Source organism: Ochotona curzoniae, unplaced genomic scaffold (assembly GCF_017591425.1).
Source record: "Ochotona curzoniae isolate NIBS_2020 unplaced genomic scaffold, NIBS_Ocur_1.0 contig_1071, whole genome shotgun sequence".
NCBI classification, from domain to species: domain Eukaryota; kingdom Metazoa; phylum Chordata; class Mammalia; order Lagomorpha; family Ochotonidae; genus Ochotona; species Ochotona curzoniae.
The window spans coordinates 7,549,406-7,620,285 of record NW_024464939.1 but is presented as its reverse complement, the minus strand read 5'-3'; the positions used below and the strand labels follow the sequence as shown (position 1 = coordinate 7,620,285).

General features: G+C 41.4%; 2 protein-coding genes and 1 pseudogene across 3 annotated transcripts in view; all 3 read left to right on the top strand.

Moving 5' to 3' along the window:
- The first annotated feature begins 24,278 nt into the window (after positions 1-24,278).
- Positions 24,279-26,128, top strand: LOC121164707 (annotated as a pseudogene).
- A 6,766-nt stretch (positions 26,129-32,894) lies between these two features.
- Positions 32,895-43,659, top strand: CA3 (carbonic anhydrase 3). Its single transcript, XM_040995360.1, has 7 exons — positions 32,895-32,976; positions 33,762-33,959; positions 36,701-36,819; positions 38,137-38,229; positions 39,291-39,353; positions 40,144-40,299; positions 42,657-43,659. Exons 1-7 carry the CDS (start codon positions 32,943-32,945, stop codon positions 42,774-42,776), a joined length of 783 nt encoding a protein of 260 aa, XP_040851294.1. The 5' UTR covers positions 32,895-32,942; the 3' UTR covers positions 42,777-43,659.
- Positions 43,660-58,450: 14,791 nt separating this feature from the next.
- CA2 (carbonic anhydrase 2) overlaps positions 58,451-70,880 on the top strand; it is a 15,694-nt gene continuing 3,264 nt past the window's right edge. Inside the window, exons 1-6 of one of the 2 annotated variants that reach the window (XM_040993663.1) lie at positions 58,451-58,583; positions 59,697-59,894; positions 67,334-67,452; positions 67,902-67,994; positions 68,967-69,029; positions 70,486-70,641. In XM_040993663.1, the coding sequence (XP_040849597.1) occupies positions 58,550-58,583; positions 59,697-59,894; positions 67,334-67,452; positions 67,902-67,994; positions 68,967-69,029; positions 70,486-70,641 (663 nt within the window). In that variant the 5' untranslated portion in view covers positions 58,451-58,549. Of the gene's footprint in view, positions 58,584-59,696; positions 59,895-67,333; positions 67,453-67,901; positions 67,995-68,966; positions 69,030-70,485; positions 70,642-70,880 lie in introns of those variants that run through there. The other variant, XM_040993673.1, reaches the window with a different exon arrangement.

Below are 70,880 nucleotides of genomic sequence, written 5' to 3'. Positions count from 1 at the left end.
GGAACATACAATGAATGCCGAAGCGTCTCCCTGCCTGGACAGCTGCAAGCTTCTGTGAGCTTGTTAGTCTCACGGAGCAGTAGCGTTACCTTCCCGGTGTTAGACTCTGGAAGGCCTCTGTATAATCACTGGGTCACCTGTGAAGCTACCAAATCTACCTTAATCTTCTCGGGGTTTTGTACAGACCAAGGTATTTGAACCTGAATAGGTCCCCAGCTGCCAGGACTTTGTTGAAGAGGTAGTAAATTCGCAGGAGCTCTGGGGTTACTAAGGATTTTGGATAGGAAGACTAATTAATAGGAGCAGTGGGTGGATCCAGAGAGGTCCCTGTGGTGCTGAAAGAGACAAAACTGCCGCAAAATTAGTCTGGCCAACGAGATTGATAGAATCCTGGATTGTCCCCTTAGGATAAAGAAAGCCTGTACACGAGGGACCTCAACCCACTTCCCTACTTTACAACAGAAGAGCTCCAGTTGCAAAATGCTATTACACTTAGTACTTCCCATTGGAGACCAGCTTTCTGTACCTTCTTGTTTGTAAGCACGCATTGGTGCAGAAAACCACCAGGGGTCTTTTCTTTAAGTTCTGGGGATCAAGGGAATTCCAAAATCTGAGGATGTACCCCAAAGGAATGCCTGCTATAGATGATTCGGTTCATTACTCATCTGGAATGAGAGAACAAAACAAAAGCATCCTTCCGGTTTTCTCTCTCCTCTGATCTTCAGGTTCTGTCTCCCAAACTGTTTACCCGTGGCTTGCAGAGAAGCACTGAAGCCCACAGAGAAGGGAGTGAGTGCAGGTGTGACTAGCATGTGTTACTCCCACACCCTTAGCTCTCTGCACATGTAACCCAGTTAGTGCGGAAAGCCACTTATTGGCCAGACTTGTGCCCAACACAGTGCCATGATCTGTGAGGCAAAGCAAAGAGAGAACCAAAGAACGGGAGCTAAAGTAGATGCTTCATCACACACTGCAGAGTAGAGAGGAAATTGGGGGCCTTTTAACTCACCATCTATGTTCCTGTTTAGGAATGGAAAGAACATGTCGCATAGTGATGCAACGTGCGTCTGGAAAATTATAGAGGACCCAGGCTTTACAAATGGAGGTGAGAAATGAGGCCAGGAGGAGAGGCTTGGAAGAATTAAAAGCAGAGCAGTGGAGGGATCAGCTTCTCACTTTAGGAAAATACCTCTGGCAGCCATAGAGAGGATGCATTGGAGGGATCCAACCTTTTCCTTGTAAACAAATATCTGATACGGAACTCTGCATAGTTATCTATTTATTTATATCCCACTTCATTCCAAAAAAGACATGATGCTGCAACTCTTCCATAGTTACTATCAAAAATATATGAATTTATGCCCTGTCTACTTTTAAAAAGAATCTGAAGCAGCCCTCTTTGAATTCTGCCCAAGGACCATCTTGGAAGTGTGTTGCTTTCTGACTTAACTGAGCTACCAGTAAATGAAACACCCGAGCTTCTAGCCAAAGAATATTCCTGGAGGCGAAATAAACAGAGGTGAATTTGGCTGTTTGGAAACACATGTAAGCTCTTTATTTAGAACTCTGATTCCATGGTGGCTGAAGAGAAAGTAAGGTATGGCAGGCAGGGTGAGTTCAAAATGAATATCTACCATTCCAATCAACTTAGAAAACAGGGCAACAAATTCTGCTTAGCAGACACAAAAATAGGCTGGTAAAACTGAGAGCCTGCCTGGGGCACAGAGCTGAGACAACTAAGAAGGCTTTGTAAAAGATTAAATAGGTAACTAACAAAGTTGCTTTTCAGCCTGTTATCAATGTTGGAATTTAAAAAAGTCTATTTTGCTTTCATTCTTAGATTTGCATATGAAAACAAAGTGAGAGTTAGCAGAAATTTCAGCTGCTCATAGGGAATTCTTTCTTGGATCTTAATTATTTTTAACCCAAAGCAAAATTCATTTGCTCAAGTTCAGTCAATGTAGCAAATTCTGTAGTGTCAGATTAAGAATCTTTCTCCTATTATTATACTAACCTTCAATGCCCATACCTAGATGTGAGCAAAATGATGTGAAACCGTAGACAAAAGCTTCCATTTCGTTGTAATTCTATCCTTTGTCTTGAGTTCACATTTCTTAAAATATTTATTTATCTTTATTGATAGGCAGATTTACAGAGAGGAGAGACAGAAAGATCTTCCGTCCACTGATTCATTCCCCAAGTGGCTACAATGGCTGGAGCTGAGTTGATCCTAATCCAGGAGCTTCTTCCAGGTCTCCCACGTAGGTGCAAGCTCCCAAGGCTTTGGGTCATCCTCTAATGCTTTCCCAGGGTACACAAGCAGGGAGCTGGACGGGAAGTGGGGCTGTCAGGACTAAACCAACACCCATATAGGGTCTCGGCATGTGCAAGGTGAGGACTTTAGCCGCTAGGCTTCCGTGCCAGGCCCAGAATTCATGTTCTTAAAACAAAAGTTAAAATAGGGTGCAAGTTGGACCTGGTGCGATGGCCTAGTGGCTAAAGTCCTCGCTTTGAATGTGCCAGGATCCCATGAGGGTGCCGGTTCTAATCCTGGCAGTTCCGCTTCTCATCTAGCTCCCTGCTTGTGGCTTCGGAGGGCAGTCAGGGACGCCTGGTCTCCTGCACCAGTGTGGGAGACCTGGCGGAAGTTCCTAGCTCCTGGCTTCGGATCAGCGCAGCTCCAGCCATTGCAGTCACTTGTGGAGTGAATCATCAGATGGAAGATCTTCCTCTCTGTCTCTCCTCCTCTCCGTATATCTGACTTTGCAATAAAAATGGGCCCAGCAGCATGGCCTAGCAGCTAAAGTCCTTGCCTTGAATGTTCCAGGATCCCATATGGGTGCCAGTTCTAATCCCGGCAGCTCCACTTCCCATCCAGCTCCCTGCTTGTGGCCTGGGAAAGCAATGGAGGACAGCCCAAAGCCTTGGGACTCTGCACCCACATGTGAGAGCTGGTGGAAGTTTCTGGCTGCTGACTTCGGATTGGCGCTGCACCGGCCTTTGCGCTCACTTGGGGAGTGAATCAGTGGACAGAAGATCTTCCTCTCTGTCTATCTGAGTTTGCAATGAAAATGACTCAATCTTAAAAAAAAAAAAAAGAAAAGAAAAAAATAGGGTTCAAGTGTTCTCACTTGCTGGATACTAATAGTGTGTTGAGTTAATTTAATCATAGATTTCTTATTCCCAGAGAGCAGGCAAATTCTAGCTGGTACTGATAGAAGTCTTTCATTCAAAAAATGCCAGAAAGCTTGTACCATGGCAAATTACATAGATAATTCAAATGCTTGTCTGTCATGTTTGCAAAGAGTATCAGTAACTAGAGCAACATCGATTCTCCACTTGTTAGTGAATTCCCCCCCAGGCGAATACCAATTATCCTAGATCATTTGTTTATAAGAGTTTTCTCTATAATTCTGATATGAATGATAAATGATGTGATAATTAAGCTAACACTACTGGTGAACTATCAGTAAAACTTAACCCACAGGTTAAGCTTTGTGGGTACCTAATTATCAACACTCACTAATAGAATCTCACTTTTTCTGATTAGAGATGTGAACTTTCACAGTGCCTGATGTAGGTTGAAGAGCGATGTCTGTGATGGTACAATTGCTTTTCTTAGTGCAAGGCCAAAGAATCTGTGCAGAGCTCATTAGCATCAGGAATCACCAATGCCGGCACCCAACCAAAGGAAATCTGGCTCTAGGGACCGCTTCAGAGTTGCAATGTTGGCAAAAGGGGAGAGAGATACTTCCCTTGGTACACTTTGCCCCAGAATTAGAGTTCACTTTTACCTATTAATGGTGATAATGAATTTGTCCTGCTTAATTAAGTACGCTGTCAATATTTGTCATGCTTCCCAAATAATACTGAAAATACATGTTTTAAGTGTAATTAGTATAAAACAATAAAACAAGGATATTTTGTGCTTACTTTTATGGACAGCAAGGTATTTTGGCCCTTGTTATTTTTTCATGTCTCATGTCACAGATTAGTGATCCCTCGGCTACTTTACAAATTGCATGTAAATCAATCATTCTTTGGTTAGTACAATTTTGCGGTTTGGATTTCCATAATAATTGCTATTTTGAATGGAACTAGCTTGATTACTGTTATGACCAAAATACTAAAAAGACAGATGATGATCTGTAGAGCTAAACAAGCTGGACAGAGCTTCAGCTTTGTCTCTCTATATTTGCATTGTAAACTTCTGCACCGTGATTTGTAAAATGTATCAGGTTATAACTCCTTATGTTTAAGGGAGTTCCCTTATACAAGGCGATCAATAGATTTCTTTCTTTTTGCATCATACTTGAGACAAAACAACTCACAACCTTTAGAGTGCTCATGTGTACAAAACCTCCTATAAAAGTTCTTTAAAATGAATATAACACTGTTAGATCACGTGAACATCCTAGAAGAATGTCATCAGTGGTTCTCCTGCATTCAAATTTTGGACACTCTTGCCAACTCAAGCAAAGGTGTTTGTCTTAAGGATTTCTAAAAAACTGGTATGTGAAAATCATTTGTATTTAACATTTGTTGATTAACATACTATTTAAAATTAGTTTGAATTACTTCTTAAAAATTGAAACATGCAAAATGGCAGAATGAGCCATATAAAACCAATATAAGCTGGCACCTTGTTCCGGAATATATTTCAGCACATGAGGTAACTTAGAAGGTTGAATTTGGAGAGCACGTCCTAAAGGGAAAATTCTTCAGAGGACATATATCTATTATAAGATTCAGTGGTATAAGTCAACTACTTTTTTAAATGTCACATAGGGGAACAAGTATCTCTTATGCTGGGAGAAAACATCCTCCATAGTAAGCCCAGTGGAAAGATATTTGATGAGGCCTGGAAAAGGGACAAGAATGCATGAATGTGTTAGAGGTGGAACAGCCACACACGAGACTGTGATGACATGGGGCAGAGAAGCAGGTGCTGCTTGCCAAAGGGGAGACTTTGAAGAGGGAAACATAGAATGACATCCATTCAAAAGGAGCACTGTGGCCTAAAAATACCTCTGAGTTACTTGTACACTTGTCGCCCAGGGAAGCAAATGGCCATTCTATGTGAAATGATTCTCCCATATTTTTTCATTCCCTATCAGATTATCTTTTTCCTTCAAAGCACTGGTTCCATACTAATCTTCCCATTTACTTCCCAGTTCCATTTGTTGCCTGTCTCTCTCCACTGGAATGTAAGCTTCAAGAAGGCAGTTCTGTCCATTTCCTTTTGTTCACTTTTGTATCCCTGACTCATAACTGTAGGTAAATGAGGGGGGTGAGTCTCTGTTTGTGGTGTGTGTGGGGGGGGGGAGGGTGCTGGGGGATATGTCTGGGCCAGATCAGGACATCTGCCCGTGTGAGAGTCCTGGGCTGGGCTAGCAGCACTGATCACAGCCCACTGGTACACAGAAAAACTAGGGTTGGGGGCCTTTCTGGCAGGACTAGGCTACAGTACCTGCCAGTGAATGTTGGGGCAAGGGGTTAGCCATGTTAGACAAGGCTATGACATCACCCGACATGTGAGAGAACCAAGTATAGGGGCAGATTTTATAGGGGAATTTGTGGGCTCATCCTTGTGGCACTGTAACACTCATTGGCTTTCATGAGACCCAGGGGTGGTGATGGGCTTAGCTATGTAAGACCACAGAACTCACCTACACTCATAGGAATGGAGTTTGAGCAGGCTCAGTTGGTCCAGGCTGCAGCATCTGCAGGCTCATCCAAGAATTGGATGTTGGGGCAGGGTAAGACACAACAGCCACCAACACTCACAAAGGCTGAGACTTGGGGGTGGGCTATGCTGGGCAGGGTGCTAAAACCCACTAACGTGTGAGATCTGGATTTGGGAGCAGGCCTGTTAGGGGAACTTGCAGAACTCCCCTATTAGGCTGTAGATCCTGTTGGTGTGCAACAGAATTGGGGCTGGGTGTGAGCTCCACTTGTTGGCAGGTATGTGGGCTGCGTCAGGGGGTGGACCAAAGTTGAGCCAAGTATTAGCACAAAATGGCATGGATGAGAGCAAGGGCCAGTGCAGGCTATGCTCAGCTAGGCTGCAGTATCTTTCTGTTGCATGAGAACCAAGGATGGGGTTAGGCTGAGCAGGACTAGGCTGCAATACCCATCAATAAGAGTTGGGACTAGAGGTGGGCTGGGTCAGACCAGGCTGCAGCATTCAAGGGCAAGGGCCAAGATCGGGGGTGGGGGGGGTGGGCAGGGGGCTGGGCCATGCCAGAATGGGTCTGGACCTGTTTGGGGAGCTAAGGAAACACTCCCTTGCCATGGTGTGGTTCCCATTGATGAGCACAAGAGGTGGAAATGGGGCAGTAGACACAGTTGGACATGGTTGTAACATCCTTTGGCATGTGTGTGGGCTGAGTCTGGGGGGGGGTGTGCCAGACTGGGCTAGGATCCAGCACCTGCTGGCATTTGTGAGAGATGGAGTGAATGGGGGACAGGCTGGTCTAGGTCACAGCACTGACTAATCTACATGAGAGCTAGGTCTGGGAGTCGACTAGGCAGGGCTGAGGTGTAGCACCCACCAGTAAGAGCTGGTATTAGTGTGGGTTGGTCTAGCAAGGCTACTATACCTACTGGTGAATGCCAGGACAGGAGGTGGGCCAAATTAAACTGGACCAAACATCCACCAGTGTACATGAGATCTGTTACTGGGGGGCAGTGTGATAGAAGAATTTGGGGAACTCCTCTATCGGGACTCAGTCCCCACTGGTGAGCATAAGAGCTGAGGCTGCGGGCAGCCTAAAGCAGCCCAGGTTAGAGCATCCATTGGCATATGAATGGGTCAGGTCTGGGGCAGGCTGGGATAAGCCAGTTCACAGCACCCACTGGCAGATGTGAGAGCCAGGATGGGGTGCAGAACAGTCTTGATTTGGCCACAACACCTGCCAGTTCACATTAGGCCTGGGACTGGGAGCTGGCTAGGCTGTGCTAGACTACACCATTCACAGTGAATACTGAGACAAGGCTGGCTTTGCAAACTTAGCACCCATTGCCATATGCAAGTCCCTGGGCTGGGAGTGAGCGTGGTAGGGGGGTTGCCAGGGCTTCCTTGCTGGGCCACTGCTCATACTGGTGAGCATGAGAATTGGGCTGTGGGAGCAAACCAGGCAGGGCAGGGCTACAACTCATCAGCCTGCATGTGAACTGGTCCTGTGGGAGAGCTGAATTGGACTAGGCACATCTGTTGGCATATGCATGAGCCCAAATAAGTGCAGATTGGTTGATCGTTGCCACAGCATCTGCTGGTAAGTGCTGGGACTGGGTGCAAATCATGTCAGAGTGAGTTGTAGTACCACATGGAAAGTGCAAGATTTGGGACTGGGAATGAGCCTTGTAGGGAAACTGTGGGCACTCCTCTCATGGGTGGCAGCTTTCACAAGTGAGGATGAGAACAAAGGCTCGGGTATGGCCTGACTGGACAAGGCACTAGAACCCACCAGCATAAGTTTGGGCTGCATTGTGGAGTCGGTTGGACTGAGCTAGGATACAGCACCCATGGGTGTGTATGAGAGCCATATGGGACACAGGATGGACTGGTCCAGTATGCTGAACATACTGGAGCTGAGGTCAGGCCTGGTGAGAGTTGTTGGAGGTCACTCCAACTAGGGGTATAAGAGGTCAAGTGCGTATGGACAGGGTTAGGCTAGACCACCTCATCTATTGGCTTACATAGTATCAGACAACTGCAACCACCAGTGTGTATGTGGAGGCTCTTGCAGTGACAGACTAAGCTGGACTCTGCCCTGGTTGCATACACAAGAGTCAAGTCTTAGGTCACCTCAGTCAAAATTTCTTGCAGGTCACCCCCAGTAGAACCACTGAACTCATAACACCTGCTCACAAGAAAAATTGCAGGATTTGTGTTATGACCTTAAAATGTATGTATTGGGACTAGACTTCCTTGGTTCCTGATGCCTGTGCAGTGAATGGCACACCCAAATGCACAAGGAGGACACAATAACCAGCTGATCGAGGCCTGAATACCACATCAGAGGATGGAGGACAAAACAGATTGAACAACTCCCCTGGCCAAGCATAGAGAGCAGGGCTCTGGTTTAGTGGATACTCTCAGGAGGGCTAAATCGTCCAATGGACCTTGAAAAGATCTTTCTCAACTTTGGAGCAGTGAAATCAACACTATCTCAGAACTATAGAAATCATTTAAGCTTGAAATCACTTGAAATTAGTTCCCCATCCCAGGGTAACTGATGTGGTTTGGCTGCTGCAAGTAGCCTCCTCCCTTTCCACCTGCCACCCACCTCCCTGTTCTGCCTGCAGCTACAGAGGGAAAACAATTGAAAACAATTGTCTCATCTGCTTTCCCTTATTCTTCAATCCTTTCCGGTGGTCCCACCCTAATCAGTGGTCCACATGGGCATACATCTTTCTCAACCATGTAAACAACATCAAAAATAAGATACTTCTTTAAAAAGGTTAAATTTTATAACAGACAAATCACATTCTAAGAGATATGATTATTATCAAGTACCAATAAGATACTTACAAATATTTAACTAACATCATTTAGTATTGTTTTTCCGTATGTGAACTAACACAGACAAAATATGTTGGTTTAAATAAGAACTTTAATCCATCTAGTCATTACTAATTTAATTATTTGGTAATCCATTATCTGTAGCAAATTTCCTAAAAATGTACTAAAGCTATTAAAGACACAGAGATCAATATACCATAATTGTTTATGAAGCTATCCTACTAATAAAATTATCTTATAAATTAGGAAAGACACTTAAGAAGTTAAATAACTGGCTTGACATAATTCATACATACATACTACACTAGCAAGTGATAAATCAAGAATGAGCCCATTTATAGATGACTAGATGAAGGTCTACTACTTCATATTTCTAACAGCAGCGTGCTTGTCAGTAAGTAAGAATAGGAACTGAGTGGCAGTGTACTTAGCGAGATTCAGAGTTGAGATGTATGCTGAGAATGTTTCTCCTGGACTGGCTGGTCTTGAAGACATTTTAGAATTATCTCAGGGCTCTGCCTAGGGCCACAGAGCATAAACGAAGATCTAGAAGGTGCATTTGTTTTTGACACAAGACTGGAAGTGAGCATATGCTAAAAGAAAAGAATCAGGATTCAAAAATACCAGACTGAAACTATGAGCTGAAATTAATACAGGATTTAGGGGTAACTGGATTATCAGGAATCCATATAAAGAAGACTTGGATATTTTAATTGACAGCAAGCTCAATATGATTCAAAGGTGTGAGCCAAAACAGATAAGTCACTCTTATCCTGCAATAAAAGAAATATAGCGTCCAGGAAAATGAAAGAGCTTACACTTTGGTCATCATGGGACCAATTCTAAATTATTTTATTCATTTTCACGTAGCTACTATCAAGAAAAGTTTTAGCAAATTATGTTCAGAGAAGAGAAAACAGAAAAGTAAATCTATGTTATGTGAGGAACTGGAATGTACAGTTTAGGAAAAGAAGGCTTGGACAATGCAAAAGGAGGTAGAAAAGGGAAGCAATACAGTTGTTTTCAAAGCTTTGGCTCACTCCTATTTTGATTACTTTAATATGAGCCACATGAGACAGGCACATTTCCTCTTTATAAGTTAGATCATTGGAGTTGTGGAAAATAGAATAATGCATTTTGTAATTTAGTGTGCAACTGTTCATTGGGATTATTCAAGAAAAATCTGGGTGAGCACTTGCAAATAACTTAGAGGATATGCCTGAAACCTCTTCCAAAGTTGGCTCAATGATCTATAAGCTCCATTTAGACTCAAATAACTAATGTAATAATAATAATTGTAAAGGTAGCAACTAATACAAACTGAAATGACTACTATATTGAATATATATTATAATAGAATATTGAATATTCTACATGCATTATTTTATTTAGCCTGAGAAGAATTTAATGTTGTTACTCCCACTTTATATTGAGAAACAGAGTTAGGCTGAGCAACTTCGGCAGGAATACATATATTGCACATGCTTGAGCTGGCTCTTAAACTCGGTGCAGTCTGAATTCAGAACTTCAAGTTTTAAATCCTTCAGTCTTCATGTTATATAATATGTTATAGTAGTTATGATACTTTGGCTAGAATTCTATCTGCTTAAAGTGAAGTTATATGGGGGAAGGTATTGTGCTGTTAAGCATCTGATTCAAGGTCAACAGGAATTGTTACCTTTGTAGAGAGTGAATACCGGTTCGATAGGATTTCAGGATTGACACATTCAGTGTTTCAAAAAGCCAGCAGCTTAGCTCACATTTTCATTGTTGGACTATTTCAAAATGAAACAGTGCCAGAGTACACACAAGCAGATAACTTGGTTTCAGATTTTCATTCTTGAATTGAGATTTCAATATGCATGCCATGCTATTGGATGCCTCCCAAAGGATGGACCTAGTAAGACATGGAAACTGTCGTATTTACTGTTGTGTAACACAGATAAATTTTCAGTAACTTGCACGATGATTTTATTTTCCTATAAACAGAGAATGAATAGCTAACAAGTGCTTTCTGATAGACTGCTTTGAAAACTTACGTATAACACAAATCCTCCCACAATTTTTAAGTATTTGGATGAAGAAAAGAATAGTAGTGTTTTTGTTTTCATAGATCTTTATTTGGTTTAGAATGATTTGGGAACAGTGAAACCAGAAATGATTTCATTTATTCATTCAAGGGAAGAGATAAATAAAGTAACAACAGATTTGAGTAAGTGGAAGGAAGGGTACACATATGACGTTCACTTAAAAATGAAAAGAAGGAAATCCACTCAGATGGAATGGCCAGGCAAGGCCTCTCAGAGGTGGTGAGTTTCAAACAGAGCCTGATGATGGGAAAGAACCTGCATCTGCAGAGCCTAGGGGAAATATATGGTACACACACGCAGAACGGACAGTCACGGTTCTGATGAGATACGTATGTTGTTTCCATAAGGATGAGAGCTGAGGAACTGCAGTGAGGCAGATAAACTGGCGGCATGTTCCAGAGGTTGTAATCAGATGCTCTGATGGACTCTGTATCTAGTTGGATCACATGTATGCAAATAGTTGCAGAACTGCTATCACAGTTCCAGAAATTTTCAAGTTTTCAGGCCAGTCTTTCATCAAGGCATTGAACAAAAGCAATGCCTTTTCCTCCGTGTAAGCAAAGGTAACAATCTTGTTGACAACTCATTTTGTTACTGTATTCCCTCTCTTTTTCCCTCTATATTCTTTTCTGTTTGATTGCCTGCCTTCCTCCCACAGTGCTTCTTGCATATCTACTTGGTAGCAAACACTGGGCTAGTTATCAAACATGTAGTTGTGAACAAACTGTCCTTGTTTTTGCCTGTCTGAGGTTTGAATTTAATCAGTAGCTGATAACTCAGGACAGAATTGTATCCATTTTATAATTCAAAGCTAAAAAATGTATATGAATTATTTTAAAACTTTCATTTTGTGTAAGAATTTTCTATTTAAATATTTGAATTTTGTTCTAAAGATCAAATTCAGTGGAGTTTTTATTTCTTAACTCTATCTTATTTTTAGTTATTCCCTCCTGTTGAACGTGTGGACAACTTGCAATCATTTATTATGGCCTTAAAAACCCAATGGTTATGTACAGAAACAACCTTAGGTTTCAAATGTGTCCTGAGAACAAAAACTTCTCAGAATTCCAAAGGCAAATTTTACCTTTACTCTTTTTTTTTTTAAAGATTTATTTTTATTATTTTTTTTATTGGAAAGGCGGATATACAGAGAGGAGAGACAGAAAGGAAGATCTTCCATCCGATGATTCACTCCCCAAGTGAGCGCAACGGGCCGATGCTATGCCGATCCAAAGCCAGGAGCCTCTTCCGGGTCTCCCACATGGGTGCAAGCTCCCAAAGCTTTGGGCCATCCTCGACTGCTTTCCCAGGCCACAGGCAGGGAGCTGGAAGGGAAGCGGGGCTGCCGGGATTAGAACTGGCGCCCATATGGGATCCCGGGCGTGCAAGGCGAGGACCTTTAACCACTTGCGCCACCGCGCCGGGCCCTACCTTTACTCTTGAATGTTGGCTTTATGAAGTTAGTCCATTTTTAGCAAATGAAATGCAATAGCATGCTTTATAAGTCTTTTTTTTTCAATGTTTAGTGCTTACAGCATTTTTTTCTGTTTCAAATTCTCACAACTATTTAATTTAGCTAACACATAAAAACTTACATATACTTAGGGCTTACAATATCATGTTTTTTAAACACACTATTGATTTGTTTATTTGGGAGGCACAGTTACAAACACACACACACACACACACACACAGGAGAGAATAAGAGAGAGAGAGAGAGAGGATCTAAAGAAGATAGAATCTTCCAGTAACTGGTTTATTCTCCAAATGGCCAGAGCAGTGAGGCTGATTCAAGCTGACTCCAGGAGCCTGGAATGCCATCCTGATCTCCACAGGTATCCAAATACTTGAACCATCATCAGTTGCATTTTCAGGCATTAGCAGACTGCTGGATCTGAAATAGAGCAGATAGAATTTGAACATGGTCTTATATAAGATACTGGAATTGCAAGCAGCAACTTAATCTACTGTGCCACAAGAGTTGTACAACTTGTTGTTTTCATATGCATATACATTGTGAAATTATTGCCAAATTCCAGTTAATTCATATATCTAGCACCTCAACCTGGTGATTCCATATTTGTAGCACTTGATCTAAGTTACTATATTCAGGCCCTATGCAGTATCCTATAACTAAAGTCCTTGCCTTGTACATGCTGGGATCCCATATGGGCACTAGTTCTAATCCTGCTTCTTATCCAGCTCCCTGCTTGTGGCCTGAGAGAGCAGTCCAAGATGGCCCAAAACCTTGGGACCCTGCGCTTGTGTGGGAAACCCTGAAGAGGCTGCTGGCTTCGGATCAGTGCAGCTCTGGCCGCTGCAACTGCTTGGGAAGTGAATGATTGAATGGAAGATCTTCTCTGTTTCTCCTCCTTTCTGTATATCCACCTTTCCAATAAAAATAAACAAATCTTTATAAGAATTACTGCATTCATTTCCTATCCTCAATCCTTCTCTTCATCTATGAATCTGATAATTTTGGATTTCATAAGTGAGAGATTTCAGTTTTTCTGTCTCTTGCTTATTTATAACGGACTCAGTATAATGTCCTCTAGCTCCACCCATGTTGTGGAAATAGCAAGGTTTCTTCATTTTTAAATGACTGAATGCTATTCCTGTGTCTGTCATATTTTGTTAATTACTCATCCATTGAAGGATTTCTGGGTTATTTCTGTCTCTTGATTATTATGAATAATGCTACAATGAATATGGGAATGCTGATATATGTTTACAATTCTCTTCAAATCTTTTAGATAAATAAGACTGCAGGATTGCCCCTGCCCACTGCTTTCCCCCATATTATTACAATGGTATGGTCCTTCAGTAATAGAAATGCATCCTTCTGCTATTTAAGCGTATCATGGCACTGTGAAGATACACGTCCCTTTATGCTAATCTTAATTATATAGTTCATCTATGAGAATACATCCATGTATATATGCACACACAATACATATATATGTACATATATATTTATAAAGAGAGAGAGAGAGTTTGTATTTTGTATGAATTTTGCCTTATGTGTGAGAGAACTTATGATATTTGTCCTTTTGGGATTGGTTTACTTTACAGAGCATAATAATCTCTAATTGGGACCATTTTGGTGCAAATGATAGAATTTCATTCTCTTTAATGGCTAAGTAGTATTCCATGGAGTAGATTTACCGCAGCTTCTTTTTCCATTCCTCTTTTGACAGGCATCTAAATTGCATCCATGTCTTTGCTATTGTGGATTATGCTGCTAAATATAGGGTTGCATGGCACTTTCTCATATGCAGAATTTACTTTCCAAGAGTGGGACATCTTGGTCATACAGTAGATGTATTTTCAGTTGTCTGAGCACTCTCCATACTGACTTCCCTAGTGGCTGTGCTAGCCTACATGCTCACCAACAATGCATACCTCCCCACTCCCATCCACGCCAGTAGGTGTAAATAGTTTTGAATGTCGGTCAGTCTCACAGGAGTTAGGTGAAATCTCAATACTGTTTTTATTTGTATTTCTCTGGTAGCTAGGCAGCCTAGACATTTTTCACATGTCTGTTAGATATTTAATTTTGTTGTTTAAAAATGCCTGCTCGTCTCTTTTGCCACTTCTTAACAGGGTTGTTCTGCTGTTGTTGAGTTTCTGAAGCTCTTTGTAGATTCTGGATATGAGTCCCCTATCTGTTGTGTAGTGAGCAAAGATTTTCTCACATTTTTGTTGGTCACGACTTTATTTTGTTAATTGCTTCTTTTGCTCTGCAGAAGTCCCTTCGTTTGATGTAGTGCCATTTGTTTATCTGGGCTTCTAATACCTGTGCTTTTGGTGACTTTTCTAATACTCTTTACCAATGCCTATATGTGTAGAATACTTACTATGTTTTCCTCTAGTAGTCTGATGGTTTCTGGGTGGAGATTCACGTCCTTGATTGATTTAAAGCTGATTTTTAAGTGAAATGTGGGGGTCTTGTTTCTTACTTTTGCAGGATGCTAACTAGTTTGAATGTCTATTTATATCCTTTGGCCATTTTAAAATGACTTTTTTTTGTTTCATTTTTATTATCCAGTTACTGGAGTTTCTTGTATATTTTGGATCTTATTCTCTTTTCTGACATGATTGACAAACATTTTTTCCCAATTGGTGTATTCTTTTGATTCTGATAGGTGCTTTCTTTGATGTACTGCAGGTTTCTAGACTGGTGTTACCTCTATTTTTATTTCTGATGCACACGCCTTTGGTGTCACCAGAATCAGTGACAAGGTTTTCCCGCATCATATCCTTGAGGAGCTTTACAGTTTAAAGTTTCTTGCTTGAACACTTAAAAAAAGGATTTATTTATTTATTAGAAAATCATAGGCCAACATGTCTGTGGTTGGGCCAGGCTGAATCCAGGAGCTGGAAACGCCATCTGAGTATCCCACACAGATGACAAAGACCTACACATTAGGGTCATCATTCACCTCTCACGTGTGTTAGCAGGGAGCTGGATCAACAGGCAACAAGACCACTGAAACCAGCACTCCCAAAGAGGATGGCCAGCAGTACAAGTGGCAGCCCAAACCACTGGATGATATTGGAGAATCTTTTGCATCCATGATTTTGAGTTGTTGTTGTTTTTTGTGCGTGTGTGTGATGTGTAAAATAAGTGCAATTTCACTGAATGGAGTAGTATACAATTTTTGTCAATACTATTTCTTAATCAGGCTATCCTTTCCAGCTAATGTGTGTATTTTAAATACATGTCAAATACACTTCAATTCTGGTGTCTCTAGTCTTTTATGTGTGGATATGTGTGTTTTTAATGCTAGCATCATGCTGCTTGATTACTATAGCAGTAGAATGTAATTTGAAATAAGGAATTGTGATGCATCTAGCTTTGCTTTTCTTAAGGATTTGGTGCTTTGACACTTTCTGTGATTTCATATGAATTTTGAGACTGGTTTTCAACTTCTGTTAAAAACATTGCAATTTTGATACAGATTGAATTGAACCTTTAGTTTTTTTTAGAGAGAGTATGACCATTTTAACAATATTAATTCTTCTAATCTATGAGCATGGAATATCTTTTTATTTATTTGTATCATTTAAACTTTCCATCAAACATGTTTTGTAATTTTTAGTGTATATAACTGCCATTTCCTTAAAGGTAATTTTAAGTATTTTTGTGGTGATTACTTCAAATGGAATTGTTTTCTTAATTTCCCTTTGGAAAAGTTCCTTGTGTGATTTTTACACATTGATTGTTATAGTTTTTACTTCTATTAAATTTATTAGTATGGCAACTTTTTTGTGTGGGAAACTTAGGGATTTTTATATAAAACTGATTTTCTCCATAAGGTTAATTTTATTTTTTCCCTTGGGCTTTGGTTCCCTTTTTCTTCCCTGGTTATTCTGAGTTGGACTGCCATCATCGTATTGGATAGTCATGGTCAAAGTGCCTTGTCCCAGATCTCACAGAAAAAAACAATATTTTTCCATTGTGAATTTTCATTTATGGCCTTATTGTGTCGAGGCAAATTTCTTCAATGTATATATTCAGACTTTGTGGGTTTTTTAAGATCATGAATGGCTGCTACATTTATCAGGACTTACTTGGTCTTGGTGTATATATTTTTTCATGTGTGCTTGAATTTGGTTTGTTGGTATATTATTGAGTCCATGTTCATCAGGGATAATACTGGTTTGTAGTTCTTTTCCTGTGTTGTCTTTGGTGTTGAAATGGTGTTCGATTGGCTTCGTAAGGTAGAGTAACAGAAAGTGATAAGAAAGAGCAAGAAATACAGCAAGAAAGGGATTTTCTATCTGCTAACTTTGTCTCCAAATGGCCACAGCAAGTGGGGTTGAGCAAGGTCAAATCCAGGAGTCTAGAATTCCATCTACGGCTCCCAGCTAGCATGTCAGTGTCAATCCAGCATGTCAGGATTCAAATACCTCAGCCATTATCTCTACCTTCCCAGTGCAGAGAGTCAGGATCTGGATTGGCAGCAGAGCAGCCAGCACTCAAGCCAGCACTGCAATATGGTATGCTGGCATCTCACAAACAGTGGCTTAACACAGTGCCGCAATGTAAACCATTATTGGAAGGCTTTTGGTTACTAATTTAATCTCTATTTTCATTCTTAAAGAGTTATTTGCTTATTTTTATTGGAAAGGCAGAGACACAGAGAGGAGGACAGACAAAGAGGAAGATCTTATTTCCCATGATTCACTTGTCAGGTTACCACAATGGCTGGAGCTGAGCCATTCCGAAGCCAGGAGCCAGGAGCCTCTCCTGGGTCTCCCGCATAGGTGCAGGGTCCTCAGGCTTTGGGCTGCCTCTCCTGCTTTCCCAGGCCACAAGCAGGCAGCTGATAAGAAGCCAGGATTAGAACCGGTGCCCATATTGGATCCCAGCATGTGCAAGGTAAGAGCTTTAGCTACTAGGTTATCACTCTGGGCCCCATGTTCATTCTTTGTCAGGCTTTCTAAGTAGCAGTGATTCTTTCATGGTGGGTGCATATTTTTGGAAATATATCAATTTTATCTATTGTCTAAGTTATTGGTGTATAATTGCTTGTAGTATTACCTTAATTTAGTTTTCATTTCTGTTTCATCTGTTTTAATGTCTCCTTTCAAAAAATATGTATTTTAGAACCCAGCATGGTAGCCTACCTAGTAGCTTAAGTCCTAACCTTACACATGTCGGGATCCCATGTGGGCTCCAGTTCTAATCCTGGCAGCCCCGTTTCCCATCCAGCTCCCTGTCTGTGTCCTGGGAAAGCAGTTGAGGACGACCCAAAGCCTTGGGACCCTACATCCTCATAGGAGACCTGGAAGAAGCTCCTGGCTTTGGATCAGGGCAGCTTCGGCAATTGCAGCTGCTTGGGGAGTGAATCATTGGGTGGAAAACCTTCCTCTCTCCTCTTCCTCTTTGTATGACTTTTTCCAGTAATAATAAATAAATCTTTTAAAAATATACGTATTTTTAATTTCTATTTGAAAAGCAGAGTTACAAACAGAAGGAAACACACACACAAAGAGAGGGTCTTCACTGCTGCTTCACTTTCCAAATGATCACAACAGCTGGAGATGAGCCAATTTGAGGTCATGAGCCAGGAGCTTCCTCTGGATCTTCTGCGAGTATTCAGTTACCTAAAAGCTCAAGCCATCCTTAGTTGCTTTCCCAGTCCATAACCAGGGAGTTGGATTAGAAGTGAAGCAGCTAGGCCCGGTGCAGTGGCCTAGTGGCTTAAGTCCTCACCTTGAACATGCCAGGATCCCATATGGGTACCGGTTCTAATCCCGGCAGCCCTACTTCCCATTGAGTTCCCTGCTTGTGGTCTGGAAAAGCAGTTGAGTACAGCCCAAAGCCTTGGGACCCTGCACCTATGTGGGAGACCTGGAAGAAGTTCCTGGCTCCTGGCTTTGAATTGGCTCAGCTCTAGCCATTGCAGTCACTTGGGGAGTGACTCATCAGATGGAAGATCTTCCTCTCTGTTTTTCCTTCTCTCTGTATATCTGACTTTGCAACAAAAGATAAATAAATCTTAAAAAAAAAAAAAAAGAAGAAGAAGAAGTAGAAGAAGAAGTAGAGCAGCTGTGACATGATGTGAGCTGGCACCTATATGGATGCCGGCATCCCCACTATAGGTGGAGGCCTTGCCTGGCTAGGCCTTGGCACCAGCCCTTAACTTTTCCTTTTAAATTTCTAAATTTGAGTGTTCTCTCTGTTTTTCAGATTAGTCTAGTAAGGGATTTATTGCTTGTCAATTTTTTCAAAAACTCCTAATTTTATTTTTCTGTTCTTCATTTTCATTGATTTCGCCCCACATATTATTTCTTTATCACTTTGTTATTGATAGTTAAAAATTTACTAGTGAGATCTTATTTTTTTTCCTGAGGCCATAGTTATTCTTAATACTTTCATTTTTAAAAAATGTTCAGGGTAATAAATTATTTGCCTTTTGTGTTAGCATTTAAATATTCTGTATTTTGGACCTGGTATTGTGGTATAGTGGAAAAAGCTTTTGTTTGTGATGCCAGCATCTTCTATGGGTGCTGATTCACGTCCTGGCTGCTCTACTTTCTATCTGTCTTTCTGTTAACATTGTAGGAAAAGCAGCAGAATGCAGCTCAATTGTTTGGGTCCCTTTTACACATGTTGGAAGCTCCTGACTCCTGGCTCCTGGCTCCTGGCTCCTGGCTCCTGGCTTCGGTCTGGTCCAACTGTGGTCACTGTGGCCATGTGGAGAGTGAACCCGCATAAAGATCTCTCTCACACACACACTTGTTCGCTCTTTCTCCCCACCATCTCTGTAACCAGATTTCAAATAAATAAGTCTTTAAAAATAATACAGTATTTCAGTACATACCCATCTTTGCTTGTTATGTCTTTTCCTTTTTTTAAAAAAAATATTTACCTAATTAGAAAGAATTTGCAGAGAGTGGGAGACACACAAAGATTTTCTACCGTTTGGTTTACTTCACAGATGGACACAATGGCCAGGGCTAGGCCAAGCCGAAGCCAGGAGCTTCTTCCAGGTCTCACACATGCTGGCATGGGTACAAACACTTGTGCCATTTTCTGCTGCTCTTCTCTAACCATTAGCAGTGAGTTGGAAGAGGAGTGAAGTATCTGGGACATCAATTTGTACTCATATATGATGCTGGTAAGTTGAAGATGACTGCTTCACCTGCAAGGCTGCAACGCTGGCCCTGGATTTTGTGCTTTCATATGCCTAAACATAGCTGTTTACTGTGTTTAATTGCATTTAGAAAAGTTCCTTTACATATTTTTTTTTTAAAAAAAAGGATTTATTTTTTGTTGGAAAGGCAGATCTACAGAGAAGCAGAGAAAGAGAGGAAGACCCTCCATCTCCTGGTCCAAGTGGTTGCAATGGTTGGAGTTGAGCCAATCCAAAGCCAGGAGCCAGGAGTTTCTTGGTATCCCAAAGCTTTGGGTCATCCTGTACGGCCTTCTCCTGGCCACAAGCAGGGAGCTGGATGGGAAGTAGAGCAGCCAGGACACAAACAGGTGCCCACATGGAATCCTGGCACATGCAAGGCAAGGATTTAGTCACTGAGCCATTACATTGGACCCCCTTTTACACACCTCTTTTAAAGCAATTCTAGTAGTGACAAACTCCATCTGCTTTTGTTTGAGAAAGATGTTCTAGATTTTTTTCATGTTTATAAAGGACGTCCTGTCATGGAATAGTATTTTTTGATTCAACAATTTGAATGTATCACTATTCCCTCTCTTGATTCCTCAACAGACAGATCCACTTACATAGTCTTGTACGAAATTACTGTCGATGTCAAAAATCAATGTTGTTTGGATGTTCCCAAATTCTCTCTTTGTCTTTGATTTTGGACAGTTTAACTATCATGGGTAGGGACATCTAGATATTAATTTAGAATGGGATAGTATTCTTAAACTTGGATTTCTATTTATCATTTTAGATTTGGGGAGTTCTAGGTTATTAACTGAAGAAACAGTTGCCCATTTCATATATACATGTATACATTGATTTGTTTGACTAACTGAATAAATTGTTGCCCATTCATGTATACATTAATTTGTTTGATAGTGTCCTAGTCTTTCCTTGGTTCTTTTTAGTCTGTTTCTCCTCTGATGATGCTTTATAAATTTCTTGTCTTCAAGTGCACTGACGTCTCTGCTGCTTGGTTGAGCTTGCGGTTGAAATTCTCTACTGCATTTTTTTTTTAAGTTCAGTCATTGAATTTTCTTCACCATATTCTTTGTGTGGTTCTGTTCCTTCTTGTTAAGATTCTTATTTTGCACTTCTATTGCTTGCCCGATGTCGTTAAATTGTTATTTGTGTGCTGATGTGGCTTCCTCAGACTCTTTAGAGCAATTATTTTAAACTCTTGTGGCATTTTGTGGGTCTTCATTTTTTTAGGTTTTTGCTGTAAGGTGGCCCTGTAGCTGTGTGTAGTATGTATCTACATTTCTGAAGAAAGACTCACCCCTTTCAGACTTTGCAGACTGGCTTATCTCAGGGTGGGGAAAGGAGGCAATAAGCACTGACTCCAGAGATCCAAGAGTGGGGATTTGTGACTGTTCTGGTTCTATGGGTCCAAGGGTTAAAATGACAAGCTTCGGGCCTGACGTGATAGTGTAGCAGCTAAAGTTCTTGCGTTGAATTTGCTGGGATCCTTATGGGGTTCTAATCCTAGAAGCTCTGCTTCCCATCCAGCTCCCTGCTTGTAGCCTGGGAAAGCAATAGAGGATGGCCCAAAGCCTTGGGACCCTGCAACCACGTGGGAGACCTGGAAGAAGCTCCTGGCTCCTGGATTCTGATAGGTTCAGCTCCAGCCATTGCGGCTTATTGGGGAGTGAACCATTGGACAGAAGAGCTTCCTCTCTGTCTTTCTTCCTCTCTGTGTATCTGTCTTTCTAGTTAAAATAAAGAAATCTTAAAAAATAAAAATGAACAGCCACTCTAGGTCTGTATGGATGTAAATTCCTAGCTCATAAAGCTGGAGTCTGACATTGGTGGCAAGTGCTGTGGTAGGTTCACAGTATTTTCAAGGGTTGGTGGATTGGTGGAATCCTTAACTCTTGTTTCTGGGTTCAGTGGAAGAAGAAATGCATATGCAAACGCAGGGGTGCTTCTGGTCACGTGCATGCATGCTCCAGGTATGTGTATAGCTGCAGGGGCTAGATGTAACAACGTGAATAATGGTGAGGATCAGAGATTGGGGAATGGACTGGTCAAGAGCTAGTTCTGCCTAGGCAAAACAAAGCAAGGCAAAAACGAAAACAAAAACAAAACCACCTTTACAGGAACTTGGTGAATTTTCAGGTAATCCATAGCAGCTCCAACGGTTGTTAGTTTCTTCAGTGACAAAAGATGTTGGAAGCAGGCCACTGGGATCCACCATGTGAGCAATGTGCAGACCCTTGGAAATGAAAATATTGATAGGATCCTGGTGACTAATAGTTGTTGTGTTCCCCAAAGTGAGTGCTTCTAGGGGCCTCTGCAGGATCATGATGCCTGCCATCAGGCAGCTGAGACCGATAACCTTGTCCCTCTTCACCAATGCTAGCTGTGTCCAGAACTCTTAGTTATTTTGATCGCCACAGCATTCTGGATAAAGTAAAACCAAAGCCATCCAAAAAGCTAGGGGACTTGATCATGCATGTTGCTCTCATTTCTCCTTCTGGAATGAACTTCATGGGTTTAACAGGCCAGTCTGGGAGGGGGAGTGAGAGGGATGAGACAATATAGATGGAACTAAACTATCGCAGGCTGTAGAGCGGAATTGACCCAATCATTTAATAGATGCACTTCTGAACTGTGATGACTTCAGATTTGTAGAGTAGAACATAGTGACCTCAGACATTGGCTGATTGACAAAAAAAGATTGAAGATTTGTGCTAAGATCTGGGACATGCCATTTCTTTGTATCAATAGCAAAATTCAAACATGATATGTTCGAACAAAGTCATATTGCATTTATGAAATTCTTATAATTCAGATTTCTATGTAACTAAAATCTTACACTACCAAAATTTCCTCTTTATCCTCGTGAAAAGAACATTAGAAATCCTCACATAGCAAGTGGGAATGAACAACTCTTTGTAATTTATCATTTCCAAGGAGAGATCCTCCTTAATTTTTCTCAAAGATGTGTGCTTAAAAACAGTCAAGATTAGTCTTTCACAAACCATTTCATTAATGTGGATGTGTGAAGAAGCAGCTGTTCCTGAATCATAACCATGAATCCATGTTTTTTTTTTTTTAATTATTGGCCAATTTTGAAATTACACCTTTCTTAAAGTTGTGCTATGGGGAAAGCCTGTACAGTAACAGGCAGACAGGCAGCCATTTATTTCTCTCATCACCCTGTCCCAGACAAGACGGTGTTGTTATTGCAATCTGAGTCCTCAACCCCAGTCAGCAATGCCTGCTACTCCTGTCAGATATCAACGTGGGAAGTTTGCGACTTAGGCCGAAGATGAAAAGCTCTGACCAACTGCTCTTCTCAGGCTCAGTTCTGATCCTCATATGAAGGGAGGGAAGGGGGGAGGTGGAGAGAGAGGGAGAGCGAGGAAGAGAGAGCGAGAGAGAGAGAGAGAGAGAGCGAGAATATCTTAGAAAAGTCAATGTGAATCCTAAGACAACAGTTGGCAAAGAATGCAGCCCTGTTGATTTTGGAAGAGCCGTGCACATTGATCTGGCTGAGAGTAAGTCATTCATTTGTGTGCTTCCCCAGCACAGACAGGAGGAGGGTTCATCCATCTTATTTGAAAGGAAATTTCTCTGGGTGAATTGTTTTATTTTTCTACCCTGGCACCTTCACAACAAAAGAAGTTCTTTAATGTCAATAATAAATGATGGCTTCTGTGTGTGAAACTAAAAACCAACACTTTGGTCAGAAGAGCCACCCCTGAGGATTCTAACAGTACAAAGGGATAAACTGTTCTCGGGTGAATGCCAGTTGAAACTCTGAGTTTAACGAGGGATCAGTGGAGGAGGTGCAGGACAGGTCTTCAAGCAGGAGCAGGCACTGTTAGCCCTTGCCTCGTATCGTCCCCCGTGTGATCCACACATTCTCACTGGTTCTCGCCTGTACTTCTGTTTTTCTGAAGATTTATTTCTTTTTATTTGAACGGCAGGGTTACAGAGAACTGATGGAAACACAGAAACTGCCTGAGTCTCCCACAAATGTGCAGGATCCTACTCACCTGGGGCGTCCTCTGCGTCTTTCCCAACATGTGAGCAGGGAGGTGTACCAGAAGTGGATCAACAGGGATTGGAATTGGTGCCCAGACGTGATGCTGGTGCTGCAAACGAAGGCTTAACCTACTAGGCAATGGCACTGGGCCCCAGATGGAAGCGTTCTTATGCCTGAAGAAATACATTTTTCAAAATTTCCTCTTTGTTGAGATTTATAAATACTACTAACGAACAATGAGGTGATATGCTCTAAAGATTGAGACATGAAATGTCTTGATTACTATGAAGAAGTTTATCTTTTTCAAAAATTCAAATTATTCTTACATGCCCTTGCACAAGTACTTTCCATTTAGTTATACCTTTGCAATAAGATACTCTGAAATTTGAAGACTATCAAAATAACTCTGGAATGTCTTAGGTCATATTGTGTTTCAAGGCTAAAATATATAGTGGATGTTCTAATATAGTATACTTAGTGTTGATTCTAAAATTCTGGTTTTTTTTTTTTTTTTTAATTCACCTGATACTTCTGATGTATGAAGAAAACCACATTTTATCCACAGTTAAAGCAGAAATGAAATTATAATTCCAAAAATCTTAAATCTACTTAGCTTTATGAAAATGTTGACCTGAGCCCATAACAAAATTTATTTGTTGTGAATATTTATATTGTCAACATTTATATTGATCTCTTTCAACTTAGTCTTACAGGACTTCATATTGGACTTTCATGTTGCATGGCACTTTTTACTATGTCTTTTTCACGGAAACTGTTGAAATAATATTTCAAACAGGATATTTTAAAATTGTTTCTTAAAAGAGCTTGTGTTAGAACTAAGTGAATGTTTATCTCAGTGTATGAATTAGTTCTCAAATTGGAATTTCTCTTTCCTCATTCCCTGTTCCTCTCCCATGAGTGCTGTTTCTCTCATCATCCTGTCCCAGACAAGGCGGTGTTGTCTTTGCAATCTGAGTCTTAAGTCCCAGTCAGCGATGCCTGCTACTCCTCCTGTCATGTATCAATGTGGGAAATTTGTGACTTAGGCCAAATATGAAAAGCTCTGACCAACTGCTCAATTTACCCATTGAAAAATAGTCACCTCATCGACCAAGGAATCTCACATAAATGCTTTCAATAATTGCATTTTCCGTTACAGTGGTACTTTTGAACAAAGAAATTCTCTGGATTGAGCAATCTATTGAGAGACTTATCACTAGTTTTATATTATTTAAAGACTAAACAAAGAGTTGTATAGCAATATATTTGTAAGATTTCAGTTGACAGACAAACTTAGAAGAGTAAAAAATAGTATACTGATTTTACTGATAAAATTTTGAAAATGGTTCACCTCATTATATCAAAGTTTTTAACCATTAAAAACAATTATATTTTTTAATTTACCTGTTTTAAATAAGTAAGATTTCAGTGTGGTACATTATTTAATTGAAAGATTTCCATTAGTCTTGATTACTAAAATAAAGAAGTAATGACATTAAAGGCTAAGAAATTTTAAACAATAAAAAAAAACCTAAAACATGCATCTATTTTACAGCTGTATCATTTGGGAATTTGATGAAAAGCGATCTCCAATTTTTCAATAAATATTTTTAATTTTTAAAAAATTTTTATTGGAAAGGCAGATATACGGAGAGGAGGAGAGACAGAGAGGAAGGTTTTCCGTACCAAGATTTACTCCTCAAGGCTGGAGCTGAGTTGATCCACAGCCAGAATCCAGAGCTTCTTCTGGGTCTCCCATGTCTCCCATGTGGGTGCAGGGTCCCAAGGCTTTGGATCACTCTCTACTGCTTCCCCAGGCCACAAGCAGGGCGCTGGATGGGAAGCAGGGCAACTGGGATTAGAACCGGCCACCATATGGAATCCCAGCCCGTGCAAGACAAAGACTTTAGCTGGTAGCCAACAGTGCCCTAAATAAATCTTTTAAAATAAATCTTTATTTAAAAAATATATATGTTAAAGCAGTGTTAAGCCTTATAGGAATTACAAGATTTTTAGTTCACGGTGCAATGAGTTGCTAATTTTATTAGATTAAGGCACGCTGGGTATGACTGACCATGGATGATATAAAAAGATTAATGCTGCCTCCCGCCGTGGGAAGGATCCATTGGTGATTAGGCTGGGCAGCTCAGAGCAGTTGATGCAAAGCGTGGATGCTGTCTGATCAGATTGTACATCATGCAGGCAGGGTGTGTTCTTGAAGCGACATCTGCAAGTTCGTTTCCGTGCCTTGTGACATCCACAGAAGACAATGGATTATTTACATTAAATGGCACATGAATCTTTGGGGGAAACAAACCACATAGGAATCATGAAAGCATCTTATCATCAGACAGCAGATCGCCTTCCAGCAAATTTCAAAATTATAGAGCAAAAGAAATTAGATGAAAACGAAGGACAGAGAACAGGGCACTAACTCATGTGACAGGAGGAGTCGAAGAGGCCAGGCCAGGCCAGCTTCCGGAAGGCTCTTGGTGCTCTGCAGGCACCCCCTGCCACGTGTGCTTCCCGGAGCCAAGACTCCCAAAAAGGCAGGACAGCTCTGCTGAAGGGGCATTGAAGGAAGAGTCGCCCCCAAAGGGGACGGACCATGTTGCCGGTTAAATCAGTGCCTGCAAAGGTGGACGCGAAGCCCGAGAAGGAAGCTGGCAAGGAGAAGCCATCGGACAAAAAGGTGCAAGCAAAGGGGAAGAGAGGAGGAAAGGGAAAACAGGCGGAGTTGGCCAATCAGGAAATTAAAGACTTGCCCTCGGAAAACCGAGACACTAAGAAGGAGGAGCGTCCCGCCTCTGCTGAAGCAGAAGAGAAAGAAGTCAAGTCTAATTAATACCTTACACTGTGTCTTATCAGTGGTCCCTCTCTCCCTTCTTGTGCAATGCAGGAGAATATATTTATCAGCTATTTTGTAAATGCAAGCTTTTTGATAGCTCTAGAAATATTTTTAAGAAGAAGAAGGGAAAATCACCTCATCCCATTTCTTAAATGTAAATGACTTTTTAAAGAGGTGAAATCATTTACTGGTTGTTGATATTTTTTGTACAACCAGAAAATAGTAGGATATTGAATTGGGGGGATGGGCTCTGACTGGGTGTCAGCTTCACATTCCAGAGGTGGGTGGTTTTATGTTGTACAACACAATGTATACTGAGTGGCAATTTCGAGTCACGGTTGTGCATTTCATCTATCTTTGGAATTTTCAGTTACTTCTTCCATGATTGGTCAGTAAAGCTGCTTCCTGTTGCAAACTACTCCTTGTTGCTCTGTCAGAACTGTGTGTAGTGTGCAACATCTTTGATTGTGGTAGTCCAGGTTTCCTAATAGTTTTGGCTAACAAGCTGTGAAAGGTTGACGACTTGTATTTGCCATGTATGAGATATACAATCGTGAGTGGGTGGAATTCACGAGACGGCAGCACTGAAGGTACTGGTACTTGGTAGCCTCTTTAGGAAGACTCCAAGTTGGAAGCTGGAAAATGGCTGGAATAACTTAAAAAGGGACAACTCATGGCTTTTTAGACTCTCAGTATATATGTTAGGCATTGTGTCCAAACTGAAATGTCTGTGTATTGATTCTCACACCAATAAAATCTCAAATGTGAACCAAAACACAAAGCAAAAAAAGCACTGACTTGGCTGAGTGCTGAGTAGACTGATTGTGTTTTGATAGGTGCCTGGCATGTATTATCTCTTTTAAGCCTCACAAGAATGCTGTGATGAAGGCAGTATTCTCTTGGGTGAGAGACGCAAGACCAAAAAAACTTTAGGCAAATGGCCACCTACATACTTCTGAAATATGAAAACCGAACAAGCTTGCATTTGTTAAGAATACAAGTAAAAGAAATCAACATATTGAAAATTAAATCTGATCCCAGGAAAAGATATCATAAAGTTTAATTGGTTTTCCTATATTTAAGACACTATGACTGATTTAAAAAATTAATTAATAATTAGTTTATTTGCTTGAGAAACAGAGAAAGAAAAAAGAAAGAGGACATAGAGAGGGCTCCCATCCAAAGGTTCACTCCACAAATGGCCACAACAGCTGCTGTGAGAACAGGCTGAATCCAGGAGTCAGGAATTCAATCCAGGTCCCCACCGGGAGTGGTAGGGATCCCATTACCTGCTGTGTCCCAAGGAAACTGGAATCTGGAGAAGAGCTGAGACTTGTAACCGGGCACCCTGGAACTGACATGACAACTTACCCAGCATCTCAGTTTGTAGGCCAAAAGCCCACCTCCCTATTACTTACTGTACTTTAAGTGAATTTGTATTTAGAAGAAACCAGTTTGAATTTAGGGACCCTAAGGACCAAATCTTATTGTAGAGGTGTCACACTCTCAAAGTGCCCCACTCAGGCACAGACAATGTGTTGCAGGGAGGGACAGCTATCATACAAAACCTCAGGCTGCTGTCCTACAGACCGGCCAGGAATAGCAGCCAAAATCTAAGCTTTGGTCAACGTGACCCACCTGCTGCTGGTGACACATTCAGAAGTAGGCATATCATTTTCCCATTGAATATGATGAGACAAGCCTTAGAGGTGGGGGGAAATAAGTTATTTACAAGAGTGACATAGGTAAATTGGAATTTTAAAATTTTATTAGCCTTTTTTAATGTTTCTATCTCAGAATGTATCCCAAGAAAATAAAATGTAGTACAAAAATAGATGTCTCTATGATATGGGTGGTATTTAAGCAAAATTAAAGAGATGCTGTGAATCCTAATGTGTACTTTATTCTCAGAGGTGAATAAGTAGACTTCCTACTGTTTCTTCTTTTTTAATATGATACAACAGAAACTCTGAATAGTTTCAGTGAGCAGAAGCTTCAAGTTATCTATAATAAAACATAAAAATTTCAGCAAAATATGTTCAACTGATAGCAACTTAGGACTTTGTATTTATAATTAAAAAAAAAAAACCGATTTTTAAAAGTTTCATAGGAAACACAGATTTGCAGAGAAAAGGAGAAACAGAAAGATCTTCCCCCCGCTGGATACTCCCCAAATGGCCACAATGGCTGGAACTGAGCTGATCCGAAAGCAGGAACCAGGAATGTCTTCTGAATCTCCCATGCAGGTGCAGGGTTCTAAGGCTTCGGACCATCCTCTGCGGCTTTCCCAGGCCACAGGCAGGTAGCTGGATGGGAAGCGGGATCACTGGGACAGGCACTGGTGCCCAGTGGGATCCCAGCCATCACAAGGAGAGGATTTAGCCACTCAGCCATCACGCTGCACCCCGCCCCCCTTTTTTTCCTTACAAAGCACCTAGTCTCATGCATTTTGTTAGAACAAGATAAAATTGCACTTTAAAAATTTTTATTCATTTATTTATTTTATGACACAAAGCTGGATGGGAAGTAGAGCAGCCGGGACCTGAATTGGCACCCATATGGAATCCGGGAGGTTACAAGGTAAGGATTTAACCCCTGAACTTTCTTGCCAGGCCCTACATTTGTTATTATTGTTGAAATATTTATTTATTATTTTTTGTTGGAAAGTCAGATTTATGGGGAGGAGAGACAGAGACAAAGATGATTTTCCATAAGTTGGTTCACTCCCCAAGTGGTAACCATGGCTGGAGCCAACCTGATTCGCAGCCAGGAGTCAGGAGCTGTGTCTAGATCCCCTAGGTGGGTGCAGGGTCCCAAATCTTTTGGCCATTCTGTGTTACTTTCCCAGGCCACAACCAGGGAGCTGGATGGAAAGTGGAGTGGCTGAGACATGAACCAGAGACTATATCGGATTCTGGATTTAGCCCCTGAGCCATTGCGCTGGGGCCCACATTTTCAATTCTTAGTTGAAACTTCCATATGATTTCAAGAACTTTATTCACTCACATTTGCTTTCTTGCTTTTTCTCTTCTATGCCTCAATCCCAATACATGTTCTCATTTTAGGAGGAAAATCCTACAAATTGCCCAATGTGTACTGAGAGAAAGTACACATTAGGAAAGAGAAATTCTACATTTTTTGGTAGATTATTTACAGACTAATCGCTGCTAGCTTTTTTTTTTTTTCCCCTCCCTGGCATTACTTTTTTAGTTGGGACCAAACAGTTTTGTTTTTTGAGCAAAGTCCAAAAATTTCAAAATCTTGGACAGAGTGTCTTTGTTTTTCCAACAAAAATTTTAGAAGTTTACACACAAAGATGCTGAGCTAAGTCATTATTCAGAAGATGAACTTGCAACTGAAGTTTTGAAAAACATTTGCAAATAAATTCAATCTTTCTAAAATCTAATTGTTGCCTAAGATTGCATATCACAGTTGTATTGATGTTCTAATTTTTATTCACTTCTTATAAGAAGATACAATGATGATTGGAGGTTGGCACAATAAGTCAACTGGCCAGTCTTCTACCTTGCAGTGCTATTGTCCCATGTGGATGTCGGTTCTTGTCCTGGCTGCTCCATTTCCCATCCAGCTCCCTGCTTGTGGCTTGGGAAAGCAGTGGAGGATGGCCCAAGTTCCTGGGGGTACTGCACCTGCATGGGAGACCTGCAAGAGGCTCCTGGCTTCCAATTGGCTCCTGGCTTTGGCTGATGTGGATATTTGGAGAGTGAGCCAGCAGATGGAAGAAGTTACAGTGATAGGCTGGCATTTTGGGTAGCATGTACCTGGCTGCTTGGGACATTTCTCTCTCAGAATGCCTGCTTTGACACATATAGTCACTTGTCTTCCCAACCGGCTTCTGGAAACGGCAGACTCTAAGAAGCAGTAGTGAAGGATCAAGTGTTTGGATGCCTGCCACTCATGTGAAAGACTCAGGCTTATTGGTAGGTCCCTGACTTCTGCCTGGCGCTGGCCTTGCTGTTTCAAGCATTTGGGGGAATGGTCCAATGAATGGAATATTTTTTCTGTCTTTCCACCTTCCAAGTCAGATGAAAAGAAAGAAAAAAATACAGTTATAGCCATTGTTATTATCTTCTTGCTTTAAAATATTTTTTTTTCTTTCCTTCTTTCTTTCTTTCTTTCTTTCTTTCTTTCTTTCTTTCTTTCTTTCTTTCTTTCTTTCTTTCTTCCTTCCTTCCTTCCTTCCTTCCTTCCTTCCTTCCTTCCTTCCTTCCTTCCTTCCTTTCTTCCTTTCTTTCTTTCTTTCTTTCTTTCTTTCTTTCTTTCTTTCTTTCTTTCTTTCTTTCTTTCTTTCTTTCTTTCTTTCTTCTTTGTCAGACTTACTGAGAGATGCAGAGAGATTCCATCCATTGCTTTACTTCCCAAACAACCCAAATGGCCAGAGCTGAGCCAGTCTGAAGCTGGGAGCCTGGAATTTCTTCAGAATCACCCAAGTAGGTTCAGGGGCACAAAAATTAGAACATCTTGTGCTGCTTTCCCTGGCATATTAGCAAGGAGCTAGATGGGAAGTGGAACAGACAGGGCAGGAACTGCCATCCATACAGGATGCAGGCAGAGCAGGAGACTTAATTCACTATGCCATGCCACTGGCCCTACTAATTCTCATTTTCAAGGTCAAGCATCTAAGGCTATTAAACTCTTCTCTTTCATTAAATTCTACATGCTGTAGAATAATTTGGAATGCAGTGCCATTGTGCACTTTATTTACAAATAACATATTTCAGAACTGTCCTTCTGCTGGCCTGTAGAGCCCAGCAGTTAAGTTGCCTTCTGGGATACCCACCCCTACCCCCATGGGAGTCCTGGGGTTCAAGCCTCAGTTATCATCCTAATTTCAGTTTCCTGCTAATGGACGCCCTGGAAGGGCAAGTGATGGATCAACTGGTGAGACTCCTGGCACAACCTGCGTTGTTTTCCTAGGTCCTAGCTTTGGCCTTCATCTGGAGAGTGGAGAGGCAGGAGGGAGACCCATCTTTGTCATTTCGCTTTCGAAATAAATGAAGGAAAATAAATGACTACTATGCATAGATAGTAATTATATCTATGCAAGATTTCTCCTGATATAAATGCTATTAAATACTTTTTCTGTACTCAAAATAACATGGAGTTTATCAAAACTCAGAGAAACAGTGATTGTAACAGCTAAGTGGATTGAAACAAAACCAAGGTTTACACAAATAACTGCACGATGGATTAGGAAATATAGATTCCTCCATTAGCAAACCAAAGCAATACCCTCTCCCAGGAAGGTAGAAAACCAGCTCAGCCTGCCCACATCTGTGGACTTCATGGTCAAACAGTGAGCTATCTGCACTCTAAGTCTGATTGCATTTGTTCTGCTGTGTTTGCTTGAATTTTCCAAACTGCCTTGGTTCCTAATGCCACATGGCTATTGTGTGGATCAAATAATCCTCTGGTCACAAAAATACTCTGGGGACTGACTCCCTGGCGTCCAGGTTATGAGTGCAGTCAGTCATGCCACATGCCTTCGGGATGAGCTATCTTTGCCATGATGAGAGATTTCCTTTTCAACTTTTGTGATCCGCAGGCACAAAATGCATCAATAAGCGGACAAGTAAGGAAAGATATACTGAAATCTTTTTCAAGATACTACCCAAATCATTCCTTAGTGTCTTAAAACAAAACCAAAAAAAAAAAAAAAACCCAAACAAAACAAAACAAAAAAAAACTTGCTAACTTAAAACAGAAGAAATTCTACAGCGTATTCTTGGAAAATAAGTATCCTCTGCACTACCTTTTCCCTGCGAACCCAAACCAGACATTTAAAGATGCTTTTTCATGTATATATTGCCGCTGACAGTTTCCTGTGGTTCATTGTATTCTTTAAGCGCCCGGTACACCCGCCTTGTTTTTTCCCCACCTCTCAGGTCTTGTACAGTGAGATCATAAGTGAGATTTAATCCACAGCTGCTGTGTGCTGGGGTCCTTCCAAGATTTGAGGGTCCTCTCCACTTTTCATAGGAAATACTATGTCTGTCTCCAATACAGGAACCCAGGCTCCTGGGACACGCATCCTGCCCTGGTGGTCCTGCTCGCCCCAGCGAACCGTCAGGTGGGGAAAAAACACCCACCAGGTCCCTGCCTGGTGCAAGTCCAGGCAAGGAGCAAGCTCCTGAAGGATAATGGGTTTAAAGATTTTGCACTCCTGGCCTCTTACTTTGTAGGTTTTAGCTCTGAGGGTTTTAAGAGCAGCCTGCAAGGGCCAAACTTGGGCAAATGCACGCGCGCCTTCCAACCTGCGTTAACAGATCGTGGCAGAAGAATCAACTCGCAGAAAAGTCCGGAGAGCGCAGCCAGCCCGGACGCCACCGGGGCAGTTAGCTGTTGAGGGAGGCTGCAGGTGTCCCCTCTAGGCACAGCTCTGGTTGGGAGCAATGGTGCCTCTCCCTTAATCACTGCTCCAAGCACATCAGGGAGGAAGGACCCGGCGAAAATCGCCTGCATTTCTGCACTACCGCCCGTTAGAAAGCTATGCGGCTCTCGGAGGGGGAAACCAAAGGGCCGGGAGCCAGGTTTCCAGGGAGGGGAGGGGCGAGCACTGGTGCGGGTCCGGGGGCCACCTCCATCCTGCTCACCCCAACAGCTGTCCAGCTTTTGGAATTCGTTGGCTTCCCCATATCACCACGGTCCAGTTTAGCCCCCTGCCCCACCCTCGCTGCCCTAATAAGGCCATGCAGGGTGCAGGGGACCAGTATAAAAGGCGCGGGCTCGCGACCAGTCTGCACGACGCCCTGGGAGAGCTCGCAGGAGCAGTCCGCCGCCGGAAAAGATCATGTCCAAGGATTGGGGCTACGCCGACCACAACGGTGAGTGCAGGCAGGGCTGCAGCACAGGAGCCGCTCCCCAGGTTCAGAAGCCGCAGCACCAGACAGTGCCCTGGGAACCTTAGTGCAGGATTCTGAGCTCTTTCCAGGAGCAGAGGGCTGCTGGGCTCTTTTCTTCCTCTCCCTCTTTGAGGTGATGCTTCCCACGGAAGAATCTGATCTCGTAAGTTCATATTGCTTTGCGGCTGACTGAGAAGTCCCACCACTGAGGTTCAGGTCTGAGAGTCTCTGATGCTGTTGATACCATGCAAGCACTTTACCTCTGTGAGCTTGGTGCTGGTGTTGATTCTCTGTTCTACCTATGCCTCTGCATTGCCATCCACAGGAAAAGGAATATGAGGGTACTCTGAAACCCCCAAAGTGATGCCCAATATACAATCAGTGTTACATTATTCCACTTGTTTGATACAAGATGATATTGGCAAAACTGTGATTTAGTGCATTTTAGAAAATAAGCCTTTGAAGCTGTGTTCTTGAGTAACTAACTAGAGGTTAAATACAGCCTCTAGAATCATCGTTCACAAAACTGCCTACAGGTGTTAAATGATTTTTTTAAGGCCTAATCTGAAGCCTAAGATGTCCTTGTAGTCGAGGTTTAATTTTCTGCATATTTTAATGGCTTAGTCAATTAAATAAAATAATAAAAAATAATAAAAATAAATAAAAATAAAGGCTTTGGGTTCTGTTGCCAAGAAAAAAAAAAAAAAGAAAAAAAAAAGAAAAAGAAAAAGAAACAAACAGTAAAACTCCTGAACTGTATTTCCTAGGTCCAGATCACTGGCATGAATCTTTCCCCAATGCAAAAGGAGATAACCAGTCACCCATTGAGCTGCATACCAAAGACATCAGGCACGACCCCAACTTGCTGCCATGGTCAGCATCTTATGATCCAGGCTCTGCCAAGACCATCCTGAATAATGGGAAGACCTGCCGAGTTGTATTTGATGATACTTATGATAGATCAAGTAAGTAACACACTTAGCTGGGAACACATGGATGCTTCCAGGGTCTGTGCTGCCGAAATGTCCCATGATATGAATAGCAGAATTGGTGGGAAGAGAGAGCACCTCATCACTGAACACTGAGGTGTCCTTTGATTTTGTTTTTGCTTGTAAAGAATTGTATTTATGTTTTGAAAAGGAGCTCCCAACTCCGATCTCTCTGTAGTTGCAAAATGGCATAATGTCCAGTTAAGAGGTGTCAATCAAGCCCTGAAATGGAGCTTGAGGGGGCAGTGAAATCAATGAATCCCAACCAGCATTCTTCAGATGCTGAGGTCTCTCTTGTACTCCTTGACCATGACCCCAGCTCCCAAGTTTTCAGAGATTCCATTCTACAAAGCAAGGATTATAACAAAGAAACAACATAGGCATTTTCCTTCTCTCTGGTAGCTGGAAGGGGGCCAATTCAGGGGAGAGAATAGGGCCATTTTATTTGCAAAGATAGCTTGCCTTCTTGCTTCAGTAGGGTTCATCTGATGGAGGGATTGGGTCCATGTTTTTGAAGTACCTGACAATTTCTTCTTGAAGGCTATATGTGTGTGCATGTGAGTGTGAAACTGGAGAAAGCATGGAAAAACAGCTTCACCTATCCAAGTGAGCAAATCACAAAGGAAAAGATAGTAAATCAGAAATGCTTTGTTATACTGCAATCAAATAATCTTCCTTTAATACTTTGCTGTTTAATGTATAATAACTAAATTTTTATAACATTTCTAATAAATTTAAAACTATTCTTATTGAGTTATATAAATGAATATTCTCAGTGACGTAATAAGCAGTAAGAGTCACAACTCCTCTTGACCAGGCTGCTTTAAGCCATAAAATAGAAAGTTACTTTTATTAGTTACCTCATGTTGCTATTTTTTGCTTTTGCCCCCTCATTTTAAGTCAAGTTACATTTTGAGGTAGCAATAGTGAAGTTAAGCACATCTCTTAGGTTGAACTGTATGAAAACAGCATTTTTGTTAGCAAAACTAGTTGCAGATTGACAATTTCGCATGGCTCATTCTAACAAATTGGACTCATGTATGGATAGTAACTATCTTGAATAGTCAGGACAAATGTTGGTGAGTCAAACAACTTCATTCCTACATGATCAAGTTCATGCAGGCCTAACATTATTGTGTTAGATCTACACTGTGGTTTCCCTCTGCCATGTAGCACGATTCAATCCTTTCTAAAGTAGTTACTGTCGCAATTCTATTTTGATCTAGCTTGTTTGGCGAAATCTTTTCAATTTTTGGCATAGTTTCCAGTCTTCTCTGGAAGATCTCTGAACCTTTGAGTCATTTCTCAGGTTCAGACCAACTTAAATGACCCATTGAATATTTATACCAGCCCAGAGTGATACCACTGAGAATTTTCTAGTTTAACAGTCTGTGTTGATGGATTCCTTAGAAATTGCTAAGGATTCTAATTAATCTGGTTGAAAGAGCACAGTCTAATTTAGACATGAATGAAAGCTCTTATAATCTTAACAAAAAGTATAATAGAAATATGATAGGAGAGGTTGACTGTGTTATAAGGTGCTGGTTCAAGTCTCAATTACTCCGCTTCCGATCCAGCTCTCTTAGACCTGTGAAAGAGCAGAAGAGGGCCCAGGCACTTGGGTCCCTACATGGGTCATCCACAAGAAGCTCTTGGTTCCTGGCTTCTGATTGGCCCATCTAAGGTCATTGTGGCCATTTGGGAATAAACCAGTAGATGGAAAATTTCTTTCTCTCCTGCCTTTCCTTCTCTTTCTGTCACTCTGATCTAAAAAAAGAAAGAGGCAAAGAGAGAAGGAAGAAGGGAAGGAAGGGAAGAAAGAAAGGAAGGAAGGAAAGGAGAGAGAGAAGAAGAAGACAAGAAGACACGAGGCAGGAGTTCACATTTGCCTAGTGATCACTCTGTGCACTGTGAGAGCTCTGGTGGAGTGCTTAATCTCATTTAATCTTCACAGCAGCTCTGAAGTTTGGTATTATTATCACTACCTTAGAGATGCAAAAATGGGTTCAGAGAGGTTAAGCAACTTGATTGAGACCACATGACTGCTAACCATGTTTGGAACCTTAATTTGACTAGCTTTCAGCTGTTTTGTTCTTTCCTCTGTTCCACAGTATTGAGCTGATTTTTGGTGATATGTATCATTTTTCCCAATCTATTATTTTTATTTTCATGAGTTTTAATTTTGAAAATAATAAAATTATTAAACAAAACAAGAAATAAAGGTGAGTGGGAGTTCAATTTAGTGGATAGGTGCTCAAATTTCCTCTCAAATGCTCAAATCTCACCTTGGGGTTCCTGCACCTACCTCCTGACTTAGGTTCCTGTTAGTGCAAACTCCAAGAGTCAATAGTGATAGCCCCAAGTAATTGGGTTTCTGCCATAACACACAGAAAGCCTGGTTGCGTGTCCAGGTCCCAGTTTGGCCCCTGGCCAGCTCTGGCCGTTGTAAGCATTAGGGGAGTGAATCAGCTGATGGGAACCTCCTATCGGTCTCTGATGTGTCTATCCTTGCCTTTCTTCCTCACTAATAAAATACAGAAAAAGAAAATAACTTTTTGCCCCAACTTCATTTTGTGGGGAGTCCAGTGTTTGTTCTTGTCCACCCTCATGACTGCCCCCTTTGGTCCATCACATGTTAGCGTTAAGAACACTTGTTTAAAGCAGGGTTTCCTGATAGAAGCGTGAGCTGACCGCTGACCAGGTTTTCTGAATTGCAGTGCTGAGAGGTGGTCCTCTTTCTGGGCCCTACCGCCTTCGCCAGTTCCATCTCCACTGGGGCTCCTCGGATGATCACGGCTCTGAGCACACTGTGGATGGAGTGAAGTATGCAGCTGAGGTAGGAAGAACTATGGTAATGAACTCTGAGACTCACAAAAGGAAAAATAAAATGTTGTTAGTTTAAACTTTGTGAACATTTCTGTATTGAAGCACCCCAGCATTCTGGTCTAGATGGTTAAAAGGACACAGATAATACCACATGTGAAGACTTTCAAGATTATCATCAGAAATTGGATAACTGTAGCACATAGCAAAAAAAAAAAAAGTCTAATGTCCTAAATGGAACCAGGATAATAAGGATAGCTAACATGTATTAACTCACTTGGCCATCTTAGCAACCCTGAGGTAGATTATGGATAAGGAAACTGAAGACACAGGGAAAGCTACACAGCAAATTGTCACAACTGATGAGTGCTAAGCTTCGTGCTGTTGCATGCAGACCAACCCCAAGGTTCATCATCTGTCTCAGAGCTCCAGGCTGCCTCTTCATAAGGATAAAGTGACTTGGAAATAGCTTTTAGTAGCTGTAATATTCATGTTCTCATCTCTTAATAAATGGTGTGCATCTACAGATATATTTATCTAATTGTGTATAAACACAATTCTCTGTCTCACTTAACTCATTAAAGAAAAGCATCCTTTGTAACTCCAATCAACTCACAAAGGAGTTAAGCTTCCAGACATCCTTTCTGTACGGTTATGCTTGTATGTGCTGACTGTTGCTCATGGAGGTGAGGATCAGTTCATTTTTCCTGCCTCACTTTTTGCTGAGGGAAGGCTGTGGTCAACATAGAGGCTGTGAAAAGGCACATGTGGACACTATCCTAAGATGAAACATTAGGTAACTTAATTGTTGGTTACACTCATCTCTAGGTAACTAAGTTGTTTCTATGTGATCATTACATTTCTCTAAACCAATCTGAAGAGCCAGTGGTAGGATAAATTCATTATTGAGAATGCCTCCTAGGTATCTTTCTTCTTAAACAAGAAATGATTAATGTATTTCTTTCTAAAGTTGGCAAGGTTTCCTGCTTGATATTTGTATATGAAATTGTCTCACACTTTTGACTTTGAATAAAATATTTTTAATTGCTGAAAATTATATTCTCTTGCCATTCTTTGTAACTCAGTATGAGAAACATGATTAACTTAGCCGATGTTCATGTTCTAAATTAAGACAAGGTTGCTCCTGGGTTCCAGAGTACAGGATAAAATGAGGGAGATAGAGGCTTACACTTTTATTTGAACTACTAACAATGTACCAAAATATTGCATGTTGGTGCTGTAATTTTGTCATTTTCTGGCAACTTCAGTCAGCATAATTATTGTGTTTACTATAGACTCTCTTATACATACCTGTGTTTTGTGGTTGTAGCTTCATTTGGTTCACTGGAATCCAAAGTATAACACTTACGGAGAAGCTCTGAGGCAGCCTGATGGAATCGCTGTCGTTGGTGTTTTTCTGAAGGTGAGGTAAAAGCGGGAACTTTTATTTCTTTCAAAAGTTAATTCCTGCAGAGTGCTCCTGGTAGCGTAATTTTCATTCCCTTCTTTTGTTTACTATAGGGGTTGGATCTTTTTCTCTTTAATGTCTTTTTTATTACTTATGCAGCTAATCTATTTCTTCTACAATCATCTCAAAATGTTTTTGCTTCCTCTGAAAGAATCCCTTTTGTTATTCTCTAGCACCCCTAGTTCTGGCAATGTGGGGTGTGTGTGTGTGTGTGTGTGTGTGTAGCAGGGATGGAGAATGGAGAAGCTGGGGCACAGCTGGGTGCAGCTCAGTATGGTGGTGCTGAGGACGAGGGAGGCATGTGCTCTCTCTCATCTCTCACTTCTGCATTGCAATTGCACTGGAAACAAGAAAGCCAGTGTCGGGAACCTCCGTGGTGCCAAGTCCCTGGCTAGACACCCCCTTGGCTTGAAGTGGCCACACCCACATGATCCCAGGCTAAGATAGCACATGGAATGTGTGTGTTGTTGAGCCAGCCCTGGTTTAAGGAGGACTTAGCGTCATTAACACATGAGTTTGGTGGTAACCTAATCTAGATTTTAAGCCAGAGGTGAAAATCTGGCTTCTTTCTTTTTGAATGACCTAATTTGTTCTGTGTTCTGAATTCACTGGGTCGTTTTCAGTGCTCCACCACAACACAATGGGAGCTAAAATGGGTCCAAGAGGAAAGTTAATGAGTTTATTTTTGTATCCATAGGGTTCATCCTAGCTATAATTCTTTTTAAAAGTGGAGTGGCTTTATGGAGAAGGTCAAGGATCTAGTACTGGCTCAACATGTTATTTTGTGGTTTTTGTGCTCAGAGACTTGGATTCCAAGTTTAGAACAGAAAAATACAGACTCTAAAATCTTCAGGGCATGGGGGAAGAAAAACTTTATGTTTCTGCTTAGTATAAGATATTCAGGCAGATTCATAAACACTAATTACAGAGAGATCAATATCAATTTTAGGATAGTTATAAATTATAAAGAAAGACAAAATACCAGGCTTGGACTTCCTTTTTCTATTTTCTTACAGATAGGACGTGAGAAGGGGCCGTTTCAGATTTTCCTTGATGCACTAGACAAAATTAAGACAAAGGTGAGAAGAAATGATTGTTTCAAATATATGTTATTTCACCTAAAATCTGTTTCTAAGTGTTTCTAAGTTTGATCAATTATTGTATATAAATATATGTATATAGTAATGATTACAGTTTCAGTGGAAATTAAAAATACAACTGTCTATTTAATTATCCCAGTGTCTCTACCAAATAATTCCTTTCTCAACAAGTGAATGGAAATCAAAGATGCTTACTGGCTATTTCTTCCTCTCAAACACCCCCCTCCCACACACACACACACACACACATTCCACATGCAAACACACACACAATCACAGAAGTAGCATGGTGAGCTAGGCTTTTGAATCCTGGTGTTACTCTTCCTGGGGAGCACTAACACACCTTAAAATCTTAAAAGTAGACTCATCGAAGTAACAGACATTTTGGGGACTGTTCTAAGCCGCACCATTAAGTTTTGCCAAAGGCAAAAAACAATATTTCGAGTACAACAAAAATGTGATAATGGATTTTTTGTTCTTGAGAATAAGACATTAATTTATACGTAATAGTTTTGTTAATTATCAGATGCAGAGTAAGTTTCTCCTTCTTCTTGAGAAGTGATAAAATTGCAATCTACACACAACTAACAAGGAATAAAATACTACAGTGATTATGCCAAAAAAGTCAAACCAGCTTAGTCTCTTTACTACTGATTTCGGAAAGGCCTGATAAATAGTTCTGATCTTTCTATGACACAATGAAAATGATGAAACATTTGGTGAGTTTGGCTGTGTCAGCTCATCACACTGGCACCCTGCTTTTTCCCAGGGCAAGGAAGCACCCTTCACACACTTCGACCCCTCCTGCCTGTTCCCTGCTTGTCGGGACTACTGGACCTACCGCGGCTCCTTCACCACGCCACCCTGCGAGGAGTGCATTGTGTGGCTGCTGTTGAAGGAGCCCGTCACTGTGAGCTCAGACCAGGTGAGCATGTAACACCCGGCACCCAGAGCACTACCTGAGAGATGTAGATGTGATGTGGAAAATAGCAGCTCAGAGGTCCATTGCCAAAGGGCTCCACACTTGCCTTCCAGGGATAATCACAAATGCAAATTGTTTAGAGATGGTTGTGAAACAGAATGGACTCTAAGAGGTCTACTCTCTAAGCACTTGAGGCATTATACTATTAAGAGTGAAACTTGAAACTTTTGCATTTGAATGTCTCCTAACATTGAGTTCTGATGTGAAGAAGAGATAAGTAGAAGCCTTAAAGGAGAATGGCTTGAATGGAAGGGATTTAACACTGGAGTGTGTTGCATGCTATTCCACCAGTTTTATAGATAGATATATTGTAACTGAGAAGGTGAATCGTAGCTCTGATGTGCCTGCTGGAGATAATCCCTGGCCTCTCAGTCCTCCTTTAGTGTCTTAGCAACTTTTAGTAAAGAGGCTTTCAACGAAAACCATTGAGGAAAATGTGACAGAAACATGGAGAAAAACAGATCAAAGTGAGTCCAGAGCATAGGAACTCATAGGCTAGAACATGATAGCAGTTTGCCAATATGCCTCTCTTGCTTAAGGTGCTGGTTTCCATGCCCTTGCCAATTGTACACTCCAGTATATATGATACATTTATTAAAAGGTCAGATCTAATGATCTTGCTCATTGGTATAGATATTCTGAACGAGGCATGAGTTTTTCCTAAAAAGAAACATCAAAAGCCCATCTATATAGAAACATAATGGTATTTGAGGAAAGTTCTCATTTGTTTTTTTTTTTTTTTTTTTTTAAGATTTATTTTTATTATTTTTTCATTGGAAAGGCGGATATACAGAGAGGAGAGACAGAGAGGAAGATCTTCCGTCCGATGATTCACTCCCCAAGTGAGCGCAACGGGCCGATACTATGCCAATCCGAAGCCAGGAGCCTCCTCCGGGTCTCCCACGCGGGTGCAGGGTCCCAAAGCTTTGGGCCGTCCTCGACTGCTTTCCCGGGCCACAGGCAGGGAGCTGGAAGGGAAGTGGGGCTGCCGGGATTAGAACCAGCGCCCATATGGGATCCCAGGCGTGCTAGGCGAGGACCTTTAACCGCTTGCGCCACCGCGCCGGGCCCTCTCATTTGTTTTTAAAGTTAAACTGTGGATGACTCTAATTTTTTTCTACTTTTAAAATTAATAACTGCATATGAATACAATGAAGGACTACCAAACTCTTTTTAACATTTCTAAAATTTAATTCTTTGATTTATTTGCAAGGCAGAGGTAGATCTTGAGTGAGAGTGATGGCTCACTCGCCCAGCACCTTCAACTATTGGGGCTGCGTTAGGCTTAAGCAAGAGAACAGAAACTCGGTGTTCTGTGTGAATGGCAGAAACCCAGCCCATGCAGCTAGCACTGATACCTTCTGGCATGTGCATTAGCAGTAACCTGGACTCAGATGTGGCACTGGGAGCTTGAACTCCAGTACAGGATGTCACAGCTCCAAGAGACATCTTAACGTTACCCTATGCACCAACCCCAGATTATTCTCCATTGCCCTGAAATGTTAATATTGTCATGCCCTCCAACAACAGGTGTAGATTTCAGGGCTAATGCTTGGCACAGTGAGTTATTCCACAGTTTGAATCGCTGATATCACATATGAGCCATTATTTCAAGTCCTGGTTGCTCCATATTTGATCTACCTTCCTGCTGATGTACTTGGGAAAGCAGTGGAGTTAGCCCAAGTGCTTGGAACCCTGTACCCACACGGGAGACCTGGAAGCTCTTGGATCCTGGCTTTGGTCTAGTCTTAACCATTGTGGTCATTTGGGAAGTGAATCAGCTGGTAGAAGATTCTCTCTCACTCTCTGACTCTGTAATTCAACCTTTCTTTCTTTTTTTTTTTTTTCTGTAAGATTTATTTATTTATTGGAAAGTCAGATATACAGAGAGGAGGAGAGACAGAGAGGAAGATCTTCCATCCAATGATCCACTCCCCAAGTGAGTGCAGCAGCCGATGCTACGCCGGTCCGAAGCCAGAATCCAGGAACCTCTTCCGGGTATCCCACATAGGTGCAGGGTCCCAAAGCCTTGGGCCGGCCTCAACTGGTTTCCCAGGCCACAAGCAGGGAGCTGGATGGGAAGTGGAGCTGCCGGGATTAGAACCGGTGCCCATATGGGATCCCTGGGGCGCGTTCAAGGCGAGGATTTTTTTTAGCCGCTAGGCCATGATGCCGGGCTCCAGAGACAGGTTTTGTGGTTAGGTTGCCTTGCTGAGGAAGCTGGTGATTTCTGATACTGCTGCATCCTGTGCCCACGTGGTATGAGTGTCTTGCTGACGGTCTGTGCCTGCCCCCTGCAGATTGCCAAGCTGCGGAGCCTTCTCTCCAGTGCTGAGAACGAACCCCCAGTGCCCCTGGTGAGGAACTGGCGTCCCCCACAGCCCATCAAAGGCAGAGTGGTGCGAGCCTCTTTCAAGTGAGGCCTCTGGAGCTTGCCCTCTTCAGGATGGGAACCCTGCTGTTGGCGAGCGTGGTGCCTTGTCTCCTGGTGCTTCCTCGTCCAAGTCTATTTCATTTCTCTCCCTGAGCAAGAAATGAATGTGGAAAATGTAGTCACCAAGAAACCAAAGTTACTTTTGAGAAGCTCAGATGTAAAACCACAGATTTCACTTTTGACCTTTGTAATAGTCACCTTTCCTTTAAAAGTACCATTTCTGGTAAGGTTTTGAAGAAGAAACAAATGGGAGTGTATATATGCGTGTGTATGTGTGTGTATGCATATACATACATACAAATATATAAAGGTTACTGGGCATCATTTTTTGATTATCTTAATTTTTGCAAATGTTCAGTTTTCCTATTTTCATATTATAACATATCTATTCTCAAGCAATAATGAGTAATTCTATATTAGATAGGAATAGATTTGTATGAAGATTTTATAGCAAGTTACCATAGATGAGAAACTAAAAATAATTGTGGATACCACACACGATGGACCTTGTGTTATTTAAGAAGGAAATCATATCTATTGAAAATTTAGCTACTAAGATTTCCTAGTTTTGATTTTCAAGAAAGAAAAATAACAATAATTTTATAAATCTTGGTCCTGAATTTTAATTTCTTCTTCATAAAGTTTGTTGACTCTGTCTTAGTAATTTTTTTTCCCTGAAGGAGGGCCATTTGTTTTTTAAATGTTACCACTTTTATCTTTGCATGCCTATAAAAGTTTTAAAAACCTGCCTGTGAAATCTTTTCAATTCAAGGCTGGGATCATTGCTTCCTAAAACATGGAGTGAATGACGGCACTTGAAGGAAAAGCAGTTGTTCTGATCCAAACCCCAATAAAGACATGGATGCAAAAAGTTGGGTGCTGTGCTTCCTAATGAAAAAGCATTGTAACTGCAAACATGAGGCAGAACTGAGAACGGATTTTGCATGTTAATTTTGATAACTAAAGAGTGGCAGTAAGAGACTCAGGTTCTAGGGTTAAATGCTACATTCTTTAAGAAGGGACTCCGACAATTAGTGAATGCTGGCTGATGGACTTGCAGGCAAGAACAAGTGTGTGAGATCATGAATCTCAGAGTATGAAGCAGTTTTCAGAGACCTTTGAGTTGGCTTAGGTTGTGAGGTTTAGCATACTATCATGGACGCTAATTTGAGATACAAAATCTTGTAAGATGGTAAGCTTTTATATCCCTCTGTACGTAGGATGACATTGGCCTAACACTGTGAAAGTCCATTTATTCTGTGTTTAGACCTTTAAGACATTGAATGTTTGTTGCTGTTGTTTAATTTTGCAGTCAGTAGCTTTGGTATTCCTTTCATCCCTTCATTGGTCAACATGGTAACGTAGTTCAGAAAATGGTAGCAATAACTTACGATTTCAGAGGAATGAAAACAGTGCTGGGTGTGGAGAGTCCTGAGGTACTGGAAGTTGACTCATGTGATAGAGTCCTGGGAGGCTACAGTTATTTAATACATTACCACTTGGGTGAAGTAAAACCAGGTTGGTCAGTGCGAAGTGGATGTGTTAATTAAATCCCTTGAAATTAGGAGGCATGGAGCTTTGATCATTAGTGGTAATATACCAGCTGATTCTCTCAGGGTACTTAGTAGCTCAGAGTGCTGTGAAATATATTAAGGGTTCACTCTTCGTGGCTGATGAACGTAGGATCCAATGCCAGCTGCACATAGGCCTGCCACCACAGCTGGACAAAGCTTGAACTCTTGAGCGAAAACATTCAATCAGAGAAGGCTGTCCATTCTGGGAAGGGATGGAAATAGATCTTTCATTCTGTCGCTCACTGAATCACTAATATCACTGAATCTGGCAGGTAACAAGCAGTCAATCTATATATGGTAAACAAACAATGTCATCAATGTAGGTGAGTCCAGGAGACATGCTCATCTTGAACAACACATTTTATGGCTGATCTTATTTTAAGTTTTGCTCATCTTAACAAAGTCAACAGCATCTCAGAACTATGGAAGCCATTGAAGTAAAACACTCAGAAACATGCTCTACTTCAGGGACCCTAGAATGACATGGCATGGCTGCCCCCACACCTGAGTGCTGATGTGCTTGGGTTGCTGGGAGCTGCCCCCTTCCCTTTTCTCTCCACTTTCTCCAGTGACAGATGGAAGAAAGGAGATTGGAGGCAGTTGTCTCATCTGCTTTCTCCCATTGCTTGACCCTCACCACTTCAATTGGTGGCTCACAGGGCATGCATCCCTCTCAACTATGTAAACCTCATTAAAAACAAAATGAAATCATTAAAAATGTGCTCATCTTAGTATACAGCTCTTGGGGAAATGATTTGGTTAGCTTCACATAGGAACTTTCCAGAACATGTTTTCCCTCTGGAGCTCAGAATGATACCGAAACTTAAAACTTCCTCCCAACTTCTCCTCGTCCCCCAAGTGCTGCTTTACAATACATGTCTACTTAAAGTGTGCTCATGTTCCACTGCAGTGATGAAGGTTATCTTCCTGATCAGGCACAGGCAAACACCGCTTAGAAGGGGACTTGGCAGTGTGCTGCCGTAGTGGGTGGGTTTCAGCATCAGCCAGGCTGCGGAGCATAGCTGCTGCAGTTACCACAGAACTTCAAGACAGGGAGGAAATCAACCTGAACCAAATGCTTCCCAGTATCCAGATGATTATATCTCTACAAACCTGGGAATGAATATCATCAACACAAATATACTGAACATGTAATGTTACTGTTGTGCTGGTTTTTGAAATCCCCAGATAATCATCAAGTCTGAAGTTGGTGCTAAGGCAAAAAGGTGGTTTATTCAGGTTAGCCTAGGTAACCCAGCGACCTCCCCCAGCCCAGCATGGCTGGGCGGGGGAGGGACAGCTGCAGCCAAGGCTGCAAGGATCCACAAGGAGGACAAAAGAGCGCGAGCCAGAAGAGCCAGGGAAGAGCCCAAGCCCCCCAGTTCTTATACATTTCAGGCTATTAATTATACAGTCATGACTTAGCAGGCTTCTATTGGTGGGTTTGAAACAAGCAACTTTCAAAAAGTACAAATTGATAAGCTATTGGGCTGTGAATCTTATCAAACACCAGGTACCTCCTTCCTGAGGAGTGGTCTGCCTACGTGACCTGCCAGGTGTCCTGCCGGGTGTCACCTAGACTATCAGGCCTGGAGTTCACACAGCCCCCAGCCAAGCCATTAAGGCAGAATCACAAAAGGCAGAAAACGCCTAGGTTCTTCATTACCAGGTTTCTAGGGTGCCTCCCTCTACATTTTTAATGAAAAGACAAAAAATATACTTAGGAAAAGGCAACTCATTATCCAAAGCCATTGATCCAAAATTCTTTAAAATGCACCATATACATGAATGGGAAACATTGCACAAAATTCCAGCCCTCAGTGTCTAACTGTAATAATTGTTATAATTAAGAGAACGCACATTTGAAATTAACTATAAATCAATTTGGACACATATGAAAAGTGGACATGTCAGTCAATAGGAATTGGTACAAATAAAATTAGTGGAAGGAAATATTCAGTCACAAACCACATCATAGAATACACACATAAAACTGACTAGATTGTAATGTCTCTCTCCTAATGCCCTCTAATTTGATATTAAAGAAAACTCTGGACCTGAGTCAAACATATTACTTTCACAGAGGAAGAGTGAGAAGAGATAAAGAGAATTGCAACTGTGAATATCAGATTTTTATCATTTCAGACCTATTGTTTATAAATTTAATGATTTTTAAAAATTAGCTTTAAGGTAGTAACTTAAATAAATACAAATGACAAAGCAGAATTATGTTTGTGTGCTGTTTTCATTTAAATCGCTAGATGGCAGCAAAATAATTTAAAACTTCATCTAAATCACTAGGTGGCAGCAAAATAATCATTGGAATGAAAATAGGTCCTGCTATTTTTATTTGTTAATTGCAGAGCAATGAGATTTTTAAAAAGAATTTTGAATTGAAATGATGGCTTAAGTATTTATGATTAAACATTAATATTTTTCTTCAAAAGAAAAGATGACATGCATTTTGAGTAATAATTTTGGAAATATTATTAGTCAAAAATCAAGTCTAGAGATAAAAAGGAGAGTAGTTACAAAATTCTTCAAAAAGAAATGAGAAACAAGTGTTTCAAGGTAGTTTTTAGTTTCCAGGAGTAGGATCAAGTCACACAGCACCTGCTGGACCTAGGTCTTCAACTCCTTTTCTGAAATATTTAATACCTAAAATTATGTTTCTTAATGTCTTTCTATATGTAATCCACATCTCAGTAATTATGGTAATGTTAAGAGTCACTATCGGGCCCTGCGCAATAGCGTAGTGGTTAAAGACCTCGCCTTGCATGAGCCAGGATCCCATATGTGCGCCAGTTCTAATCCCGGTGGCCCTGCTTCCCATCCAGCTCCCTGCTTGTGGCCTAGGAAAGCAGTCGAGGACAGCCCAAAGCCTTGGGATACTGCACTCATGTGGGAGACCCAGAAGAGGCTCCTGGCCTCAGATTGGCACAGCTCCAGCGGTTGCGGCCGCTTGGGGAGTGAACCATCAAACTTAAGATCTTTCTCCGTGTCTCTCCTCCTCTCTGTATATCTGCCTTTCCAATAAAAATAAATAAATCTTAAAAAAAAAAAAAAAGAGTCACTATCATGGGCTCCTTTCTGTTTGCTACTGTGGGAAATGGTATTTTAAAATCAACAGCAACTTTTGTCCCACTGGAAAACAAAGCTGTGCTCACATCACACACGGGCACTCTGCTAGAAGAGGCTGTTTGGAAAAGGACCAGGGGATGCGCTTTGGCAACTTTGCACTTCACTCAGGGAGATGTGTAATTGTCAAATACCCCCAATGAAAGAACTACAGCATCCCTTTGTTCAATAATGCCTTCACTCATTCAAGACAGTCTCAAGGAGTATGAAGTGGAAAAATCCATCTTACAGTAAGGATGGAAAACCTACTGCCATGAAATTGATTTTGAATGTGCCTGGGCATGTCACAAAATTGGAGTCCTAGATGATTAAGTAACACCAGGGAATAAAGTTGATATTGTGAGCGCTGATTTACCTCCAGGTGAACAAAAGGAGATACAACAGTTTAGGTGCATGCTCTAGGATCAAAGAATTGACTAATGAAGCTAAGGTGTTCGGTAGGTGCAGGAATCCAACCACCTGATTGGGTAGAAAATCACAGATAATCAGCTGGAGCGAGGGCAAGCCTAACTAGCTGCGTGGCCACAGGGGACCAAGTGCAATGCAGCAGCATAAAACCCAGTGATTTAAAAGCTAATTTTAGCCAGGTGAGAAACAGCTCTGTACAGTAAACAGGGAGTCAGACTTTCTCTTGTATTTAAAATCATTTCTAGGGAAAAGAACATAGAGCCTCAGGGAAAATATTTTGGCCATTAAATGTGCATGGTCTCTGCTCCAACATGGCCACACATTTTTCTAATTCTTAGTTAACTGACTTGAAATTTAGATGAATCCAAACAAGTTTGTTCAAGTAGACTCATTCCCTGAAGGGCACCTGAGTCCCATGAAAGTGCAACACAAATGGAAGTGCTCACGGAATTCACACTTCTGCTCCTCTATCTGAGTAATCCACTTGGGCCTAGGACAGTCAGAAAGGCCACACAGGTGGATCGGGATCCCAAAGGAGGAGAGTGTTTGACCCAAGGTCAGATCTCAAGGGCACTTGATGAGTGGATGTATAGAATGGCGGAGGGATGGATGGCAGGTAGAAGTACTGAGTGCCAGACTCGGTGCATGCGCTAGGACGTGGGCCAGGTCAGAGAACTGTGTCTCAGTGTTCTCAGAGGAATGGACAAATACTACTGTAACCAGGTTTCCTTTGTAAAGCAAGTGGAAGAATAAAACAGCTTTGTGTCTACCCAGAGCATATCTTTTGAAAGTTTAAATTTAAAAAAAATGAGTTTAACTTAGTACAGAAGGGATGTGTTTTAGGAGATATAAAAATACTTTTACCCGGATATTTATCTCCGCATGCACCCATGCATTTAACATGCAAGTTGAAGAGGGAGGTTGGCAATGAGCCTGTGACAAAAGATTTTGGTGATACTAATTGGCATGAGTCATGCTGGTGCTTAAATTTTCCCGCTTTCGTACCAATATGCTTAGCTTAATTTTCTCATTAGGACTTTAAGTTGTCCATTTCATTTACTTTCCTGTGGAGATATTTATAGCCACTGCAGTGCATAATACATTTACTTATTTCTAACCCAAATGCTTACTTCATGGTCAGGTATTAGCAAAGTGTCTTTTTTTTTTGGAAAATGCACTAAGAATTTCTACCTGATGTTTTCAGCTCCATCCTAGTCAAATAGTTAATAAATGAGGAAACTAAACAAACAAACAAAAAGAACTGGAGAAAATGGAATTAAAATGTTGATTTTAGTGTAAAAATGGAAACTTTTGCATTGTTTTTTCTTAATACACAATTTCATGGGCTCCTTGAAGATTCCTAATATATCCAGGTACTTGTAATTATTGCCTAAGGCTTATTTTATAGTATAACTGAGACTGGTTTTTTGGGGGTGGGGAGGTGGGGGGAAGGACAAATCTTTACTATTAACCATAAATTACCCTAACTCAGGGTCTCTCCTCAGGATGGTGATCGGAAAATGAGGGGCTACGTTGTGAATAAACTCATAACCTGGTAAGAAAGTTTCTGGGTGTCTGCTATAAATAGTTTTTGTTTAGTGGAGTATTCCAATGGCATTTCATCAGAGAAGGTCTAGTTTCTTCCTCTTATTTTGTTTTCCCTAACAAAAGGCCTGTTGTCAAGATTGCAGAGAGCACTAAAGTCTCTCGTCCTTAGGAGCTTAATTGATATGAAGCATTGATTAGGTCTCCAGAGGAGTGGAGTGTTTCAGCGGAATTATGAAATAACCTCCTTGTGCTTCAAGGAAGAAAAAGTGTAACTACAAGGCAGAGCTTTCAGTTGGGCAAAAGCAGTCAATGTTTGATATGCAACTTAGACCGTACATAAAAATGATTTTAAAAATCCCTATTTGTGAAAGGATTTCATATTTTTTCTCAATGTCAAGTATGAAAGAAACAAAAATAGGTCAAGGTCAAGGAACTACATAGCAATATCAGGAAGAAAAAAAAAACAGTAAAATGCAACCTCCAAATATTATCCATGAGAAATTCTACCAGAGTTGGCCATGCCTACCAAAGGGAAGGGCTTATCTGGTGCAAGCACAGTGCTTATGCTTCAGGCAGCAGATACATGCACAAAAGTGATATCCGCCTGGCCGGAATGAAGGGACAGATAGCAGAACCAAGGGGACGGGGATCTTCAAAACACAGCTCCAGGTCTGGGAGCCATTGGGCCATAGGGCCAGTCACGGGCTCCTGGTTCTTTTTGAATAGTGCAGGCTCCTGGAGCACAATTCTTGATCATGAGCCTTCCATGTAAGATTTAAAACATTACAGATACACAACATTGCATGCTTATACACATTATAGTATCTAAACAAAGTGGAAACTTTCAGAGGGTGAAAAATGAACTAAAAATAGATGTTCTTACAGCTTCCTTCTGTTCCAGGGAGGCTCATCCTGGGCACCCCTGAAGGTATGCACAGCTTGTGTGACATGGGACGGCATGAGGTCAGGTTCCAGAGCCCTCTGCCAGCTCGGCACCTGTGTTCTGCTCAGTGGCTTCTGACCAATCCAGTCTACCAGAGAGTGAACTAGACAAGAAAAATTCTCTCATTTATCCTAGCAGAATAATGCAGATGGAAAACTGCTGTCAAGTGTGGAAGATGGCGCACAGTTTTCACTGACTTTTGGTTAGACTGACTTTTTCCCCCCATTAATCTTTACTAGAAAGGGAGATTTATAGAGGGATGGAGAAACAGAAAGATCTTCAGATCTTCCATCTGCTGGTTCCCTCCCCAAGTGGCTGCAATGGATGGAGCTGAGCCAATTTGAAACCTCTGGGTCTCCTACATGGGTGCAGGGTCCCAAGGCTTTGGGCTGTCATCCACGACTTTCCCAGGGCAGAGACAAGGAGCTGGATGGGAACTGGAACAGCCAGGATATGATCTGGCATCCATCTGTGTGGGAAAGGAGGACGACGATTAGCCTTTTGAGCTACAGCACTGGGCCCAGGTTGTAACTCACTGTGGCCAAGGATAGAAAAAGAAACATAAAAATAAGAACTAAAAACATGTCACAGGTAGGTGAAGCAAAGGATAGCTTACTATTCTGTTCCTTCTATCCATTAAAATCTGACAATGGCATTCATTTATTCATTCTGTTGTGTATTATATTCCAGTCAGGGGTAGGCATTTGGCATAGTAGTTTAGACACCGGTTGGTATACTCATGCCCAACATTGTGACACCTGGATGTGGGACCTGATTGACCCCTGACTCAATACCCTCTTGTTGCATACCCAAATGATGGGCCAAGTAGTTGGGTCTCTGCCACCCGTGTGGAACACCTGGTTCCCACAAGTTTCACAAATTCTTGCCTTTCAGGCATTTGGGGAGGGAACCAGCTAAGAGGAGCTGCCATCTCTCTCTGCCTCTTGATACATATGTTTTATTCCAACAACCGTGCTGGGCTGGAGGACAGAGAGAAAGTGATGCTGAGAGAAGCACAGAGATACTTACACAGATAATTTTGGGAATTTTGTGCAAAGTGTTAAAAACAAAACACAATGATATGAACAAACAGTATGAAGGACATGTCATGGAGTATAAAAGCCAGAAGCAATTTTCTTAGTCAAAGTACTATTTCTCTTTCCCAAATCTTAATGTAAAATAGTGCAAACCTTTCATGACAGCTTTTCCTGCAAAAATATACCTGCTTTTTCTCTTGGAATTAAACTGGATACTCACAATGTGGGAAAATACAAAGTTACACAACATGATCATCTTGGTTTTAATGTTACCCATGTATGCATGATACTTGACTACAAAGTGCTGATTCCCTGCTGTATATCATTAGCACAACTTCTGGCTAGTGACACTGGAGAATCTGAACTCTTGTCCTTAATCTTGGGTTTATAAATGGCCTGCCATTGTTGCATGGATAATGTGAGGTTGTTCAGGGGAAGTCAGAAATTCCCTATATGAAGAAGCGATTTCTAAGCAAAAGAAAAGTTTAAGCTTGTGATGAAGGTAATATTAATCTAATCAAGCTACTACCACTAGAATAAGGAACTCATCATTGCAAGTGTGTTAAAACTGAGCGAACAGTGAGCTTAAGCTGCAGAAGTGTAACCTTATTTTTTTTCTGCCCTGTACAATATACAAAAGATGAATGAGAAAGTATGGGCATTACTTTCCTAGAACTTCTGTGTTGTAGATACGTATATACACAAGGTGCTTCAAAAGCATGGTGGAAACATAAAATTAAATGATAGATGCTGCTGAAAAGATGATGAAAGTATGCTTTTTCATAATATTAATTTTCATGAACTGTTTCAAAATCACTTAGTTGTAAACTTTCTTTGGAATTTTTCAAACCCATTGTCTTATCGATATGCTGAAGGTGGCATTTCACACTCGTGCCACCATGCAGATCTTGGATTGCTTCATCATGAGGCGTTTCCATGGACATTGCAGGAAGCTGAGCAGTACCCCTGCCACCTACGCACTAAATACCAGCAACACACAGTCACTCTCAATGGAAAGCAAAAGGGTTTCCAGACATTGTCATTAGCCCTATGGTGCAACACTGCCCTCAATTTAGGCAAACTCTAAAGAGAGATAGACTTTCTGTTGCTATAAACAGAGAGTGTTTCATAGTGCCACATGCGGTAGCTGCCCTAGAACACAAAATATTTTAAATAAACATTTGCATATGTCAATGTAATCAATTCACTTCAGTTCTAGGAACTATGCCTTCAGTTCTAGATAAAATTGAAGTGGTTGAGTCTTTTGGCTACTTTTAAAAACTGGAGTAAGCTTACTTATAGAAAAGCTAAATGTGTCAAGATTTTATGATAAAATAGTAACATTAGGGGTGCATTTTTATAAGCTGGGAGAGCAGTTTACTAAAGGAAGTTAAATTTGACAATTCATTAGGTGGAGAGTCGCTTTTATCCTCTACCACCACAGTTTAGAGGAAGTTTGGCAGGAACCAGAGACAGCCAGAAGGTTGATAACACTTTTTGTTTTCCAGAGATGTGCTGCATAAACCATCCTATTACATTGATCTGGCAGCTTCATGAGCTTGATGTTTCTGTAAGCTCTTGAAAGCACATAGCTGGCTCTTGAATGGGCATGTGGCTGAGGGCGGAGAGCTCAAACTCTGGAGTCGAAAACTGTCTGGCGTCTTAGCCGGCGCCATTCTTTTCCAGCTGAGTGCACTGGCTTACTTATCTCTATATCTCAGTGTCCTTGGCGGGAGGTGGAGTTATGTGGCACATTCCAAACTGTATTGGTGTATAATCAGTTTTCAGTAAGTGTTAATTCTTCTTATGGAATAAGAACTTAAATTTTTTCATTAAATAAATTTTTTTTCCACCTACATTAGAGAAACCAAAGCCAAGCTATCATTTTATAGTGGGAAATGTTTTAATGACAATGATACTATTTATTCAAAAGAGAAAATATGCGTCAGAAAGATGGCTGGTATCTTCTAGATATTCCTTCTCACAGTAATGCCCAAGAGGTAGAATTTCTGCTTTATTATGGAAATGAGTAGGTGGAGCTCAGAGGGATCACCGAGCTCACTCCAAGAGAGGCAGCACGTGCTGAATCCCAGGACATGGGACTGTCCTCTGTGTCAGTACCAAGTTGGTTCCCATTTGATAATGTGTCTCTCTACAGCCATAGCAATACTCTCAAGACAACCACTAACAACATGCCAGTCATCACGTTATTTCACATGAGCAGATCACACAGTTTACGTATTTCTTTGATTACTCTCTCCAACCCTCAGTATTCCTATTGCATTTCACATAGGGAACCTGAGGCTTCAGGAGTGCAAGAAGCTATCCAAGATTATGCAACAGATAAGTCCTTGAATCCAAATTCAACACAGAACTTGGGCTCTTGGCCAGTTTACGATACTGTCTCCTGTCATGTACAGATTATCAGAGGGAGGAAAGTGGCAAAGCAGAGCCAGGATTTAATGGTTTTATGTTTCTACAGAAGGGGTATGGATGTTTTTGTCAGCAGACTTGTAGGTGGGCCAAAGCAGAGATGTAGGACACAGCAGGACGCCTGGACTAGTTTCCTCATCTATAAGACATGGAGGCAGATCAGAAAACCTCTAAATGTCTTTTAATTCTAAGATGCCTTATTGTTGCAATTTGTATTATTCCCTTTATTACAACCTCCCACTGGCTTCCTGGTGCAATTATGAGATCTTTCCCTGGGTTCTGGTGTGCAGGGCTCTGCAGGGAGCAGCTCCTGCAGCCTCTGACTTCACTGTCTGTCACGATGCTCTCGTCATGAGCTTTGCTGCTCTAGAAACTGTCTTGCTCCGACTTTACTATTTGATGCTTTCTCTGTCCTGGTTCCTCAAATGTCACATCCTTTAGTGGCCTTTCTTCAGTGATCCTACTGCATCCTAAGCTACATTTCTTCTTTTGTTAAAATCTACCCCCTTCCTCTCTTTTTTTTTTTTCTCCAAACTGACGCTCAGTGTCAGGAAAAAAAAATATTATTTCTGCTTGGTTGTTTATTGTGGGCTACCCCATCCATTTCCACGACGGCTCCCTGAAGACATGACTCCTACTGGTCTGTTGTATGGCTAAAGCTCCTGTGCTGATGCCCTTGATGGGGTCTGCAGAATGAATGAACGGATGACTCAACCTGTGGAGTCCACACAGTGACAAAAATATTAAGCACATAAAAGGAAATCTCAAGAAAACAGGACAGTCATGCTAAATCCTTTACATTCAGCATATCATTTAGCCTTAACCATCACCTATGATGCGGGTATTATTATTTATTATTATTATCATCATTATTAATACTAATACAGTTTTTCAGAGAATAAAATTGAACCTTAGTAAGATTAATCAATACGGCCATAGAACACGTTGAGTTCACCCAAATTCAAAGCCCATCTAATTTCATCCCAACGTCTTTTGCTAACTGGCTGGCTTGTGAACCGTGAAACTGCTGTTATCTCCGTTTGGATTGTCAAGACTTCATAATCCCAAAGAGTAGCTACATCATGTGTCCTGGGGCCTAGGCTGGGTAGAAGGTGCTAGGTGCCAAGGAGACAGAAGTAAACAATACGATGCAGCTTCCAACCTCAGGTGGCTCAACTTAATACAGAAAATGAAATATGCAAATATGACTGAATGGATGGTTCCAGGACTCCAGTACTTTTCCTTCCTCTCTGTCTCACCCAGGCGCATACACACAAGTCGTCTTGCTGGAGGTTCACACATCTTAAATTCTTCCCTTGGGCCCCACCCAAGTGTTTAATTTTGCATTCACTTCATTATACTGTAATTGTTGAGTACCTCCTAGGAAGGCCTGAAGAGCCATCATTCACAGAGTGCCTACAGGTGGCAGATGATTACATATTCACTAATTGAATTCTTACAACAACCCCGAGGTGCATGCCATTATTCCTCATTTACAAATGAGCAGCCAACAGCTTCTTTCTTTGGGGGCCAGTGGGTTGCATTCTGATGATTTCAATGCAGTATCTTATCAGAATATACTGTCACAAATATTAAAGTAAAGAGATGTATACACAGAGTTAAGGGAGCTTTCACTGATGTTTACTTTAATGTTATGAGTGTAAGACATGAAATAAACTTGTCATTAACCTTTTAGTTAAATATTGAGTAAGTCATGTGTATTTCACTCTGTAAACATGTAATATTAAAATCTCTACTTTGTTTAGAGAAAGCAATGATCTTTGTATTTTCATTTTATGTTTTCACCAAGATTGACGGATTGTGGGTCTTTTATTATAATACTTGGACCACAGACTTCATGACTGCTTAGTATGAGAGCACTGCCTGGCCAGCAGAGCATACTGCCAGCCTGCTCAAAACACCCACTGTAAGAGCCAGGAGAGGTGGAAGCTGATCTGCAGGAAGGCGAAAGCCAAGCTTATTACAAAAGCTGTCCAGGGGGTGGAGGTGGGGGAAGAGCTCAGACAGCAAGACCGGATAAGAAAATATTTGCATCTCCAGTCCTGGAGATGCATTCTCCTCTACCTTGTAGGAAACCAGGGAATAACTTTTTCTCTCTCTTTCTCCCCTCCCCTCCCCCCCCATCTCCCCACCCTCCTCACTTTCCACTTTTTGTCTTTCTAACAAGGCTGGGGTCTCCAGCAAGCACCCACTGAGAATTCTTTCTAGAAGATTAGATTGGATTAGAGAAAAATTCCCAGCTGGCGCAATAGCTTTCTTGGTTAATCCTCTGCCTGCAAGCGTCAGCATCCGGTATGGGCTCCAGTTCATGTTCCAGCTGCTTCACTTCCCATACAGCCCCCTGCTTGTGCTTAAGTCCTTGGGAATCTACCCTGCGTGGGAGACCTGGAAGAAGCTCCCAGCTCCTGGCTTCAGATGGGCCTTGTGGCCATTTGGAAAGTGAACCAGCAGATAAAGCAGATAAAGAAGTAATTCTTCCTTTCTAATGAAAATACTCCCCCCTCCCCCTTTGGATTGCATTCACTGAACACTTTGGTGGTATTTGAAGTTCAGCATTGTTTAATAATCAGAGCATGCTCCCTCTCCTAGTTCCTCCAGGTTAATAAAGCCACAATCCAGCTCACAGGAAATGAAAGACGAGGCTTCATGCTGATCTGATCACCTGGCTACCTTCTCAGTCTCCTGGAGCCCACTAGATATTCAGAGGCCTTGTATTCAACACAGCGCAGTCTCACTTCAAAGATCCTGCCTTCCTAATTAAGTAAATATTCCAACAATAGCAAAGAATCAAGGTGTCACTGACAACTAAGCAAGACAATACACCTGCAGAGGCACAAATACAGGGCTTTTCTCAGATACGAAGTACATTTAGTAGCTTCCAGAAATTTCAAAAATGCATGGCTGCTCCTTTGCCTACGGATACACTGTGGCATCCACCAGGACACTCGGCACACAGAATGACACAGTCCTCTAGAGTTTTAGAACAAGTAAATCTAAAAGAGAATCACATTTTGTGAAGTTAACTGAAATAAACAGTAATGATTTTCAGGCCAATATGGCAAAAAAAAAAAAAAAAAAAAAAAAAAGCACGAATGCCCTGACATCTTTTTACTTAGCCGTGGAGTGTTAAGTGCAAGTAATATAAGTAATGCTTATTATATACTGGAAGTCGGATGCAATCCTACTAACTGTATCCCACCTTCCCAATTTCAGCCCTTGGAAATCACAAGGACCACAGTACATAAGCCCCTGCCCCTGAGTTGGTTTTGTGGTTGTTGGCTTGTGGCAAAGCACCTTCTAAGACGAGCATTTATCTCTCCTTCCTTCCAAACAGCCTGACGTCCAATCCGTCGGGGCAGCTGATCACCGTAAGGTGCTTCCAGCCCACCACAGCCCTAGGTGTCCACGAAAAGGTTTTCTCTGAAAATCAGAAAGGTAAAAAACCAGATTCTAGGATAAGGAAAACCAGATTCTAGGATAAGGAAAATGTTTAAATACACAGCATTAAGCTGATCGTTATATTCATGCAGCTGGAATATGTGTTTGTGAAGGCAGGAGTACCAAGGGCACATGCAAGTCACAGTGCTGCCTGGCCTTCCTGTTAAATTCTGGATGATTTCAGACCTAGTGTAGGTGCAAATTTCCTTTGTCAACCAGGCAGAGTTCTCTCTTCTTTGGAAGAAATATTCTTTTTTTTCTCTAAACAAAAGTGCCCTCTACGTTATTCGTTTTAGTTACGTCAATCGGTGCTTCAGTGGAAAGTCTCTTCCCCAGAGTTAATTCTGTAAAGAGAAGGAGGAAGATAGAGGGAGGAGATGGGCACTTGACTGAGGCCCTGCCAGGGTACCCCAGGATACCATCTCGGACTGCGCAGGGCAGAGGCGCGCTCCTCGCTTTATCCCACGGCCGGCCGGCGGAGGGCGCGAGGCTCCCAGCACTCGGCGCCGCTCGCTCCCCCGCGCCTCTTCAAGGACCGTATCCCTATTTGCCCCAAGGTCATAGCTCCTCACCGAGCTCGCCAGCCCCAGGTCGGGGACGCGAGAGAGAGAGGGAGGCCTCCGACTCGGACACCTCGGCACGAGTGCGTCCGATGGAGCCGGAGTGGGATGGCTGTGAGGCCAAGGACGCGATCACAACGGGGACTGGAGATGAAGGGCGCCGGGGGAGGGCCCGGGTCCCGAGCCGTCCGCGCCGCCGCGCCACATTCGGCGCCCGGGAGGGGGATGGGTGCGCGTCAACGTTCCGCAGCCCGGGCTGGGACGGAGGAGCCGGGCCGCCGCCGCCAGCGCGCACCAGGGCTCCGGACCTCGCTGGCCACCCTCGCACGGGGGGCCCGAGGGGAGCCGGGTGGCGTGAGAGGGGCGCCCAAGCCTGACCGACGCGCGCCCTCCGACAGGACCTTGTCCCCGCCCTCGGCTCCTGGCCAGTCCGGCCCGCCCCCCGGGGCAGGGAGATCACCTCCGCCCGTCACCTCCTCCCTCGTCGCTCAGGTCCACCCGGGGATCCCTCCCCCCGGGCCGCCCCCGAGCGCAAAGTTGGCGGGAGCCTATAAAAGCCGATGACGGTGCGACCCGCGGACACAGCGTGCCTGAGCACCAGCAGCCGCCGCTAGACCCGGCGCAACTCCCACTCTGCCCCGACAGCCGCCGGAGCGACCATGTCCCATCACTGGGGTTACGGCAAGCACAACGGTGAGTGCGGGCGGCGGGCGGGGGCGTCCGGGGCCGCGAACCCCCGGACCGCGCCGCTGGCCGGCCGGCCGGCGTCCCTCAGCGCCTGCACCTGCTCTTGGCCGTGGCCGCGGGCGGGCGCGGGAGGCTCCGGTGCGCACCGGGGATGCCCCCTTCGCCCGGCTCCCAGGCTCTGTCGAGGAATCCGCGCCTCCACAGGCGGAGAGCGCAGGGCCCGAGGGAGGGGACTCGGAGCGTTTCCCCCCTGGATCTCCAGCCGGGGCCCTGCAGCAGTGAGGAAGCGGGGCAGGGGTGTAACGGCATATTTTAGCAGAGAAATCAAGGGACCCCTCTTGCTGCTCTTCTCCTCCTCCCCCCCCCCCATCAACACACACACACACCCTACTAGGCTACAGATCCACCTGTGGTTAAAGCTTTCTGCACAACCTGGTGTGGGGCATTTTGTTGAACCGAGTTTTCTCGACTTTTGACGTTCCGGATGTGGGTCACCACAGCCCAGGCTGTATTCTGTCCGCCGGTCAAGGTTGTCCCAGGCGGCAGACCCCAGAAAGATGCACGGGGAGTGAGAGGCAGGGCGATGGGGAAGGCGGAATGGGGTGGGATTTGGGGCGTCTGGGGAGCGTGGGGGAGTCCCGTGTGTTCCCGTGTGACTGTGAGCCAAACATTGAGAAAGCTGGTTTGCCGAGCTTGGGCAACGAGGTTCTATCTTCTCATTCATCGCGCTGCAAGGGACCCTAAGAGGGATCTGGGCTTGCTGCAATGGCGTTGTGAGTTTACTGAGCCCCAATCCCAACCAGAAGGCTAGAGGACGTGTCTGTCCAATTTCAAAATCGTTTAATTTCAGTGAAGGGACCCCGAAATAACTCATATTTAGGGGACACTGGTTAAAAATTTCTCATGTGTGAATTCTCATTCTGGTAACTTCATAAAAGCTATTTCCATATGATTATGTTACTCTGTGACAAGTGTGGAAACTGAGACACAGAGTGTTTTCCTAGAGGGTTTTCTGCTACTAAGTGGCCGAGCAGGGGGACTCCTTGGGGCTCCTTTCCTGGGGGCCTGGGTGTACACGGCCTCACCCTGCGGGATTCACACACTTCCATCTCTCCCCAGGACCGGAGCACTGGCATAAAGAGTTCCCCATTGCCAACGGGGAGCGGCAGTCTCCCATTGACATCGACACTCACGCGGCCAAGCATGATGCTTCGCTGAAGCCTCTGCAGGTGTGTTATGAGCAACCGATTTCTCGGAGGATCATCAATAATGGCCACTCCTTCAACGTGGAGTTTGATGACTCCAACGACAAAGCAGGTCAGTGTTTAAGGCATAGTGTATTGGGGGAGGGGTAGTTCGTTCAGAGCTGTTTCCCAGCCTCAGGAAAGAAGCCAGGAGCAGGGTGGGAGGAGGAAGTCCATTTCTACTAGAGTTTATTTTCTACTCTACATTGCTATTCTTCATTAGGTTGAAAAACTCTGAGAAGTAGGCTAATTACCTCCAGTGTCCCTAGGCACTTTCTCCTTGGTAAAATTCCTCACTTCTATGGCGGGCTTAGAGTAACTGGTGTATGCCTGTGAAAAGTAACAAAGGTAAGATTCCATGGCAACCAAAGTCAGCAACCGAATTCTTAAAGATTCTTTGTCTTGCAGAGTGCACATCTACCCGTCACAAACTATTTACTAATGAGTGTTATCTAAAAAGCAGTAGGGAGAAAAACATGATGAAAATCTGTCTACCTAGAATGCTGACTTTCTTGGAAGGCTTCGTCAATAGTTCTTGGTATTGGTCTGTTGTGATGAAGGTTGGTGGAGTATCTTGGAGTATAGCCAGAAACTCATTCCACAAATTAATGTGTTAGAGTTGGTGGACATATGTGGCTCATTATTGACAAAACCAATTACTCTAACTTACTTATAATAGAGCTGTTTACAGGATGCCAAGTGAATGCTTCTTTTCTTCCTATTTAGAAACCGGAGAACAATCCTATTCCGACACAGTAGCTGCCGTTCTTGCTCATTACTTGACTTAGTTGCCAGTGCCCTATTTTCCCAAGCACATTTCCTTTAAATGTCTAGACAGATTGAAATGGTGCTACAGTTCCATGATGTTTGGTGCTGGCGCGAGTGGGGGGAGTGTAGGACAACAAAGGAGAAGAGACGGAAGAGGCAGTCAATAAAACTGCACGACCCACAGTATTATTTTTGTTGTATCATATGGAATTATTACCATTAGATCAAGTTGATTTTTCTAACAGCTATGCAATATATTCAGTCCAGTTTTGAAAAAAAAATAATTCTTTCTTCACCTTTCTGTAATAATTGGGACTCCTGGCTTCCTGAAAAGGATGATTTTGGAAGTCCCCCAAGTGGGGCAGAGGTTGGAGGTCATCTGAGAAATGTTTCGACCTTGTTGCAGCAATGTCCCCCACCCGAGGGTGACACACACCCTCAGGTTCTGGTGCACATCAGCACTGAGGACATCGTCCCTAAGGGACTCGGCTACTTTGCCTCCACTCGATTCCTCCCACTCACAGAAACCATGCTCACATGATTAAACAAAAGATTTCTCTTTTTTTTCTTGTGAGAAATTCTGTACATATGTAAAATGGCAAGTCTTTAGATATTGCGCTTGCAGAAAGCATGAAGCAGAACTTCATATTTAGATATTCCAAAATTTAAAAATGAGGTGCTTTCATTCATAGCTGTCAGCTTTATTTTTTAGTCATAATGGAGCCATTTTTTTTTTGATTGTCGAAAGCTGAAGTTTATTAGGGGTGTCAGACTTTATAGATTGAGAGTCATATGGGATAAGGAAGAGGTATTGACCTTATCAACAAAACCCATCAACTGTTTCTATACTTTTGTTTGGAACTCCTTTTATTCTGTATATTCCACCAAGTGTTCTCATACAAATGATATCCATTTAGTTATACAAATGGTACACACTCAGTCATTCTTATACAAATGACATCATATCAGTTATACAAAAGGTATTCATTCGGTGGTTATACAAATATTGCCAATCAATTGTAATCCTCTGCTCACTGACCTTCTAGGATCACAATATCCTACAAATCCCTCTTCTGTGTTTTGTAAAATTAGGCCTGAAAGATGTATCTAGGGGGACATTTTTTTTTCAATGGATGAGTTACTTGGCAAATTATATACCTCACTGGATGCTACATAGAAATTTAGAGCAAACAGGAAACAAAAATCTGACATGCATTCAAAGGAAGCAATTCCCTTACAAAGAAAGGGATGATGAAAGAAATTTGAGTAACCCAGTACTGGGAAGTGGAATTCAGCAGGCAGGCTAGTGACTGTGATCTGTGAGTGAGGCCAGACGTACCAGGACTCGGGAAGGATGGTAATTTAACCTCTTAGTTTTGGTGGCTTATTTTGTTGTGTTGCTGTGAGATTGGAGGAAAGATCAAAGCACTTAGTGCAGGATATGGCAGTCCCTCAGTAAATGACCACTGTAAGTGTCATTACTCCACAGTTCCATTGCCTTAGTAGGCAATTGCTTTTGTTCTGCTTGTCTTAAGATAGTTGCAGAAGCTATTACATTACCTTTATGATTACTTTCAATCACTTGCTGTCATTGAAAAATGTTATTCTTAATTTCAAAACATGCTTACACTATTAAATATGTACTATCTATAAATGAAGTTATTTTACTTGCATAGTTATGTGTTTTGCTGCGAGTATATAAAACTTTTAGACTAAGTGTCTTTAATACACAGAAGTATGTCAGGTTTTTAAAATGTTTAACGTTATGTATAAGCTACATGTTATCTGATTATCCTTCAGAGAATTTGATTCTAATTCTACTTGAGCGGTAACTAAATAGAGCTAATTGCATTTATTCAATGGTTTCTCTTGGTGAATACTGTATGCATGGATAAGGAAATTGATCATGGTTAGGTGGTGCGACAGAGTAAGAATAGCTGATTTAGACAGGAGTGCCAACCCTTATCTTTCAGGATGTGTGTTTGTTACCCATCTAGTGTCAATACAAAAAAAGAAATTATGCCAATTGAATATATGAAGAGTTAAGCAACATGAAGACAAGAAGGATGTCTGGTCCTTTCCCTTTCATTCCCCAAGGAAAATGATATGGTGATCATAAGACACTGGAATCTACTTCGATAAGGGCAAAAGGGTGGTGTTCCAAGTTCTATGGAAACCTAAGGGAGACTGAGGTGTTGACCCATGTGAGGCAATTTAAGAGTAAATAAAGAGTGTAAATAAAAGTAAATAAGGATCATGGGGGTGCCAGAAGAATTTTTATGTTTGGGTAAGAGTCTAGAAACAAAGGGAACTAGGAAATGAGTTCCTAGTATGCACTTTAGAAAGCTAAGACATTATGAAGTCTCTTCAGAAAGTCTGCAGAAAATGCCTAGGAAAAAATGCGAGGTGCATTTTCAAATATTGCATCAAAATACAAGTAATCCGTTAATTCTGCTTTTCTGTGAACTTTGGGAGTGCCTTCCTCTGCTAAGGAGGAGAAACGTGCTCTCCTTGGCATGAGAAAGACTCCCTTGGAGTTTTGCCAATGCCTCTTCCACATTTTCAGTTATTTAGGTCAAAGATGTGGATATGTACTTGTATTAAAATGTAGGTCTTAAGGGCAAATACATTTGCAGAATAAATTTTTAAAAATCATGCTATATGAAAAAATAGCCTTTGGAACTGCTTGTCCATTTCCATGATATTTACAGCGTTTAAGGACTTCTCATAGAATTAGATTTTTTTTCAACTGTGTCTTAACTGTCAATTTGCATCTGTTTCAGAACTAAGGTATTAGGAACTTAGCTCATTGAGTTTATTGCTATGTTAAGCTTGAGAGAATTCTTTTAAAATGTGGAGTTAAGAGGCTTGGATTCAAGCTCCCATCAGTTATCTAAATTCCTTTACATGTAAGCCACCTTAACTTAATTAGGAATTTGCTAATCCTGTTATATTATTTTAATTATTGAAAAAAAATGTTTCATTGCTTGGGATGTATCTGGCAGAGAGTAGTGGTCAAACTCTTAACTCCTGCTAATTTTTTGAGAATTGAGTTTAAAATGTTCTTGTTTTATTGAAAAGTTAGGGGAAAACATTGGAAGCTGATACCTAAATTTTTGGACCAACTCATATGAAATCCTCTTGTCATTTCTGTGTTTTGGAAATTCAGATATTTATTAATCTGTGAATGTAGGCTTAGCAAGAGAAAAATTAGGAAGCAGAATGAGTTTGTGTTTGTTTCAAGTGGATCTTTGTCAGCATGGTACAATAGATCTTCATATAAGGGCACTGCTTGATTACCAGGGACTTAGTTCTGGAGCTCTAGAATTTTCCCTCTATAGTCATCAATAGCAAATGGAAGGTCTTGTCTTGAACATGATAAATAGTCTCAGCAGAACCCTAAAAATCTCGAAAATGGACCTAAACATTACAAACCCTATAGTTGATTATGTTCTCATCATATGCACTTGCTTATAAACTGCTGTGTATTTGCTGTCTAAACCGAAACTTCTCTTCTCTTGAATTTTCACTCATTTGCTCTAGTAAGAATGGCTGCTAAACATCTTATAAAAGAAATGCAATATGGCCATCTTTTTCTGTTTGTTTATGTTGATAAATTCAGGATTATTGGTAATGGCTGACAAGTAAAACAATAATGCATGCTTTAAAATTTTCAACTATTAATAGAGAAAGTTGCTCAGCTCATGAAAATATGGGATTTTCTATAGAATTATTCATATGAATGAATTACAATTTGACAAATAATTTTAATTAGGATCATTAATGGGAACATTTGTTTTCATTGAAGCAAAACTATTCAGAAGAATCTGTATTTAGGCTATAAGGAAGATTATTGGCATTCACTAACATCTTTAGTGTGTTATTTGAGTGCTTACTTAAGAGGTAATAGCAACATACTAGAAAAAAATTTAGAAATGCCAAATTATCAGTTTCCAAGGTGTATGAGTAGTCTGACTTACTTCAATCTTATTAACTGTCTTTTTTCTTGCAAAAAAAATTGACAGTTTCCCCAACCAATGTATACAGAAATAGTATTCTGTAACGCTGTATGTTTCCATGTATGTGTGTATACAACTGATGACAGATGAGAACTGAAATTGACTGACACACTTGATGTTGATATTTATATTGAAATTAAGTTTTGAAATTCTTAATAAGACATTAACATAGGACACATCCCTGCAAGAGCGTGCTTCAGTAGACAATGACTCATTGTCTCACCAAGGTAACTAACATGCTTAGTTTTTGCAGAGAAAATAAGCAATAACCAGTTTCTGCTGTTTGGAAAAAGGATTATTTTACAGTACAATTACAGATTTCATGTTTACTTTAGAAATGGCATGTAGTAATTGAAATAAATATCTGAGTAGATCTAGGAATTAGCATAAGCTCCTTACCTTTAATCAAAGCCTTGTCTGTTTCTTAAAAAGACTTGCACTACCTTATTAACATTTATAACACTTTTGAGAAGCTTCATTGCCTAAACTCCTTGCTAAGAGCTTAGTGAGAAACAACCAATGAGTAAAAGACTAGAAATGATGCTTTCTGGAACATTTACGTTTTGAAGATTTAATAATCGTTCCTACGCTGACAAGTGTCTAATCTTCACAGCAACAAGTTTTACTTTAACATGGCCAAAACAGGTATCTGGTCATAATAGATTAGCTTTGAATGTGTTTAATCATTGAACACAGAGTACCCTTCCTTTTTTTTTACTTTTCAAGTTTTAAAATAAAAGCTCATACATACTCTTGACAAAAGGGCTCAGAAACCAGTAAATTAGGACACCGTTTTACAAGTCTGCAAGGGAGAGAATAAGAACAGGAAATAATAGTAAGCCTTGTTATCATCAAAATTTAAGAACTTGGATTAATGTTATGACACAGTAGGTTAAGCTGTTGGTTGTGAAACCAGCATTTACTTACTGCAGGGCTAAACCAAGTCCTGCCTGCCCCTTTTGCAACCTTGCTCCTGGAGCAGGTGGTGGCTCAAATATGTGACCTCATGTGGGAGACCAAGGTGGAGTTTCTAGCACCTGCCTTTGGGGAGTGAACTAGTAGCTGAAAGATCTTTTTTCTGTCTCCTTTTATCAATCTGCCTTTCAAATAAGCAAAAATACCTTTAAAATGAACTTTAAGGTTTTGATATGATTCTTGATAGGATACACTTAGAACACCAATTCTATCAGATGCTTGAGTGTTTTATTTAATTAGTCTCTCTACTGGATAGAAAACAGATTACAAATGGGATTTGCTTCTTATTAGCAATCAGTTGATTACTAACTTTAAAGACCTATAAGGCTTTTTAATGATAATTTATATCATAAATGCATTTCACTTTTAAGAGTACATTAAAACTGGAAATTAATGTTTTTCAAACACCTATAGTATTAGGGACTAATATTCTTTCTAATAGAATTATTAGATGAAAATAAACTTTTGGAATAATTGTTTTTATGTCTTAAGAGTGATATCAAAATACATCCAAGTTCATGTTTCTTGACAGATCTACAAAGGATACCATTTTTTTTTCTCCTAGTAAGGCATAACTAACAGCCAGAGGTATCGAGAGCTATTGAGAAACCCCACTGCTTAAATATCTTCCATCCAGTTTTATCTTCTGAGTAGATAAATATAAGTATTGCTACTTAGGTGAAGTTTACTTATGTGAAGTTAAGCAAGCCAACTTTTGTTGTATAGACCTTGTCTTTTTGTTTTGTAAAAGCAAAATAAAATTGAGATTATTATTTTATGTAAGTATAAAACCAAACTAATAAAATAGTGACATATGTTTTAATTCCAGTACTAGAGAGACAAAATTAAGTGGCAAAACTCAACTAATTCTAAGAGGTTTGAAATATTTCCGTCAATTCCTATTATTATGTATAAATAGGATTAAAAGTTTTGGAACAATGTTGGGGAAAACTGTGATTTCCCGTGACTTGCCTCTGCGAAGACCCAACTTGTAAATTATTTACAGGTAGTTTGAGGTATTGAGTAAAGTTACATTAATATTAGAACCATGGGGAAATACAACTGAAATTTGAAGTTTTGCGAGATAACAAAGCACAATATCACACCACATTCGGAACTGGCAGGTAAATAAGTTGTGGAGTAATAAATTGAATGTATGCATTCCATAGCGGAGGAAATGAAGGCTTAAGAGGTATGGTATAAATGTTTAAGAGGATAAAGCTAAACAGCAGCATTATAAAGACAATTAGATTTTACATGTGAAAATACCAGGGGAATGCTTATTACTTCACAAATTTTGCTATGTCAGAACTGTTCCAAAGGTTAGCATGGGGGCATTAGGGTAGTCTTCCGGCCCCCGCAGGAGAGAGGTTTGGTTGTGCATTGGACTAGCACTTTGGCTAGCAGTTGCATGGTCACCTCCTAAATGATCCACAGAGAAATTCTTAATGAAGTTTGAGAGTTCCTCTGTCTTGACCTAAAAAGCCTCTGAAGAGCTCTATCCTGCAGTCAGCAACCAGGGACTAGCAAGGCATCCACCCTCAGCCGGCACCTGGGATAAGAACTGGGTGAAGCGCTCATGTTCACACTGTGGCCTCAACCTGAGTCTGGATTGAATTTTCACAGAGCAAAAATGTTACTACAGGCATACCTTCACGACTACAGGATAGGCTTAAGATCCTAATCCCGAACAGGGTGTGTAATACACACACGTACCAGCGTGTATTACGTACTGTGTTTTCTATTCTAGTGCTGAAAGATGGGCCTCTTGAAGGCACTTACAGGCTGATTCAGTTTCACTTTCACTGGGGCTCAGCTGACGGGCAAGGCTCCGAGCACACTGTGAACAAGAAGAAATACGCTGCAGAGGTGAGAGGGGCTTCTTTTGTTGTTCTTTGCAAGGGAAAGTATTTGCGAATGACTAGCATTAATTTTTAAAAAACTTTTATACATTCAGTTCACGCTAAGTGAACTACTTGTTTTACAAAGCTTCCCATATGTATCTTAATCTCTTTAATTATGACATTGCAATCAAGGCTACAAAACTTCATCTAGCATTTGCAAAGTGTAAATGGATTTAAAGGGAAGCATCCTGTTAACATAAATCTATCTACGTGTAAACACACATAGATATATGCATTTCTTTGTTTTAAAGGTATTGATGAAATCACTTTGGTTGAGTCATGAATGATTAGCTTTAAAGTAAAGGCTTTCATTCAAAATGGGCTACGTCTTCACTTTCTCTAATAACCTTTAGTAAAATCCACAGGCTTTATTGTGTGAGTTGTTCATTGTAGTTTTGTTTCCTCTGGCATTAGCTTCACTTGGTTCACTGGAACACCAAATATGGGGATTTTGGAAAAGCCGTGCAGCATCCCGATGGGCTGGCTGTTTTGGGTATTTTCTTGAAGGTGAGTTGATGGCCAAAACTTCCTCACCCCTACTCCCCCAACATTTTCAAGGATTGACTAGACAGAGCATGCATCAGAAACAGAACATTCTACAAACAGAACATTCTGCAAAGGAATGTGGGGGAATGTCTTTGAAGTATTTTCAGGCTTCCATCCTCCTGCCCCTCTGCCGGCAGCAGTGGAGATGGAGGGCAAATATCTAGTTGAATGAAATCGATAGATTCTGTCTAGATGTCAACTGGAGAACATAAAGTGATAAACTTGAAAGGACTATTTGGGTTGGCTTGTTTTCAGTTAACCATACGTTGGATAGAGCTATTTCATGACAGACACTGCTAAAGGAAGGTTAAGTTGTGGAGGGGTGAAGGGACAATGATAATAGTGGATAATAGTGGAATGGACGAAAGGGCAATGGAGAAGGGCAGGCCTGAAGCTTTATGAATGGAAGTCACACATATTTATAAAGTCATCCAAGGACAGCACAGAAAGGTAGGTGAGAAAGCTGTTCAAAACCCATCCCTGAGAACCAGACAATACAATACCCATAGGACAGTGTAAAATTATATAAACTATAAGGGAAAGAGTCCAGAGAAATACACGAGGATGGGGCACATAGAGAAAGCCAGATGAGATCTTTTTTTAAAAGAAAAGGCAGTGCTGTTAAGTCCTGCAAGGGATTTAAGTAAAGTTATGCACTTGAAGGGCATCCCGGGGCATGTGAAGTTTATTGGACACATTTAAGAGGGTATTTTCAGGGTGCCAACAGGCAACAAGTCAGGGGCAGGTTGCAAATTCAGTGAAAGTCTGGGTGTCTACAGGATCATAGGTCATGAGTCTAAGGATGGTGGACAATCATGTACAAAATGGTCGATTTCGTTTCATTCTCTGTAAATGTTGTGTTAGAGCTGCCTAAGTCTAAAGCGGCCTTTTGGCAGCTGAGTCACAGATCTTGCCTGTTTTGTTTTGCTATAGATTGGGAGTGCTAACCCAGGCCTCCAGAGAATTGTGGACACACTGAGTTCTATCAAAACAAAGGTAAAGCTGATTTTTTTTTTTTGCTATAGAATTAAATACCTATTTTTAATACTCTATTGGTTATAGAAATTTCTTTGGATCAATCTGAATAGCCTTATTATCATGTGGCTTTGCATAGGCTGTTGATAAAGTAAAAAAATGTTTATACATTTAACCAACTTTTCTTTTTCTATAAAACCTGGTTTTAATTCTAACAGTAAGGTCTTGCTTCCTATCATGTGAATATCTACAGTTAAGTGTCAGAGAATGCCACAACTGCTGAAAGCACATCTGGTCAAATTATTCAATCATTCATAACAGGGAAAATGTGTTGTGTCTTTACCACTTTGCTAATCCAGCAGCCACAAAGTGAACAAGATGAACAAAGCCCTGCTTTATGGAGTTTATATGCTGGCCCCTCTTTGAAGTCAGCCATTCAGCGTCTCTTTGCAACCTAGCTGTGTTGAGATCATCTGCTTAAACACTGCAGTTCCTTCCAGTGATGTGAAACTGCGGGGTAATCACAACAGTTCTGGCTTTAGAAAGCACATCCTCAGAGATGCTCATCCTTCACACCTCGCTTGAGATGTTGGGATCATGTAGAATAAAGCTTGCACCACTTCATGCTCCTGCTCTCTCTTAGGCTAATTCTTTTCAGTTCTCAGTAGTCATTCTCAAATGACATAGTTTTTTTCCCCCTTTGCAACCAGCTTGTCACTCTTGTATTTCTTTTTGCATCAGATGCTTTAAAAGTGTTGTGTTCAGAACTGAATGCATTTCTTTAGCTGTAATCTAACTATCAAAGAAGATAGCAAGGTTGTCACCCCTTCAATAGTATACTGGATTTCTGTTAAAACAAACACTGAAAATACTCAATATGATCTGTTAATGATTTTAATTTATTAGGACTAAGGTAATGTTTTATAGAGAATAAAATGAGAAACACATGGAGAAGAACCATTGGATCCTTTGAAACACTTGGAAGGTTGTATTTAAATAAATAAGCACCATATTTTCATCTAGTTTCCTAGGGGATTAGTTTTTCATAAAAATGTTTATGGCTATCAGAGAAGAATAAGCCTATTTAGGTTCTATGCCTTATTCTTTGAGCATATGGCATTTCTTTTTATTTTTTAAAGATTTATGTATTTTTATTGAAAAGGCAGATTTACAGAGAGGAGACACGCACACAGGTATCTTTCATCCAATGGTTCATTCCTAAACGGTCGCATTGGCCACAGATCAGTTGATGCAAAACCAGGGTCCAGTAGCCTCTTCTGGGAGCAGGCCCTGAGGACTTAGACCATCTTCCACTGCTTTCTAGATCATAAGCAGGAAGCTGGATTCAAAGTGGAACAGCCAGGACGTAACAGGTGCCTACATAGGATGCTGGCATTTGAAGGTGGATGATTAGTCTGCTGAGCCACTGTGCCAGCCCCAGCACATGACACTTCTAACTGATTTCTTTCTGTTTCAGGGTAAGAGCGTTGACTTTGCTAACTTTGATCCTCGTGGCCTCATTCCTGGAAGTCTGGACTACTGGACTTACCCAGGCTCACTGACCACCCCTCCTCTTCTGGAATGTGTGACTTGGATTGTGCTTAAAGAACCCATCAGCGTGAGCAGTGAGCAGGTCAGTTTTCTAATGAGAAGTCAGTTTAGAGAGGTCAAGCATTTATTAAGGGCAGGAGAGTTCCGGGGCCACACAAACGTGAGGTTAAATCTTCCTCCTGCTTCTTTTACCATGGAACACCATTCAGTAGATGTTTATTACTAATCATATTAGGTAGTTTATTTAGTCTGTAAAACAGGATTGAATGAGAAAGGTGTCTGTAAACTTTTTTTTTTTTTGTCATTTGAAGGAAACATATA

Bases quoted from the DNA above. Each gene is read 5' to 3' on its own strand.
- CA3 (XM_040995360.1), top strand. From the start codon at position 32,943: ATGTCCAAGGATTGGGGCTACGCCGACCACAACG. The intron at 33,960-36,700 runs GTAAGTAACACA...TCTGAATTGCAG, and splicing joins TGATACTTATGATAGATCAA to TGCTGAGAGGTGGTCCTCTT. The intron at 39,354-40,143 runs GTGAGAAGAAAT...GCTTTTTCCCAG, and splicing joins TAGACAAAATTAAGACAAAG to GGCAAGGAAGCACCCTTCAC.